The sequence below is a fragment of the Oncorhynchus kisutch genome, linkage group LG23 (assembly GCF_002021735.2).
Source record: "Oncorhynchus kisutch isolate 150728-3 linkage group LG23, Okis_V2, whole genome shotgun sequence".
Lineage (NCBI taxonomy): Eukaryota > Metazoa > Chordata > Actinopteri > Salmoniformes > Salmonidae > Oncorhynchus > Oncorhynchus kisutch.
The window spans coordinates 29,143,579-29,207,494 of record NC_034196.2 but is presented as its reverse complement, the minus strand read 5'-3'; the positions used below and the strand labels follow the sequence as shown (position 1 = coordinate 29,207,494).

At 44.4% G+C, this 63,916-nt stretch overlaps 2 protein-coding genes across 6 annotated transcripts in view; both read left to right on the top strand.

Annotated features, from left to right (window-relative positions):
- The first annotated feature begins 4,050 nt into the window (after window positions 1–4,050).
- Window positions 4,051–28,268, top strand: ccar2 (cell cycle and apoptosis regulator 2). 3 transcript variants are annotated; one of them, XM_020458471.2, is made up of 19 exons: window positions 4,051–4,142; window positions 11,511–11,584; window positions 11,673–11,758; window positions 11,977–12,097; window positions 12,311–12,458; window positions 12,842–12,941; window positions 13,024–13,161; window positions 13,268–13,481; window positions 18,194–18,304; window positions 19,970–20,139; window positions 20,331–20,454; window positions 20,937–21,065; window positions 21,185–21,286; window positions 21,372–21,525; window positions 21,626–21,684; window positions 25,013–25,244; window positions 25,368–25,583; window positions 25,755–25,909; window positions 26,017–28,268. In XM_020458471.2, exons 2-19 carry the CDS (start codon window positions 11,573–11,575, stop codon window positions 26,059–26,061), a joined length of 2,316 nt encoding a protein of 771 aa, XP_020314060.1. In that variant the 5' UTR covers window positions 4,051–4,142; window positions 11,511–11,572; the 3' UTR covers window positions 26,062–28,268. The 3 variants fall into 3 exon arrangements, with proteins under 3 accessions (XP_020314060.1, XP_031658840.1, XP_020314059.1); XM_020458470.2 differs by lacking the exon at window positions 4,051–4,142 and adding an exon at window positions 4,978–5,187; XM_031802980.1 differs by having other exon boundaries at window positions 4,065–4,128; window positions 11,673–12,097.
- Window positions 28,269–39,011: 10,743 nt separating this feature from the next.
- LOC109868845 (scavenger receptor class B member 1) overlaps window positions 39,012–63,916 on the top strand; it is a 45,820-nt gene continuing 20,915 nt past the window's right edge. For 2 of the 3 annotated variants that reach the window (XM_020458569.2, XM_020458570.2), the window contains exons 1-8: window positions 39,012–39,425; window positions 41,193–41,353; window positions 49,811–49,952; window positions 50,076–50,279; window positions 53,109–53,204; window positions 53,468–53,583; window positions 55,111–55,277; window positions 55,926–56,044. In XM_020458569.2, the coding sequence (XP_020314158.1) occupies window positions 39,312–39,425; window positions 41,193–41,353; window positions 49,811–49,952; window positions 50,076–50,279; window positions 53,109–53,204; window positions 53,468–53,583; window positions 55,111–55,277; window positions 55,926–56,044 (1,119 nt within the window). In that variant the 5' untranslated portion in view covers window positions 39,012–39,311. The remainder of the gene's footprint in view (window positions 39,426–41,192; window positions 41,354–49,810; window positions 49,953–50,075; window positions 50,280–53,108; window positions 53,205–53,467; window positions 53,584–55,110; window positions 55,278–55,925; window positions 56,045–63,916) is intronic. The other variant, XM_020458568.2, reaches the window with a different exon arrangement.

The following is a 63,916-nucleotide window of genomic DNA, read 5'->3' as shown; positions in this document are numbered from 1 at the left end:
TCTGATTAAAAATTAAATTTTCACAGAACCGCTTGTTGCAATTTCAATGAGGCTCTCTTGTTCAGATATCGGTAAGTGGACTAGAGGCAGGGCATGAAAGGGATAATGAATCCAGTTGTTTGTGTCGTCTGTTTCGGGAAGGTACCTGCATAATTGCGCACCCAACTCACTAAGGTGCTTCACTATATCACATTTGACATTGTCCTTAAGCTTGAGTTCATTTGCAAACAAAAAATCATACAATGATAGAAAGACCTGTGTGTTGTCCTTGTTAATGCAGACAGAGAAGAGCTCCAACTTCTTAATCATAGCCTCAATTTTGTCCCGCACATTAAATATAATTGGAGAGTCCCTGTAAACCTAGATTCAGATCATTCAGACGAGGAAAAAACATCACCCAGATAGGCCAGTCGTGTGAGAATCTTATCATCATGCAAAGTCAACTTTAAGCTTGTCTCCAAATTTAAAAAAAATGTGTCAATACTTTGCCCCTTGATAACCAGCGTACTTCTTTATATTGTAAAAGTGTTACATGGTGGCTGCCCATATCATTGCATAGTGCAGAGAATACACGAGTTCAAGGGCCTTGCTTTAACAAAGTTAACAATTTTCACTGTAGTGTCCAAAACATCTTTCAAGCTGTCAGGCAGCAAGAGCCTCTTGGTGGATGCTGCAGTGTACCCAAGTGGCATCGGGAGCAACTGTTTTCACGCGCGTTACCACTCCACTATGTATCCCTGTCATGGCTTTTGCATCATCAGTACAGATACCAACATGAGGAGCAGCTACGTTTGGCTACATACGGACCGTTAGTGGAATTCCCATGAGAGAGTAACGGTTAATGTGATTGGATGTTAATTATTCGACTAGACTACCTGTAATTGGCATTGTGTTGTTAATTCGCTGAACACTAGATGGTTGAATTTTATTTTGGGCAGTGAAACGAAGCTACTCAGGCGAGAAAAAAACCTCACCCAAATGTATAGCCCCATTGGAAAATATAAATGGACTGTTTGAAAATGTGAAGAAAAAAAATGTACAAAAAAATGTGAATCACATTTTTATCTGGCGTACCCCCGACGGTTTTGTGCGTACCCCAGTTTGGGAATACCTGGTCTACATCAATTAGATCCACACTTAGAGACGCTAGGTCAGTTAAACACACATCAGACAGAAACACCTGTGCCTGTGCGTACATCCTGTGAGTGCGTCCTCCACCTCGGCCAGCAGGGGGAGCTCTGTGTGAGATGAAGGTGAAGGTGTGACTGGGTCGTCTGCTTGCACCATTCTACAGATGGAGAGCGAGGCTGAATTGCTGAGCTTTATCCACCCTCTTATAGAGCTCTGCTCAAATGTAGTGCACTACAGGAGGAATAGGGTGCGACTTGAGACGTAACCTTTGTGTGTTATTTCAGAGTTGCAGCTTGTTTCCATCTCTACGTGAACAATAAAGTTGTATTATGTTGTGGTGACACTTACTGTCCGAAGCAGTGGATGTAGGGCTCAACGGTGATGGGGAAGTCAAAGTTGATGAAGTTGGAGACATTCTGGAAGTCGATTCTTCTGGAGACTCCTTTCTCCTTAGCTCTGTGGGGGTCAGGGGTGAGGTCAGAGGTGAGGGGTCAATGTACCGTCACCTGGGGTGTATTAACTATGAAGCAAATGTAACAAAAACGGGGAGGGACCATACAGAATTTGTCGTTTCATTGCTAAATGTTTTCTGTTTGAAGCGTTTTGCAACTGTTTGCTATGGTATGCACTAATGACTACATCCCTGCATTAGTGTAGAGTAGAGGACTTCCCTGGCACAATAGGCAGTCAGCTGGCGAATCATGGCCTGTACCTGCTGCCCCATCTCCTTGGTAGGAAACAGGATAAACACTTTCACATGCAAGGTTCAAGATTTTACTCCAGCTGGCCGTTCTGTCAGTTCGATTTTACTCCAGCTGGATGTTCTGTCAGTTAGATTTTACTCCAGCTGGCTGTTCTGTCAGTTAGATTTTACTCCAGCTGGATGTTCTGTCAGTTAGATTTTACTCCAGCTGGCTGTTCTGTCAGTTAGATTTTACTCCAGCTGGCCGTTCTGTCAGATTTTACTCCAGCTGGATGTTCTGTCAGTTAGATTTTACTCCAGCTGGCCGTTCTGTCAGTTAGATTTTACTCCAGCTGGATGTTCTGTCAGTTAGATTTTACTCCAGCTGGCTGTTCTGTCAGTTAGATTTTACTCCAGCTGGATGTTCTGTCAGTTAGATTTTACTCCAGCTGGATGTTCTGTCAGTTAGATTTTACTCCAGCTGGCCGTTCTGTCAGTTAGATTTTACTCCAGCTGGCTGTTCCCCTCGCTACATCACCAACTACTATGATACTACTACCTAGTCATAGCCCAATTGAAGGTCTATGCTACTACTACCAGAGATGGTCTAATGCTATATGACCCTTGCTACTACTGCTTCTCACCTGTTTGGATGTCAGGATGCGCTGGATGACAGGTACAGCGTAGGCATCGTTTTTCCTGACCCGGTCTTGGCACAGACCAGAAGGTCCTTGGCTTCCAGAGCCAGAGGGATAGCTTTCTCCTGGATCAGAGTGGGCTGAGCCCAGCCGAAGTCTGCCAGTGCCTGGGTGGGGGGATTAAGTGTCTTAGCAAGCTAGTTAACTAATTAGGAAATTAAATAAGCACAAAAGCCTGAGCATCTCGTTTGTTTATTTCTGAAGGACTGTGCTTTCTCCATGACAACTTCTTGAATTTCCTGTAGCAGGGGTGATTGTTTAACCCTTCTGTTGCGTTTGTTTCGGGTAAATTCATTCTGTGTTCCCGAATGAATTTGAAATCCATAATAATCCATATTTTATTACCTAATGTTGTGTTAGGTCTTTTTATCAACTTAAGTTCTTGTGAACATTACAAGTTTTGAACTTTTATTTGCTATTTATGGCCTGTAGGCCTCATTGACCTGAGTTCATACAACTTGTTTTTGAGTTAAAAAAAGCATAATGTATGGGTTATTTTTACTATAACAAATACTCAGATGAAACATATTGTGCTATTTATCACAGACTACTTTGTGTCAAAGTTTAACAAGGACTCTCCTCCTCTCTAGTGTCATGATCAAAGATATGATCAACAGCCTCACATACAGTATATCGTTTGGTAATTGTGCTGCCACAGAATGAATTGTGAGCAAGGCCTCAAAAAGCTTTATATACCAGAGCTGCAAGAACATTTCTATATATTATTGAAACAATGTTGGAATTGTTTGTGAAAATGCCAACAAGTGTGGTTCCTGTGGGGGAAAGATTCCTGTGGGGGTTGCCATGGAAGCCAAGAAGGGGAGTGAGATGTGTGTGGTGCAAACACACATGCATGTGGGGGTCTGGAAGATGAAGTGTGTCCATCTGATGAATGGGCCTGAACTAAATTTTATACACTAATTGTAGTCTCACCCATTCATTTCTAATGACCAGTCATTTTTGACCGGGAACACCACAGTTCCACAGAACACCCCAAATGTAATGAAAATCATCAAAATGTATTTTGTGTGTTCAGATGCCCTGTGTGGACAAAGTCATGGAACTTTATCACAATCTGATTAAATGAACATTTTTCAGAGAAAACTTGTAAATCGACCCAATTCGACCGGAACACAGCAGGACGGTTAAATAACATCTAGCTAGCTACACACTATGCATAATTTGGTTAATACCATTTACTCTTGAATATGTAAATTAGTTAAAATTCAGGACGATTGACAGGCAAAGTAAACACATTCACAAGCTAATGTTGGCTAGCTAGGTTAGAGATCCTAGCTGCTTTCAGTGTCTACTGATGCATGGTTCTGTAACCGTTTGATATCACAATGAGGTCATGCGATTTAACACTTCATTTATCCTCATATTTTCACCGGAGAAAAGATAATCTAAACCCTTTCATGGAACTGCAGCCTGTCGGTAGCCATCTCTTGTCTCTAGTGCTTGACTAGTTCCACTAGTTATCACAGCCACAAAGTCAGAATTGGTGCCTGGTGCTCCCACGCGTGTACTTCGCTTGAATTATACGTCATTCATCACGTGAACACAGTGACGCGAAGAAAATGTTCATAGAGGACAGTGTTCGAGAGGATCAAAACCGTAATGTATCATGGGTAATTTATTACTGACTGACCTACAAATAATAATGGGTAGTTAGTAATGGTGCGGTAGTGTAGCCTAGAGCGTTGGACTAGAAACCGGAAGGTTGCAAGTTCAAACACCCAAGCTGACAAGGTACAAATCTGTCGTTCTGCCCCTGAACAGGCAGTTAACCCACTGTTCCTAGGCCGTCATTGAAAATAAGAATTTGTTCTTAACTGACTTGCCTAGTTAAATAAAGGTTTTTAAAAAATGATGCAAGGTTATTTGTAGATCCGTCAGTAGGCAGTGCACTGTCAAATAAACCCAATAATAGCACAGGTGGAACAATGGGTTAGCTATAACAAATATTTGATGATTAGAGGCCTCTAGGGCCCAAAATGCCGTTTTAGCATGGCCAGCGCCATTGAGGGCTTCCACCATTTTAATGTAGTCAACCACAGATTATCCATTTTATTGGCGAGATACTCAACTGGCCGCTCTAATGTTGAAAATAAATATATTCAAAGATGGAAGGCAGTCGGGAGGAGGCAAGATCAGGTGGGACCATTCTAGCCAATGAGAGGGCAGATATAAAGTATTTTTCCAATGATTTATGTATTATTCTCAAAGTTGGCGGGATTTCACGTGTCCTACTTATATCAGAACACTCGTAACAACCTAAGCATTACGAAACGTATATTCGATCAAATAAGCCACACGTAGCAAATAAGCCATTACATTATTTGTTGACCAATTTCGGCACTCTCTCATTGACCTCCATACAAAAATGCATCACTTGGTGAGCGAAAGAAACGAATCAACGCCACCTGCTGGAGAATATAGATTTTTGTCCTAGTTGTCCCTTGCTTCGCCTCTTCCTCTTTGGCTCCGCACATTAGTGTTCTATTCATTAGCCGTAGGTGCCTCCCCGTTTCGTTACGTTTTCTTCCGTTTATGAAACTTTTAGCAACATAATCTGCGTAATTATTACACCCCATGTAGCGACTGCTCCACTTCAAAACATAAAAAGCACTAACGTTTTGCCAGAGAAGGATTGCAAGGAGAGTTTGTGTCAGAGTGAGTACTGTTGCTAGCTAGCTACCTAATTTGCTATTTTTTCGAAATCATAATTACAAACGTATAGCTAGCTAGATCGCTGTGTTCAAAGTGACCGTTTGGTGGTAGTTACAAATAATCTCAATTATAGCTACCAGTATTGTAGCTAGCTAACATTTTTTGTAGTAGCCAGGATCATCAACGTTAGATGAATGTGTTCGTTCATCTAGTCAGTTAGCTAGCTAGCCCAGGTTCTTATGCTCCAATCAATGATGCACAGATCTTACAGCGTTAAGTATTGGCCATGAGTTTTAGCTAGCTAACTAGCTAGGTTATTCACCATGGCGTCAACCATCGGGGTTCAATAGAATTATTATTTTTTATATTTCTATTGACCTGAACATTGGGTCCAGTTGATTTATAAGAGGAGTCTTTTTTTGTTTGTTTAGTATGTACTTTACACCATAAAAGGTCTGACGACCCTCTACCCTTCCTGGGCTAAAGACCCTCTTGCAGTTTTCCTGCCAACCAAGCAATATATCTAGCCATTTATGGGCTTTTGCTTAATCTCAGCAACATGACATATTCGTGAGCATGGATAGGTAGGCAGATACTACATGCATGCTGTAGATTTGCTGTCTCAATGTAGTGATTGAGGGGTAACAGCTCAAGTGAAGTTTGAACCAGTGACCCAGTGGTTATAGGGAAAGTGAACTTCACAGCGAAAGGGGGAGAATCAGAAGTGGGCTAATTGAGTGGTTGTCATGTGCAAAAATAACAAAGATTTACGTATGGATCACTCCAATATATTGGTATCACTCCACGGTGGAGGGATACATCCGAGGTGAGGATTTACAGATTGACTCCCGTGTACACCTGTGTCACGGCTGGGGTCCGCCCCTATATATAGACCCCATGGCTGCGACACACGTTCTCTACATCATTTTTGAGGCGCCTCTAGCACCGTAGAGGATTGGAGTGATCCATATAGCTCACATAACCGTGGTCATAACCGTGGTTACATATGTGACCTTATATGTTTCACTATGTTGGATCACTCCAATATATTGGTATACCCGTACCAGATTAGTCGGTGCTAGAGGGAACTGGCCAGCCAGTGGCAAAGTCCCAGCGTGGGACCGAGACGCAGGGGTCGTCATTGTGGAAGAGGTGTCCCGGCACAGTCTCTGGAAGGGGAGACTATGCCCAGGACCGCTGAACCAACCGCAGAGGGAGGTGCCACATTTACCTAGTAACTAGTAAAGGCATAAGAGGAAGCCCAGATATCACTGAGGGGCACTCATCTCAGGAGTGCCCAGGACGCAGCCACACCTCGTGTTTAATATGCCACCACAGATCCCAGCACTGGCCTTCCAGCCAGGTGATAATCTACCGTAATCGTGTCCACAATCCAATGAGAGAGCCTCTGCTTTGATAGCCCAGCCCCCAGGACTCTCTCACCATAGCAGACAAAGAGCTGGTCTGTTGATCTCACTGACCGTGTCTGCTCCACATAGGCAGCCAGTATCCGCATAGGGCACACCATGCCGGAGGGAGGCCCAGACTCCCCTGCCACTGCCGGGGGGTTGTAAGCAGAACTTTCGGGAGGAACGAAGGGTTGGGACGGAGAGATATACTCCTCCCACCGGGCTCCATCCGGTAGCACTCAGAACTTACCGAAAAAGCATGGTGCTCACCCACCCTCTTCATGGAAGTAATCGCTACTAAGAAAACCACCTTCATAGAGAGGTGTTTCATTGAGGCAGACTCCAACGGTTCGAAAGGCGGCTTTGTCAAACTGCCAAGACCACATCCAGATCTTAGCTTGCCATTGAGCGGGTCCTAGTGGGATGCAGGCGACAAACCCCCTTCATAAACCTGGAGAACAAGGCATTGCGCCCCACCGACCACCCCACATGGCAAGCAGATATAGCGGCCAAATACCCTCTCAATGTAGAGGCTGCCATGCCCTCATCCAAGCGAGACTGTAGGAATTGGAGAACATACTGCACCCCGCATGACTCGGGCACAACCTCAATACCAGTGCACCAAGAGCAGAACAACCGCCAGCGCAACTGGTATGCCGCGGTTGTAGCCGGTGCCCTTGTGCTCTGCATGGGGTTCTTTACGTCCTCCTGTAGTCCTAACATGGACCATTGGTGCCGTTCAATGGCCAAGCCCACAGACTGAGGCGGTGCGGTCTCAGACGCCACAGAGTTCCCCCGGCAGGTCGGGTCTCAGGGGCAGTTGCCAAGGTGTCCCAGACAACAGGGACAGGAGAAGGCTGAACCAGGGTTGTCTGGGCCAGTATGGGGCCACCAGCAGCAGACGATGCTCCACCATCCTGGCCCTGTCAGGCACCGCCTGGATCAGGGGAAAAAGAGGGGGTAATGCGAAAAGCTCCAGCCCTGGCCAATCGTGAGCCAGAGCATCCAGTCCTAGAGGCCCTGGTGGATCCGACATGGAGTACCACAGGGGGCTGTGTGCATTGCTCATGGAGGCAAACTGATCCATCTGCACGCTACCAAACTTGACCCACAGGTGCTGCACGACCTGGGGATGTAGGCTCCAGTACCTAGGTGGCGGGCCCTCCCTCGAGAGCTAATCTACAGCCACATTCAGGATGCCAGGCACGTGTGCTGCACGTAGAGACACTAGACTTCCCTGAGCCCAGAGAAGGAGCTCCCATGCCATAAGATGGAGGCGGTGGGACCTCAGGCCACCCTGTGGTGTTGTCTGTTCTCACCAGGACATGTCTTCCCTTCAGATTGTGGAAGGAAAAAGAGCAGAGCCAGCAGTACAGCTCAGAACTCTAGTCGCTCCAAGAGGGTAGCCAACAGCTGCTGGCCGACCTGCCCCCCCCCCCCCCCCCCCAGCCGTCTGTGCTGACCAGCTCCCGGCGGCACATCCTCAGCATCTCCACCCCACCTGAGAGAAAGTAGTGACAGCTCCACTTCAACAATCCCCTGAGGCACTGTGAGGTCACCCGCAGTTGGCGTTGGCGCTTCGGGTGCAGCTAGTGGGAGTTGAAACATCCCTGAAGAGGCCGGAGATGGAGCAGGCCCAGGGGAATCAGCAACGTGGCCGCTGTCAGCAAGCCCAACAGGTGTTAGCAGGTCAGGGCGGATACCACCCACCCACCCCTGCCGAAAGTGGTCTAGGCAAGATTAGATCGCCTGAACCCTTCTGGTGGACAGGCGTGCTCTCATGAGGACTGGGTCCAGTTCAGCCACCCTTTGAGTGGGCATCAGATGACTCTTCTTGCCGTGTACAGTAATGCCCAGCCCGACGATGTGTGTCAGGAGCATCGCTCTCTGACAGGACCTGGGTCCTGGTCGGGTACAAATCAGCCAATCGTCCAGGTAATTGAGGATCAACAATCCTGGTGCCAGGACAGCATTCATGCACTTTGTGAAAGTGCAGGGTGCCAAGGTGATGCTGATGGGAAGAACCCTGAATTCGTAAGCCGTCCCTTCGAAAGCAAATCGGAGGTACTGCAAATGAGCTGGGTGAACAGGAACATGGAAGTACACATCCCTCAGGTCCAGCGTCACATACCACTAGTCCCTGGACATGCCTGCAACAAGTGGGCTGGGGACAGCATGTGGAACCTCAGTACCTTCAAGTACCCATTGAGGTTGCAGAGGTCCATAATCGGTCGAAACCCTCTATCTTTTTGGGACCAGTAGAACCCACCTTTCTGATGTCTCGATCCTGCGGATGGCACCCTTGTCCAGGAGTGAGGAGATCTCCAGCCGCAGGGTTTTCTTCGGGGGTTGGCCACCGGAATTGGAGTCAGTACTTTGTCCTCTTCTCACACTTTGCCCTTTGATACCGGGAGAAGCGATCGGGGAAGGGTGTGTTATGGCTCCTGCCGGGGCCTGCCTCTCCTCTGGTGCCCTGAGCGCCTGGGTCCCCCAGGCACGTCCCTATGGCGGTGACGGTTGACACCATCACACCTGTCACAAAGAGAAGCCATAAACTCAGCCAAGCCAACAAGGCCACGGAGGGGCATCCAGGGGTCCAACGCCCTGGAAGAGCTTATTTCGTGTCCTGCTTGGAGGAATAGGAACCCGGTGAGGGATAAATTACCCAGTACCTCTGGAAAAAAAAAAAACTGGGAAGACCCATGTGGGGAAAAACAGGATGTTGCTTCATCGCACGCTGTGCCCCTCCCTGCTGTCGTCCCTTAGCAAGAGGCGATGGGGCAGGAGAGGGACCCCACTGTCGTTCGGGTGCAGGTGGGTGGCGATGGTCTGCCTTGGACCCGGGGCCTGAGGAGGTAGCATGAACTGGTTGACTGGCAAATGTGCTCTGGAGAGCACCTAGCAGACGGGACTGGGCTAGCCAGAGATGGTGCCGGGAGGTAACCACCTGCGCCATGGCCCGTCTGTTGGCTCGGGCCACATCCCTTTGGAGCAGGGAGAGCAGGCGAGACATCTCCATCACTTCCCGGAGGAGCTCCTCTGTGCCCTCCTGCAGTCGGGGCAACAGAGTCTGCAGGTAGGCCTGCAGCAGCATGGTCGTATTGGTAAGGTGGCCAAGAGAGCAGAGGGACCCATATGTGGCTTTCAAGTCTACATCAAAGACTTTTTGGGGATTCTGGCTTCAGTTGCGGTTTCCACCCTATAATCCCTTGGTCCAGGAGGACCATGGCAGGACCATGTTGTCCATAGTCGGGTTCTTCCGGAGGCTGAGTGACTCCACGTCCACAACATATCTCCATGGTCTAGTCTTTGCTGTGAGTCAGAAGCGCCCCCAGGCAGAGGCCCAGCCTTCATGCAAGGCCTCGCGGAACTCAGCAGAGATGGGGACAGATGGAGAGTCCTCACTGTCCACCAGTTTGATGTCCATCTCAGTGGCTACCTGAGTGAGTAGGCTCCTCATAGCCTCTCAAGCTGCTGGGGGTCGATGAAGCCCCGTTGCCAGCTTCTGATGGCCTGGTCGCCCCGCTCACGGTGGTGAACAGCGCCAGCATCGTCCCCCAGGAACAGCCTATCACTGGCCAACAGGGAACAGCTGTCTTCGCCATTGACGCTATCAACCTCCTGATGCAAGGCATGCACCTTCCGTTCAAGGTGGTCCCAGCGGTCTGACTCATACCCCCGTCCAGGACTGGCAGCAGAAGGGCCCAGTAGAGAGGCCTGAGGTGGCTTCGGCCACGCTTCCTGGGAGGGGTACTGGGCCCAGTAGAGGGATTAACAGCTCGCTGCGCACCACTCCTGAGGGAGGGAGCTCATCCCCAGCCTGAACCCGAGGTTGACCGACCCACTCGCGCCAGGAGCAGGCGTTCTGAGAACACCACACAAAACAGGGATCCAGTAGGGCGTTACACCGCCCTCTCCGTGTGGCTCAAACGCAGGCAGTGCATACACGAGGTATGCAGATCCCCAGGGGGGAAGCCACCATCACATCTGTCACAAAGGGAAGCCATAAGCTCAGCCAAGCCAACAAGGCCACGGCGCAGGGATCCGACACCCTGGGAGAGCTTATGTCGTGACCCACTTTGAGGAATAGGAACCCGGCGAGGGATAACTTACCCAGTAACTCTTCAAAAACCGGGGAAGACCCATGTGGGAAAAACAGGCAGACAAAAAAAACAGCAACCAGATAATGGATTTGATTTGTATGTTTTTATTTGGTATTTTTACTGCATTTATTACCTTTTAATATCCAAGCTGTAAAAACAGCACTATATCAAGGAGTAGCTTCGTTAAGGAACTTCAAAGTTAATGTCTCAATGTAGTGGAAGCCCACTAAAATACTCTTACACTCTGCAGGCGAAAGAACAAGAAAAAACCTTGCAGGATAATTAGCAGAGAACCAATTCACAACACACACATTGAACAAGCTAGTGGGCAAGTTGTGTAAGGTAAATTACAGTTTGTGGCAACGAGCCACCATACTAATGGATGCACACGGAGTCGTCGTGTAACGCTAACGAAACACAAGTACGACAAACCACGGGCGGAAGATACAGATCAACCGTGCGCATTGAGTGGAGCACTCAAGAGGAGAGGCGGCCATGTGGCCAGCTGCTCCAGGCTGCAAACAGCCAGTGAGTATACTTCCACGCAAGATATTACACTTACCAGTGACTTACTAAGCAAACTAGAGAAAGTTTGTACTTCAAACCATATGGACGTCTGCTGAGAAAATGAAAGAGAACGTGTGTCTATATATAAGGGCGGACCCCAGCCGTGAGGTGGGGTGTACACGGAAGTAAATCTGTAAATCCTCACCTCGGATGTATCCCTCCACCACAGAGTGATACCAATATATTGGAGTGATCCAATATAGTGAAACATAACTAGAATAATTATATTTCTATGGTTGTGTGTCAGGTCTGCTCCAGAAAGAAGTAGGTCCAGACCGATCCAGCTAAGGAGTGATACTGAGCAGATACATGGATAGCCAAGTAAGACAAACGTGTGTGTGCGTGTGTGTGTGTGTGTGTGTGTGTGTGTGTGTAATGCGTCTATAATGATGTGTTTGTTCGCTCTCAGATGAAGCAACGTGTCTTCACTGGGGTTGTGACCCAGCTCCAGGAGCATTATGGGATGGTGGACCAGGAAGTGCGTTTTCAGAAGAGGTACAAAGGACTAATACCAAGTTCCAGTAGTTATGCCCCAGTCTCAAATGGACCCCTAACCCACTACTATTATGCACATATGTCGATTTGAGAAGCTTGGATAGGTGTAAGCAATATAGCTAAAATATCTGTTTTGATTTACTAAATTATTCAATTCTATGAGGTCATTCAACTGGTGGTAAACACTGTGTGTACTGTGTTAACTCTGTGTGTGTCAGTGTGGTGAAGGGGAGAGTTCCGGCACTGGGGGAGAGGGTGCTGGTAAAGGCTGTCCTGGATCTGTCTCAATCACACAGCTGGAGTGCCCAGAGAGTACAGACCCTCGCAGAACACACACAGGTAGAGTACAGAGCCTGACCAAAGACACACAGGTAGAGTTTCTGTAGGTAAATGTAGATTACTGTAGAAGGACCAGACAGTGATATTGTAGAATTTCATATTTCACCTGAGTGGTTGATTTGTTGTTTTGTTAACCAATAGTGTGTCAGACAAGAGGGTTGAATAGGGATAAGGAAAAGGTATACTCTATCCTCTTCTTCCATCTCTTCTCAGACGGCAAAGTTTCCTCGTCCTCTCCTGCCCTCCATGATGCCTGCACACGCACAGAAACCGGGCATTCTGGGTAGCAAGCCGCAGCCTCTCCTCAAATCTCCCAAGATCCCTCCTCTCATCCCCAGCATCCTTCACACTGTGGCCAAGCGTGAGTGAACCTGTCCCAAATCACACCCTTCTCTCCATATAGTGCATTACTTTTGATCTACCTAGGTCCATTTTGATCCATCTAGGTCCATTTTGATCCACCTAGGTCCATTTTGATCCACCTAGGTCCATTTTGATCCACCTAGGTCCATTTTGATCCACCTAGGTCCATTTTGATCCACCTAGGTCCATTTTGATCCACCTAGGTCCATTTTGATCCACCTAGGTCCATTTTGATCCACCTAGGTCCATTTTGATCCACCTAGGTCCATTTTGATCCACCTAGGTCCTAGGGTCACAGAAAGGCCATATACAGCCACAGAAGACGTGAACTATGTAGGGAATAGTGTTTGTTAATTTTCTTATTTCCTCTCTCACTTTCAGCGGGGCTGCTGCAGACTCCATCATGGGGGGGTCAGTTTGAGGGCTGGGGCAGAGGCATCAGGAAGAGACCTGCTGAGGCAGGGAGACGAGGAGACCGCCGGTGAGTGTGTCTGTGTGTGTTCTGTCTCTTTGTTCACCCCAGGGAAAATCAATTGTGTGCAATATTATTTTGTGTGTGTCAGGGAGGACAGCGGAGTGAGGGGTTGTGACCAGAAGAGGAGGAGGTGGAAGGAGGAGGAGGATAAGGGAGCACACCCCAAAAAGACCTCCCCTACCCCAGTTCAGAGTCCCGCCCTCTTCTCTTGCTTCCCCAGGGATTGGTGAGTCCACTTGTCATTTATTTATTTATGCAATCAGTCAATCAAAGAATTTAACTTTGGTAATCGATTAATCTCCAACCCATTGTCTCCCTGCCGTCTCCCCCAGTGTGTCCTGTGACAGTCTAGAGCTACAGCGTCGCTACCCCCATCTCCCTCTCCCCCCATCCGTCTGCCACCTGTCAATCAGTTGGATTGACAGCTTTCCTCCATCCCAGCCCCTCCCCTTCCCGCTCCCACAGCCCTGCCTTTACCACATAGGCCCTGTCGAGCCTGACCAACACATACACACTGAGAGAGAGGGCGCAGAGTGCACTGTAAAGGTAAAGCACACCAAACAAACACTCTGACTCTCACCTTCCCATTCACCACCTGTGTGTCTTGTTTGCCCACTGGATTTTATTATATACACTACCCATCAAATGTTATAGAACACCTACTCATTCAAGGGTTTTTCTTTATTTGTACTATTTTCTACATTGTAGAATAATAGTGAAGACATCAAAACTATGAAATAACACATATGGAATCATGTAGTAACCAAAAGGGGGGGTATACAGAAGATATCCCTATTTGGTAAAATACCAAGTCTTTTAAGATGGCAAGAACAGCTCAAATAAGCAAAGAGAAATGTCATTACTTTAAGACATGAAGGTCAGTCAATAAAGAAATTGTAAAGAACTTTGAAAGTTTCTTAAGGTGCAGTCGCAAAAACCATCAAGCGTTATGATGAAACTGGCTCTAATGGGGACCACCACAGGAAAGGAAGACCCAGAGTTACATCTGCTGCAGAGAATAAGTTCATTAAAGTTAACAGAAATTGCAGCCCAAATAAATGCTTCACAGAGTTCAAGTAACAGACACATCTCAACACCAACTGTTTAGAGGAGACTGTGTGAATCAGGCCTTCATGGTCGAATTGTTGCAAAGAAACCACTACTAAAGGACACTAATAAGAAGAAGAGACTTGCTCCGGCCAAGAAACACGAGCAATGGACATTAGACCGGTGGAAATTTGTCCTTTGGTCTGTGGTCCAAATTGGAGATTTTTGGTTCCAACCGCCGTGTCTTTGTGAGACGCGGTATCTCCGCATGTGTATTTCCCTCCATAAAGCATGGAGGAGGAGGTGTTATGGTGTGGGGGTACTTTGCTGCTGACACTGTGATTTATTTATAATTCAAGGCACACTTAACCTCTCTAGGGTACGTGGGACGTAGCGTCCCACCTCAACAGCCAGTGAAACTGCAGGGCGCCAAATTCAAAACAAAAGAAATCCCATATTTAAAATTCCTCAAACAAATATGTATTTGACCATTTTAAAGAAACACTTGTTGTAAATCCAGCCACAGTGTCCGATTTCAAAAAGGCTTTATGACGAAAGTAAACCAAATTATTATGTTAGGTGAGTGCTTATTCACAGAATAACAGCTATTTTTCCAGCCAAAGAGAGGAATCACAAAAAGCAGAAATATAGATCAAATTAATCACTAACCTTTGATGATCTTCATCAGATGACACTCATAGGACTTTATGTTACACAATACATGTATGTTTTGTTAGGCAAAGTTCATATTTATATCCAAAAATCTGAGTTTACATTGGTGCGTTACTACGTTCAGAAGTTCTAAAACATCCGGTGATTTTGCAGAGAGCCACATCAATTTACAGAAATACTCATGATAAACATTGCTAAAAGATACAACTGTTATGCATGGAATTTTAGATGCACTTCTCAATGCAACCGCTGTGTCAGATTTCAAAAAAGTTTACGGAAAAAGCAAACCATGCAACAATCTGAGGTCGGCGCTCAGATCCCAATCAAGACGAAAATGTATCCGCCATATTGTGCATTCACTTACCTTTGATCTTCATCAGAATGCACTCCCAGGAATCCCTGTTCCACAATAAATGTTTGTTTTGTTCGATAATGTCCATTTGGTTACATTTATGTCCAAATTCATCCTTGTTCTTCTAGCGTTCAGTACACTTTCCAAACTCACGACGCGAGGGTCAGTCCAGCGGAAAGTACGGACGAAAAGTTAAAGTTACAATGCCTTGCGAAAGTATTCGGCCCCCTTGAACTTTGCGACCTTTTGCCACATTTCAGGCTTCAAACATAAAGATATAAAACTGTATTTTTTTGTGAAGAATCAACAACAAGTGGGACACAATCATGAAGTGGAACGACATTTATTGGATATTTCAAACATTTTTAACAAATCAAAAACTGAAAAATTGGGCGTGCAAAATTATTCAGCCCCCTTAAGTTAATACTTTGTAGCGCCACCTTTTGCTGCGATTACAGCTGTAAGTCGCTTGGGGTATGTCTCTATCAGTTTTGCACATCGAGAGACTGACATTTTTTCCCATTCCTCCTTGCAAAACAGCTCGAGCTCAGTGAGGTTGGATGGAGAGCATTTGTGAACAACATTTTTCAGTTCTTCTCGATTGGATTCAGGTCTGGACTTTGACTTGGCCATTCTAACACCTGGATATGTTTATTTTTGAACCATTCCATTGTAGATTTTGCTTTATGTTTTGGATAATTGTCTTGTTGGAAGACCTCTCCGTCCCAGTCTCAGGTCTTTTGCAGACTCCATCAGGTTTTCTTCCAGAATGGTCCTGTATTTGGCTCCATCCATCTTCCCATCAATTTTAACCATCTTCCCTGTCCCTGCTGAAGAAAAGCAGGCCCAAACCATGATGCTGCCACCACCATGTTTGACAGTGGGGATGTGTGTTCAGGGTGATGAGCTGTGTTGCTTTTACGCCAAACATAACGTTTTGCATTGTTGCCAAAAAGTTCAATTTTGGTTTCATCTGACCAGAGCACCTTCTTCCACATGTTTGGTGTGTCTCCCAGGTGGCTTGTGGCAAACTTTAAACGACACTTTTTATGGATATCTTTAAGAAATGGCTTTCTTCTTGCCACTCTTCCATAAAGGCCAGATTTGTGCAATATACGACTGATTGTTGTCCTATGGACAGAGTCTCCCACCTCAGCTGTAGATCTCTGCAGTTCATCCAGAGTGATCATGGGCCTCTTGGCTGCATCTCTGATCAGTCTTCTCCTTGTATGAGCTGAAAGTTTAGAGGGACGGCCAGGTCTTGGTAGATTTGCAGTGGTCTGATACTCCTTCCATTTCAATATTATCGCTTGCACAGTGCCCCTTGGGATGTTTAAAGCTTGGGAAATCTTTTTGTATCCAAATCCGGCTTTAAACTTCTTCACAACAGTATCTCGGACCTGCCTGGTGTGTTCCTTGTTCTTCATGATGCTCTCTGCGCTTTTAACGGACCTCTGAGACTATCACAGTGCAGGTGCATTTATACGGAGACTTGATTACACACAGGTGGATTGTATTTATCATCATTAGTCATTTAGGTCAACATTGGATCATTCAGAGATCCTCACTGAACTTCTGGAGAGAGTTTGCTGCACTGAAAGTAAAGGGGCTGAATAATTTTGCACGCCCAATTTTTCAGTTTTTGATTTGTTAAAAAAGTTTGAAATATCCAATAAATGTCGTTCTACTTCATGATTGTGTCCCACTTGTTGTTGATTCTTCACAAAAAAATACAGTTTTATATCTTTATGTTTGAAGCCTGAAATGTGGCAAAAGTTCAAGGGGGCCGAATACTTTCGCAAGGCACTGTATATTACAGTCCCTAAAAACATGACAAAGTATTGCCCTTGACCACTGCGCCACCCGGGAGGCCTCTTTAGGATGTTTTTAACATAATTCTTCAATAATGTTCCAACTGGAGAATTCCTTTGTCTTCAGAAGTGTGATGGAACAGAGCTCGCTCTCACATGAATGCGCATGGTCAGCGCAAGTTCAGGCCATGGTAGACCTTACTCAATCCCCTCTCATTCGGCCCCCCTCACAGTAGAAGCATCAGACAAGGTTCTAAAGACTGTTGACATCTAGTGGAAGCCTTAGGAAGTGCAACATTACCAATATCCCACTGTATCTTCAATAGGAGCTGAGTTGAAAATCGACCAACCTCAGATTTCTCACTTCCTGATTGGAAGTTCTGAGTCCTGTTATACTCTCAGACATCATTCAAACAGTTTTAGAAACTTCAGAGTGTTTTCTATCCAAATCTACTAATAATATGCATATTCTAGCTTTTATGGCTTTGTAGCAGGCCGTTTACTCTGGGCATGCTTTTCATACGGACATAAATACTGCCCCCTACCCCAAAGAAGTTAACTAGCATGGCTACTACAGTATTCTGCAGTGATACGCCATCCCACCTGGTTTTGGGCTTAGTCCCATTATCATTGTTTTTCAACAGGACAATGACCCAACACCTCCAGGTTGTGTAAGGGCTATTTTACCAAGAAGGAGAGTGATGGAGTGCTGCATCAGATGACCTGGCCTCCACAATCCCCCGACCTCAACCAAATTGAGATGGTTTGGGATATGAGTTGGACAGCAGAGTCAATGAAGGAAAAGCAGCCAACAAGTGCTCAGCATATATGGGAACTCCTTCAAGACTGTTGGAAAAGCATTCCAAGTGAAGCTGGTTGAGAGAATACCAAGAGTGTGCAAAGCTGTCATCAAGGCAAAGGGTGGCTATTTGAAGGATCTCAAATATAAAATATATGTTGTATTGTTTAACAATATTTTTGGTTACTACATGATTCCATATGTGTTAATTCATAGTTTTGATGTCTTCACTATTATTCTACAATGTAGAAAATGGTAAAAATAAAGAAAACCCGTGAGTGAGTAGGTGTTCTATAACATTTGACGGGTAGTGTATATATATTTTTTAAATGAAACCTTTTATTTAACTAGGCAAGTCAGTTAAGAACAAATTCTTATTTACAATGATGGCCTACAGTGGCCAAACCGTAACCCAGATGACACTGGGCCAATTGTGCGCCGCCCTATGGGTCTCCCAATCATGGCTGGTTGTGATTCGAACCAGGGTGTCTGTAGTGACGCCTCTAGCACTGAGATGCAATGCTTAAGAGCGCTGCGCCACTCGGGAACCCCTAAATGGTGTGTGTGTGTCACACAGGTGCTGCTGTTGTCCATGGCCAGTTCAGAGGAGCTGTACAGACAGTGCTGTGGGCTGCAGGACCGGAAAGAACAGCAGGAGGGTGCTATGCACCCTGCCTCTCTCATCAAGGTGAGGACGGTTACTTTGTGACTGGGTACAGCCCACTATACACCTCAACTTTGGTCAAATCATAATTACATACTAAATACAGTTGAAGTCGGAAGTTTACATACACTTAGGTTGTAGTCATTAAAACTCATTTTTCAACCACTCCACACATTTCTTGTTAACAATAGTTATAGTTTTGGCAAGTCAGTTAGGACATCTACTTTGTGCATGAAGTCATTTTTCCAACAATTGTTTACAGACAGATTAATTCACTGTATCACAATTCCAGTGGGTCAGAAGTGTACATACACTAGGTTGACTGTGCCTTTAAACAGCTTGGAAAATTCCAGAAAATGTCATGGCTTTAGAAGCTTCTGATAGGCTAATTGACATGATTTGAGTCAATTGGAGGTGTACCTGTGGATGTAGTTCAAGGCCTACCTTCAAACTCAGTGCCTCTTTGCTTGACATCATGGCAAAATCAAAAGAAATCAGCCAAGACCTCAGAAAAAAAATGGTAGACCTCCACAATTCTGGTTCATCCTTAGGAGCAATTTCCAAATGCCTGAAGGTACCACGTTCATCTGTACAAACAATAGTACGCAAGTATAAACACCATGGGACCACGCAGCCGTCATACCGCTCAGGAAGGAGACGTGTTCTGTCTCCTAGAGATGAACGTACTTTGGTGCGAAAAGTGCAAATCAATCCCAGAACAACAGCAAAGGACCTTGTGAAAATGCTGGAGGAAACCGGTACAAAAGTATCTATATCCACAGTAAAACGAGTCCTCTATCAACATAACCTGAAACGCCGCTCAGCAAGGAAGAAGCAACTGCTCCAAAACCGCCATTAAAAAAAGCCAGACTACGGTTTGCAACTGCACATGGGGACAAAGATCGTACTTTTTGGAGAAATGTCCTCTGGTCTGATGAAACAAAAATAGAACTGTTTGGCCATAATGATCATCGTTATGTTTGGAGGGAAAAGGGGGAGACTTGCAAGCCGAAGAACACCATCCCAACCGTGAAGCACGGGGGTGGCAGCATCATGTTGTGGGGTGCTTTGCTGCAGGAGGGACTTGTGCACTTCACAAAATAGGTGACTTCATGAGGAAGGAAAATTATGTGGATATATTGAAGCAACATCTCAAGACATCAGTCAGGAAGTTTGGTCGCAAATGGGTCTTCCAAATGGACAATGACCCCAAGCATACATGCAAAGTTGTGGCAAAATGGCTTAAGAACAACAAAGTCTAGGTATTGGAGTAGCCATCACAAAGCCCTGACCTCAATCCCATAGAAAATTTGTGGGCAGAACTGAAAAAGCGTGTGCGAGCATGGAGGCCTACAAACCTAACTGTTACACCAGCTCTGTCAGGAGGAATGGGCCAAAATTCACCCAACTTATTGTGGGAAGCTTGTGGAAGGCTACCTGAAACATTTGACCCAAGTTAAACAATTTAAAGGCAATGCTACCAAATACTAATTGAGTGCATGTAAACTTCTGAACCACTGGGAATGTGATGAAAGAAATAAAAGCTGAAATAAATAATTCTCTCTACTATTATTCTGACATTTGACATTCTTAAAATAAAGTGGTGATCCTAAATGACCTAAGCCATGGAATTTTTACTTGGAAACTTCTGACTTCAACTGTACATGATCTCTCTCCCCTCTCTGTCAGTTCCTTTTGGGGGAGGTAGGGGGTGAGTTTCGGGCCCTTGGGGGTCCGTGGTGTCTTGAGACAGATGGCGGCGGTCCCAGTCCGCTGAAGGACCCTCGGGCACTGCTGAGGACAGCCCTGCGCTGTGTGAGGGAACAGAGTGGACTGGACCTCAGCGGCTGCTCCCAGTGGTCAGTATACACACTTGCATGTTCATGATCACACAAGCACATCTTTATGCTCACACACTCTTTTGACTCTCACACAGCCAGGTAGTAAACCAGCCAATCAAATGCTTATTTTTTTTTTGTTGCCCCTTTTCAACACTGTGTGCTGTGTGGCACTCCATTTACAATGGGATGAACAACTCTCTCTCTCTCAGGTATAAGATGGCTGAGCTGAGCTATGTTTGTGAGGGGAAGCTGGAGACAGTGGTGTTTTTGTTACCTGATGTCTGGCGGATCGTACCTACAGAGGACGACTGGAGCACACTCAGGACTCAGGAGGTGAGTGTGTGTGAGGTGATAGTTCGATACATATCCTGTAGTAGTCACATCTTTATCTGGCCACCCATCCACATCACCCTGGCTAAACGCCACGTGCAGATCAAATCTACGAATAGACTGGATTTGATCTCCTTCCCGACGACTTCTCGAATGCGAACAGATTCAGACCGTTCTGATTGGTCCCAGAAACTGATGGGTTGGGACAGAGCTTGAACACACGTGGGTAAAGCAGTGTTTCGGAAATAGTAATTGGCTTTGATACTCTGATTGGTTAGAGACGATCCAGTCTCCAATGACTTGTTTTGTACAGAGGCTCTCACTTTGACGTCACTGCAAACGACTTCTAGGATGGCAGTCTCAGACTGAATGTATGTAGCGATCGATAGAGCAGCGGAATTACATTCAATATGAGTCATCAGGCAAGTCACAACTCACAGCCATTCTAAAGCTGCCTTGTGCGTGTTTGTCTCTTTGTCTATCAGGAGGAAGGGGCCCCTCTCCCTGCCGCTCCATGCCTGGTTGCAAGGCCTCGTCCTGGGCTAGCCCTCTGTCCCGTCCCCCTCTCCTCTCTCCTGGAGCCCCACACCTCCACAACCAAGGAGGCCTTTGAGGTAAAGTACTCCCATAGACCACACTGAGTTACACTGAGATATACTGTACTACTCCGCTTTGGAGTAGGTTAGTTGTCATGATACAACATAAATGATTATACGGACCTCTCTCTCTCTAGGTGGGCTTGCTGGCAGAGTTGTTTTGTGAGATGCTTCAGAGGGACTTTGGTCTACTGCTCTACCGCTGTCTCTGCTCTCTAACGCCTACACACACACCCACGGTACACACACACAAATTAACATGTTACCTGTTTTCTTCACTACACCTGATTTAGTCCTGCTTACATTCTCCAATCTCTTTTTCAGGAGGATGACCAGATAAAGAACGACAAAAAGCAGAGAATACGGGATGAGAGGAGTAAAAGATTTCAGGAAAGAGGAGAGAGTGGAGGGACAGCAGCGGAGGAGACTGATGATGATGGAGAAGAGATAGATGAGAAAGAGGGAGAGGGAGAAAGAGGTATGAAGATCTGAAAAGACTGGGTTGGGGGAAGTTAAATGCCAGAAGCTGAGTGTGTACTAAAATTGCTTTCTTTTCTCCTTATTTTTTTTCCCCCCAGAGATGTTGGGAGAGGAGGGAATTACTAGTGAGAATTCAGACTGCCTCTTAAAGCACAATGTAAGGCCCACATACACTGTACATTCTAGGGCCCCCCTATACTTCATAGAGTCACCGTGGGGAGTAGGGGTGCTGCAGCACCCTCTAAATAATTTTGCCAAAAATGTTACTCCTGTCTGAACAGACATAAATAAAATCATTCAAAATACTACACCAGAGAACATCATTTAGCCACAGAAGATCAATAGCTTCTAAAAAATAGCTGTGGATTAAGTTTGATCACAAGCACATACCCTGAGTATACCAAACATTAGGAACACCTTCCTAATATTGAGTTGCACCCCCCCCTCAGAAAATTATTGTTGACTCCAATGCTTCCCAGTTGTGGCAAGTTGGCTGGGTGTCCTTTGGGTGGTGGAGCATTCTTGATACACACAGGTGCACCTGGCACCATAACCTGTTCAAAGCCACATCTTGCCCATTGAACCTCTGAATGGCACACATACACAATCCATGTCTTTAACCTGTCTCCCCTTCATCTTCACTGATTGAAGTGGATTTAATAAGGCATCAATAAGGGATCATAGCTTTCACCTGGATTGATCTGGTCAGTATCATGGAAGAGCAGGTATTTTAAATGTTTTGTGCATTCTGTGTAAAGTCGGTAAGGCTGCCATGTGGGGAGCACATGAGCCAAATATAGAATTGCTTGTTCCTTTATGGCCATAGACAAATCAACCATAGAAGGGTTTGGAACCTCTAACCCTGGCAATTTGACTGTTAAACTCATGGGGACATTAGTAATGGCTGCCAGACCTGACTTGAATGGGAACTACCATCTGGATGGTATTTGACTGTTAAACTCATGGGTACATTAGTAATCTCTGCCTGTACTGACGTGAATGGGAACTGCCATCTGGATGGTATTTGACTGTTAAACTCATGGGTACATTAGTAATCTCTTCCTGTACTGACGTGAATGGGAACTGCCATCTGGATGGTATTTGACTGTTAAACTCATGGGTACATTAGTAATCTCTGCCTGTACTGACGTGAATGGGAACTGCCATCTGGATGGTATTTGACTGTTAAACTCATGGGTACATTAGTAATCTCTGCCTGTACTGACGTGAATGGGAACTGCCATCTGGATGGTATTTGACTGTTAAACTCATGGGTACATTAGTAGTCTCTGCCTGTACTGACGTGAATGGGAACTGCCATCTATAGATGGTATTTGACTGTTAAACTCATGGGTACATTAGTAGTCTCTGCCTGTACTGACGTGAATGGGAACTGCCATCTATGGATTGTAGTAGTAAACTTGGTTGCGGCGGTCAGTTTGTCTTTCGCATATTTAAAAAGACAATCACGGGACAAACGTACAGTTTGGAATGCAAATGCCTAATCTGTCTGTAGAACCTAAAACAATATTTCTCAACTCCCAATTATGAGCAAACAGCACTGTTTAGTAGCTTATCCCCGGTGAGTAGCATAGGCTTCATCTTTAGTGGCACTGGAAAGGTTATTTTAATAGCCCTTTAGCCTATAATAAATATATATACAATGCCTTCAGAAAGTATTCAGACTCCTTCAGACCCCCCCCCCCCCCAACACACATTACGCCATAATGACAAGGCAAAAACAGGTTTTTGGAAATGTAAAAAAAAAAATAATACATTTGCATACATCACATTTACATAAGTATTCAGACTCTTTACTCAGTGCTTTGGCAGCAATTACAGCCTTGAGTCTTGGGTATGACACTACATGCTTGGCACACCTGTATTTGGGGAGTTTCTCCCGTTCTTCTCTGCAGATTCTCTCAATTCCTGTCAGGTTGGATGGGGAGTGTTGCTGCACAGCAATTTTCAGGTCTCTCCAGCTGTTCGATGGGGTTCAAGTCCGGGCTCTTCCTGGCCACTCAACGACATTCAGAGACTTGTCCCAATGCCACTCCTGCCTTGTCTTGGCTGTGTGCTTAGGTTCATTGTCCTGTTGAAAGTGAACCTTAGGTCCGGAGCGCTCTGGACCAGGTTTTCATCAAGGATCTCTCTGTACTTTGCTCCGTTCATCTTTCCCTTGATCCTAGTCCCTACTGCTGAAAAACATTCCCACAGCATGATGCTGCCAAGACCATGCTTCACCGTAGGGATGGTGCCAGGTTTCCTCCAGACGTGACACTTGTCATTCAGGCCAAAGAGTTCAATCTTGGTTTCATCAGACCAGAGAATCTTGTTTCTCATAGTCTGAGTGTCTTTGAGTGCCTTTTGGCAAACTCCAAGTGGACTGTCATGTGCCTTTTACTGAGGAGTGGCTTCCGTCTGGCCACTGTACCATAAAGGCCTGAATGGTAGACTGCTGCAGAGATGGTTGTCCTTCTGGAAGACTCCCATCTCAACAGAGGAACTCTGTTGAGAGCTTTGTCAGTTTGGGCGGCCAGCTCTAGGAAGAGTTGGTGGTTTCAAGCTTCTTCCATTTAAGAATGATGGAGACCACTGTGTTCTTGGGGACCTTCAATGCTGCAGAAATATTTTGGTACCCTTCCCCAGATCTGTGCCTCGACACAATCCTGTCTCGGAGCTCTATGGACAATTCCTTCAACCTCATGGCTTGGTTTTTGCTGTGACATGCACTGTCAACTGTTGGACCTTTCTATAGAAAGGTGTGCGCCTTTCCAAATCATGTCCAATCAATTGAATTTACCACAGGTGGACTCCAAACAGGTTGTAGAAACATCTCAAGGATGATCAGTGGAAACAGGATGGACCTGAGCTCAATTTCGAGTCTGATAGCAAAGGGTCTGAATAATTATGTAAATAAGGTATCTGTTTTTATTTTTTATAGATTTGCTCAAATTGATTACCTGTTTTCGCTTTGTTATTATGGGGTATTGTGTGTAGATTACTGAGGACATTGTTGTATTGAATCCATTTTAGAATAAGGCTGTAACTTAACAAAATGTGGAAAAAGTCAAGGGGTCTGAAAACTTTCCAAAGGCACTGTATCCTAATATTGTACAATCTGTGTCTCTTCATTGGCCAGGGCTATTGTTTGCATTCAAGACCGGGTTTTTTGATTTTTTTGATTTCAGTTTGTCAGTGTCTTCTGTCATGTAAATGACGTAGAATTGCAGGAAATGCGTTTATAAAAGGCCTCCCAAAATCTGGACCCTACTAAAAAAATCTGTGTGGAAATTCCAAAAATGCCTCAACTGTATGCCACTACGCAGATGCGATTATAGATGCATGCAATGCTTTATTAAAAAGGGGTATCTCTTCCCCCCTAACATCTTCCTGTGGCTATGCTTCATGGTTTCTCCTCTCTCTCCCCTTACTAACTACCTCTCTCGCTCTCCCTCTTGCTCTCTCTTTCTCCCTCTCTCTAGGTGCTGTCTCGTAGGGTGTTGTTGGCCTGTGTGTTCTTTGACAAACGGCTCACTGGCGGCCTCAGACAAGCAGACCTTCACAACATCTTACTGTCACTAGGGCTGTGGCTCACACCCACCCAAGTCCAGGTGTTGTTGAATAAGGTGTGTGTGGAGGGGCAATGTCCATACAGGATGCTAGCCTCTCGCTGGGAGGAGACGGAACACACAGAACCTGATATCAGCATGGAAGGTTAGACACACACACACGTTCAGTATTTTTCTAATTGTTATCAGTGTGTCCCCAATGAGTGAGAGGGCAGGGGTGAGTACCGACACATGCACACACTCACATGAAGTCTCTCTTTGTCTTCAGGTAACCGTGGGTTGTTTCGTGGAGCTACAAAGAAGGAGAAGGCTTGTGGCCGGAAGTCTGGGGGATCCAGGGGGCCAGCTGCAGCTGTGGGGGCCGAGGTGGTCTCCTACAAGGGCAGTGTGGTAAACATCCCCAGCCTGCTACAGGCCCTGGAAGCAGCAGACAGAACACGGAATGCCCTGGAGCTACGCATCGCCACCCTACAGGACGCACTGGGTACTACACACGTCTCCTTTTTTTCTCTCTCACATACTTACACACATTTTGTTAGGCTCTTATTATATATCTTGTTAATTCCATAGACTTCTATTGGCTAACCATTTCTTTTATGCCTCTTCCCCCTCTCTGCTCCTCTTTCTTCACTGTCCCTCTCTTATTCTTTCTCAGTGGATGCTGCGGCTGTCACTCAGGGCCAGGAGGAGGGTCTTAGCAGCAGGCTGGAGAAGGTGGAACTTCGAAGCTCATCCTATGAGAAGAAGCTGAAGGAGGATGCTAGTCACATGTTTGCCCTCATCCACAAAATGCAGGAAATGGTCGACAAGGTGAGACGTTAACCTATAACGGTTAGATAAACAGTAAAATGTTGATCATGTGTGAATGCACTGATTGGTCTGCCTCAATATCCTCAATATGGATTTGTTTCCCTCAGACGACAAGCCTGACTCAATCAAAAACAGCAAATGAAGAACACTGATTGGTCGGAGCAGAACAGAGAAGTGAAGATAAACTTGAACGATTACATTATTACATACACACGCGCACCAGCCGGCTTGACGGGGATGAGTGAGTGACCACACACATATACAGTCATGATGGAAAGTATTGGCACACTTGATAAAGATGAGCAAAAAAGACTGTATAAAAAAATGATACAATTACTGAGCTATAATGTATGCTCCCAAATTTTTTTAAATGATATGATTTTATACTAATACAACTGCTCAAAGAAAGAGATTTTGTTTTTCTCAATAGATGGGGTCGAAATTATTGGCACCCCTCTTTTCAATAATCCGGCACCTTTGTGAGGATAACGGCACAGCCTTTTTCTCTAATGTTTTATGAGATTGGAGAACACATTGGGAAGGATGTTAGACCATTCCTCCATACAGAATCTTTCCAGATTATTGATATTCTTCGTCTGCGCTCATGGGACTGCCCTCTTCAATTCAAACCACAGGTTCAATCGGGTTCTAATTCTGAGACAGAGCTGGCTATTGCAAAATTTAGATTTTTGTGGTCAGTTAACCATTTCTTTGTAGATTTTGATGTGTGCTTGAGGTTATTGTCTTGCTGGAAGATCCACTTGCAGCTAAGTTTCAGCCTCCTGGCAGAGGCAACCAGGTTTTTGGCTAAAATGTCCTGGTACTGGGTAAAGTCCATCATGCCGTTGACCTTAACAAGGGCCCCAGGACCAGTGGAAACCAAATAGCCCCATAACACATTTTACTGTAGGTACGGGGTTATTTTCTGCATATGCAGATGCCAGACCCACCACTGGCATTTACATTTGGATATCATATTTCTCCAATGCCAAATCAGTGTCTTATTTGCAATGAGAGAGCATCGCGGACCATAGCACTGTTATAGATCACTTTATATAATCACATCAGTTTTTATTTATCTTCAAAAATAGATAGGAAGAAATACAAAGCCCTCTTGAAATGAATTATTCCTACTCTAATGTGCCTACTTTCAGCACCATGAGCTGTCCATTTCTGATTGATTGTGCCGCGGCTGCTGCTTCAAGTTTCAGCACCACAATGTAAATGACTGAAATCTGGCTTATTGTGAGGTCAATAACTGATAAATACATCATTGGAAAGAAAAATATTGTTTTTAATCAAATCTATTATAGTAGTAACAAGCTATCAAAGTTGACCTCCATCTTTGCGCTCTCCTCAAAATGAACAGAATATAGGCTATAGGCTAGTCTGTGCGCAAGAGTGCATTTTCTGGACTAGGTCTAATAAATAAATAAAAATCTGAATAAGCCATTGACTTCTCCTGAACTGCTACGGTAGTCCTGCACAGCCATTGGTTAGGCAGCACAATAACGTTTTGGATGAGCAGAGCAGAGCAGGCCGGGGTTGGAATATCCATTGCAGTGTGTAATACAACCCAGTTTTATTTGCACCATCCCAGCAGCCATCTTAGAAATATAACTTTGCTCTATGTTTCTCCGAGCAGGCACTTTGTATTCTATAGGCTATGGATCATTTGATTGAACCACACTAAATAGCCTGCAAGCACACTTGATATTCCGCGCCCAGCAGAGAATCAGAGTTGAGGGGCAGCATCAGGCACACGTCAATCTATAGCCTGTTAAGCAACTCATTCTAAAACGCTTTCATCAATTACATGACTCTCCCCTGGACTAGAAAAAAAAAAAGAAAAAAAAATATATATACATACACTACCGTTCAAAAGTTTGGGGTCACTTTGAAATTTCCTTGTTTTTGAAAGAAAAGCAAACATTTTTTCCATTAAAATAACATCAAATTGATCAGAAATACAGTGTAGACATTGTTAGTGTTGTAAATTACATTAATGACATTGTAAATTACATTCTAAGTGACCCCAAAATTTTGACCGGTAGTGTATATACAAAACCCTCCTCCAGGTAACCATTCTGTCAATGTTTATCCAACCTCTACTGTAAAATATGGTGGTGGATCTTTGATAAGCTCAACATGTCATGGATCTGATTCTGTATTGGGGAGTCGTCTAAGATCCCTCCCAATGTGTTCTCCAATCTAATAAAACATTTTGGAAAATATGTCTTTTATTTCATGATGTCAATGTTACTGCAAACATTCTTCATTCAACAACTCTACTTCCATCTATCGTTGTGACTTGGCAGGAATAAACACGTTTGAATAAAAAAAAATCTGTGTAAAAAAAGTTGCGTTATTTGGCATTTGTTTGTGTGATTTGACAAGAAAAAGATAAGTTAGAATTCTGGCCTTACAGACTGGACTCACTTTTCACACAGCAATGCAGCTAGGGGGAGCTAGAGCGTAGGCTACAAATGATATGCCCGAGAAGCCGGTGTTTGGAGCATATGTTGGCACGGGTGTTAGCCAATAACACCGGCTTCGAGTGCATTTTCACTTTTATACAACGGGTTACCAATATATTCAAATAATGATTGACATAGTTTAATTTATTTATTCATAATATTTCATCCTTCCACAAGATGTAGTCCCGACACATCTAGGGTTTGCTACCCAAGCCAGCAGGTTTGGTTGCCGGAGACGTGACTGTCCTTTAGTCTTTTTGTTCTGTATCTATGGACGTGACCCAGTAGTCCGTTCTAAATGTTACATTGCCATACTCGCTGAACGTTCTTTTCACTTGCTTGCTAGCTAGCCAAGTACGGCTAACTTGCAGTCACGTCAAACAGTGCAGACAGAATAACAACAGTAACGTTAGCTGCATTTGTTTAAGCTGTTTTCTTGTGACATTTATTTGGACACCTCCATAACAATGAGCTAATGAGGCACGATTTCGCCTCGCATAGAAAATGTGCTGTCTCGGTAAAACAGTTGTTCAGAAGAGCTAGCCATCAACACAGCTAACACATTAACTTCAAGCAGAAGCTGGAAAGACCGCAAACAAGCTGCACTTCGTTTCGTTTTACCTTTTTTCAATTGACATTTCTTTGGGGGGGTTTGGGGTGCTACGTTTTATATTTCGCTTGATCTGGCCCGTTTTTGTTTTGGGGCTGCCCCTGTCTTGTGAGTCGTGACCATAGACTTACATAATAAGGTCGTGGCTGCTCTCAGGCTGTTTTTTTTAGAACAGGAAATCAGGGCCACTTGAAGGAAGTGAACGCATGGAGACGCATTGGAGGGGAACAGTTTAGATTATCCTGTACTTCTGCATAGTTTTTAGCCTTAGATCTGAAAGTCAAATGTGGTCCCAGAAAATTGCATAGTATGTCACATATGTGCAGATATGTGCACCACGTCATTGCTTTCACTTTGCTGTTTGTGCATCTTAGCTGTCAAATGGTGACGGGCTGAAGGTCATTAGCTGGAACTCTAATTGCTAGGGCGCACAGCTTCCAGAAAAACTCTTTCAAATTTGGGATTTAGTGGCAAATTGAGGTGAGACAGTAATTCTGTTAATAAATTATGCATATATGAACTATACATTGGCACATCCAGCCCAAAGCGGGAGGTTTCTAAAATATTTAGTAGTCGCCAAAGTTCCAGAGCATGTCTTTAAGGAAATGAAAGAAGATGAAGTAGGGAGCAGAGGGATGAAAAATAAAGAGCCAGAGGCTGTGTTCAGAGTCTTTTACCCTCCATACAACTTAGCAGTCATAGCGAGTATGAGTGGTTGCTTACTGTAGTATGCGCGGGGTAGAATACTCAGTTTAAAATAGTTTAAAGACCAGGATGTTAAAGTTCCCCAAAAATCTGTAGTAGTCATACACTGCTCAAAAAAATAAAGGGAACACTGAAATAACACATCCTAGGTCTGAATGAATGAAATATTCTTATTAAATAGTTTTTTCTTTACATAGTTGAATGTGCTGACAACAAAATCACACACACATTGTCAATGGAAATCAAATTTATCAACCCATGGAGGTCTGGATTTGGAGTCACACTCAAAATTAAAGTGGAAAACCACACTACAGGCTGATCCAACTTTGATGTAATGTCCTTAAAACAAGTCAAAATGAGGCTCAGCAGTGTGTGTGGCCTCCACGTGCCTGTATGACCTCCCTACAACGCCTGGGCATGCTCCTGATGAGGTGGCGGATGGTCTCCTGAGGGATCTCCTCCCAGACCTGGACTAAAGCATCCGCCAACTCCTGGACAGTCTGTGGTGCAATGTGGCATTGGTGGATGGAGCGAGACATGATGTCCCAGATGTGCTCAATTGGATTCAGGTCTGGGGAACGGGCGGGCCAGTCCATAGCATCAATGCCTTCCTCTTGCAGGAACTGCTGACACACTCCAGCCACATAAGGTCTAGCATTGTCTTGCATTAGGTGGAACCCAGGGCCAACCGCACCAGCATATGGTCTCTGAGGATCTCATCTCGGTACCTAATGGCAGTCAGGCTACCTCTGGCGAGCACATGGAGGGCTGTGCGGCCCCCCAAAGAAATGCCACCCCACACCATGACTGACCCACCACCAAACCGGTCATTCTGGTCTCCAGTCTCTGTCACGTCTGTCACATGTGCTCAGTGTGAACCTGCTTTCATCTGTGAAGAGCACAGGGCGCCAGTGGCGAATTTGCCAATCTTGGTGTTCTCTGGCAAATGCCAAACGTCCTGCACGGTGTTGGGCTGTAAGCACAACCCCCACCTGTGGATGTCGGGCCCTCATACCACCCTCATGGAGTCTGTTTATGACCGTTTGAGCAGACACATGCACATTTGTGGCCTGCTGGAGGTCATTTTGCAGGGCTCTGGCAGTGCTCCTCCTGCTCCTCCTTGCACAAAGGTGGAGGTAGCGGTCCTGCTGCTGGGTTGTTGCCCTCCTACGGCCTCCTCCACGTCTCCTGATGTACTGGCCTGTCTCCTGGTAGCGCCTCCATGCTCTGGACACTACGCCACAGCAAACCTTCTTGCCACAGCTCGCATTGATGTACCATCCTGGATGAGCCGCACTACCTGAGCCACTTGTGTGGGTTGTAGACTCCGTCTCATGCTACCACTAGAGTGAAAGCACCGCCAGCATTCAAAAGTGACCAAAACATCAGCCAGGAAGCATAGGAAGTGGTCTGTGGTCACCACCTGCAGAACCACTCCTTTATTGGGGGTGTCTTGCTTATTGCCTATAATTTCCACCTGTTGTCTATTCCATTTGCACAACAGCATGTGAAATGTATTGTCAATCAGTGTTGCTTCCTAAGTGGACAGTTTGATTTCACAGAAGTGTGATTGACTTGGAGTTACATTGTGTTTAAGTGTTCCCTTTATTTTTTTGAGCAGTGTATAATAAACACCATCAAAGAATAAATAAAATATTTCACAATTGCATTTGATTTGCACAGCAGCATGTCCCAGTGGAAGGAGTTGACAGTTGATATTTTGCCAGTCCTACTCCGGTGGCATGTGTTTGATTAAATTCCACACTAACATTCCTACTGCCCTTATGCGTTTCCCCACACACCACCTGGAATTATTTGACAAATCTTTTGCAACACATCAACTGTGTGTGATCCATAATGTATGGAACAATGCCCTCAAAGTCAAGCTTCCACAACAACAACAAAAAGGATGTAAAAAAGGAAGTACTCTGGAGAACCACGTCTGATCATGTGACTGGCACTGTGCGTGTGTGTGTGTGTGTGTGTGTGTGTGTGTGTGTGTGTGTGTGTGTGTGTGTGTGTGTGTGTGTGTGTGTGTGTGTGTGTGTGTGTGTGTGTGTGTGTCAAAACCGGTATTATGCTTATCAGCGTTTGGTCAGGAAGGAAGGCATGTGACAGAGGGAGCCATGCCAGCTCTTGATCACCCCGCCAGACAGCATAAGCCTGTTGTTGATGCTTAAAAGCAGGACAGGGGCAGGCCGGATCACAGATTTCACAGGCCAGTCAGATGAGGGCTTGTGGTGGGCTACTAAGCCTTGTGCCATTTAATTAAGAGGAACTCTCTTCATCACCCTAGATGTCCCATGTCCATGGATAAAGATGGGGTGAGGCTATGAATATCAACAGTGAAGTGTGGTTTGATTCATTAGTGATGGTTAGCTAAGGGGAGTAGGCCTACAATGGCCTAGTATGTTGCTGTTAGCAACATCAGGCTGACTGAATAAATGTCTGATGAGGTAACTACAGTGTCAATTTGTCAGAGCTTTAATGTGATCACATGAGAACCGTATTCATCACAGTCTTGATAAGCCTATACATTTCCCTGTTTGGCCTTGGGTTTGTTGGACTTCTAAAACTGACATTCAAATGTGTGGGTCTCTACATGCGGGTGTTTTATATGCCGAAAAGGTATGACATGAAACAGGAGTCAAGACAGGAATGTACTGAGTGTGGGAACCACCTGATCAACCATCTTCCCACCAAGGGTACACAGGGGTTCACATGTCCCTTCAGAGTCTCTGGCCATTGCAAAAACAAAACCATTCCTCAATACCCTAGGAAAGTGGTTCCCAAACTGTGGGGTCCCCCCCAAATTTGTTGGATGTATTTGGTGTTTGTTTTGGTTGTGTTTCAGATGATTTTGTGCCCAATAGAAATTAATGGTAAATAATGTAGTGTCATTTTGGAGTCACTTTTATTGTAAACAATAATATTAACCGTTTCTGAATACTTTACTTTAATGTGGAGGTACCATGATTATGGATAATATTGATTGAATAGTGAATAATGATGAGTGAGAAAGTTAGACACACATATCATACCCCCACAACCAAAACAAACAGTCATAAGCTTGATGTAGTCATTGCATGCTAGGAATATGGGACCAAATACTTAACTCTTTTACTACTTTAATACACATTTACGTGAATTTGTCTCAATACTTTTGCTCCCCTAAAATGGGGGAACTATGTACAAAAAAGTGCTCTAATTTCTAAACTGTTCACCGAAGATGCTCTAATTTCTAAACTGTTCACCGAAGATCGATGAAAATAGTTACATTTTCACGTACACTATGTTGATGCTGAAGATGAATATGAACTTGAAAATGTTAGAAATTTCACTTGAAGTTAATACAGTCTTAAGTTGCATGGACGCCCTGGAGCGAATGCCCAGTTAGTCATACCTGCAACATGCAGAAGCAGTCCATGTAGCTGAGTTAGAGAAAACGGTAGTCTCTTCCCACAATGTCTCCAATGTGGATGACCATATATACATCCCAAATGGCACTCTATTCTCTATTTAGTGCACTACTTTTGACACAGGGCTCAGAAGTAGTGCACTAAGTAGGGAATAGGGTGCCATTTGGGACGTAGACTGGCTATGGCAGGTTGAGACTTATGGAAGTGGTGGATGAAGAAGACTGGGGGATGAGATAAAGGAGGAAGAGAATACCTCTCTACTCTAGTCAAGCTTGATGTTAGTTATCTTATCTACCTCTGCCATAAATCCGTTACACTGTGGTGTTTGTATCTATTAACAAAACAATGCCTGTCAGGTGTTTATACTATTAACACCTGCTAACAGGTAAACTGGTTTTGAAGGATGTGGACATTAGGATGGACAATTTCCTTTTTGTTATCTTAAGGTGTTAATATGTTGACAGAATTTAAAAAATTATATATAAAAGGTGTTAAATATGGGAAGGTCAAACGAGTTCCTTGTTAGATTCATTAGGAAGTGGTAATGGCCTCCTCCCAGGTTAGGAGGCTGTAACCTTTTTAAATGACGGAAATCTCGAACATTCAGAGGAAACTGAAAGCATCTTTAACTGTGAGGAAAGTTTGGTAGAGGTAGAAGGAGTTTTTAACAGTTCCCCAAATCCCAAAACCATTTGAACATCTTATTTGACCCTATTGGAAAAAATGTTTCTGCATAAATTGGAGTCTACTGCAATGAGGGTTTAATTAAATGGAGCAGATATAACACAGAAATGTTTCAAAAAATCCAAATGACTGATGATTTGTATGACAAAAGACATCCTACCCTCTGAGACAGAGGGATGGTGCAAGTGATCTGTCTTGTGTCAGGAGGGATGTAGACACTGACGCCTGGTGACATGCATGAAGTCCACACGTGGTCAAGCCTGGTCCACTCTCTCTGTCATCAGATAGACACATGAGTTCAGATACGTTGAAATTCAGACTGACAGGAGGTCATCATGAGATTAATTAAGAGGCCCAAAATCAGTTCAGGTCAGAGGTCAAGATCTTTAAAAACCAGTCAGTTCAAGTCAGGAGCTTTAGAAACCCAAATTATGGAAATTATTATATAAAAAATCTCACCCATGCAGGTATTTTAAAAACAATGGCATTCAGATGATATTATGCTCACCCACTAACAGGTGAGTTCTTTTCAAACCACGTTGACATTGGGAAAGGACACGCCCTCCTGTTCAGCATCTGTTGAAGGTGTTTGAGTGCCTTTGTGATTAGAAGGGTTTACCTTTTTTATTGGTCATTTCTAGTATAGGCCACTACGCCTACCTTCCACCTTGGGTGAGAATAAATGAACAAAAAAAAGGTTTATAGACCAGTATGAACATTCTTTTGTCATGCTCTACAGATAGAGAATATGAGTTTAGGTTGGTTAAAACTGTTGAAATGTCAGATGTTGCTGTGAATCATATTACCTGGAGGTGGGTATAAAACTGGGTTTCAAGCTTAGAGCCTACATGCTGTTGCACACACTCAATCACATTCTGGCTGTGTTTATACAGGCAGCCCAATTCTGAGCTTTTTCCATTTATTGGTTTTTTGAACAATCAGATCAGCTCTTTCTACAATATTTGGGCAAAATATCAGAATTGGGATGCCTGTGTAGATGCAGTCTCTGTAATGTATCACCTGACTTGGAATACAGATATGCATCTGTTGGTCACAGATACCTTTAAAAAAAGGTAGGAGCGTGGATCAGAAAACCAGTCAGTATCTGGTATGCCCACCATTTGCCTCACATTGTCCGACTCCTCTTCAATGGTTGTGGTTGTGTGGATATTGGCAGGAACTGGAAATGACTGTCGTATATGTTGATCCAGGGCCTCCCAAACATGCACAATGGGTGTCATGTCTGATGAGTGTGCAGGCCATGGAAGAATCAAATCAAATCACATTTTATTTGTCACATACACATGGTTAGCAGATGTTAATGCGAGTGTAGCGAAATGCTTGTGCTTCTAGTTCCGACAATGCAGTAATAACCAACAAGTAATCTAGCTAACAATTCCAAAACTACTACCTTATAGACACAAGTGTAAGGGGATAAAGAATATGTACATAAAGATATATGAATGAGTGATGGTACAGAGCGGCATAGGCAAGATACAGTAGATGGTATTGAGTGCAGTATATACATATGAGATGAGTATGTAAACAAAGTGGCATAGTTAAAGTGGCTAGTGATACATGTATTACATAAAGATGCAGTAGATGATATAGAGTACAGTATATACATATACATATGAGATGAATAATGTAGGGTATGTAAACATTATATTAGGTAGCATTGTTTAAATTGGCTAGTGATATATTTCACATCATTTCCCATCAATTCCCATTATTAAAGTGGCTGGAGTTGAGTCAGTGTGTTGGCAGCAGCCACTCAATGTTAGTGGTGGCTGTTTAACAGTCTGATGGCCTTGAGATAGAAGCTCTTTTTCAGTCTCTCGGTCCCAGCTTTGATGCACCTGTACTGACCTCGCCTTCTGGATGATAGCGGGGTGAACAGGCAGTGGCTCGGGTGGTTGTTGTCCTTGATGATCTTTATGGCCTTCCTGTGACATCGGGTGGTGTAGGTGTCCTGGAGGGCAGGTAGTTTGCCCCCGGTGATGCGTTGTGCAGACCTCACTAACCTCTGGTGAGCCTTATGGTTGTGGGCGGAGCAGTTGCCGTGCCAGGCGGTGATACAGCCCGACAGGATGCTCTCGATTGTGCATCTGTAGAAGTTTGTGAGTGCTTTTGGTGACAAGCCAAATTTCTTCAGCCTCCTGAGGTTGAAGAGGCGCTGCTGCGCCTTCTTCACGATGCTGTCTGTGTGGGTGGACCAATTCAGTTTGTCTGTGATGTGTACGCCGAGGAACTTAAAACTTACTACCCTCTCCACTACTGTTCCATCGATGTGGATAGGGGGGTGTTCCCTCTGCTGTTTCCTGAAGTCCACAATCATCTCCTTAGTTTTGTTGACGTTGAGTGTGAGGTCATTTTCCTGACACCACACTCCGAGGGCCCTCACCTCCTCCCTGTAGGCCGTCTCGTCGTTGTTGGTAATCAAGCCTACCACTGTTGTGTCGTCCGCAAACTTGATGATTGAGTTGTAGGCGTGCGTGGCCACGCAGTCGTGGGTGAACAGGGAGTACAGGAGAGGGCTCAGAACGCACCCTTGTGGGGCCCCAGTGTTGAGGATCAGCGGGGTGGAAATGTTGTTGCCTACCCTCACAACCTGGGGGCGGCCCGTCAAGAAGTCCAGTACCCAGTTGCACAGGGCGGGGTCGAGACCCAGGGTCTCGAGCTTGATGACGAGCTTGGAGGGCACTATGGTGTTAAATGCCGAGCTGTAGTCGATGAACAGCATTCTCACATAGGTATTCCTCTTGTCCAGATGGGTTAGGGCAGTGTGCAGTGTGGTTGAGATTGCATCGTCTGTGGACCTATTTGGGCGGTAAGCAAATTGGAGTGGGTCTAGGGTGTCAGGTAGGGTGGAGGTGATATGGTCCTTGACTAGTCTCTCAAAGCACTTCATGATGACGGAAGTGAGTGCTACGGGGCGGTAGTCGTTTAGCTCAGTTACCTTAGCTTTCTTGGGAACAGGAACAATGGTGGCCCTCTTGAAGCATGTGGGAACAACAGACTGGGATAGGGATTGATTGAATATGTCCGTAAACACACCAGCCAGCTGGTCTGCGCATGCTCTGAGGGCGCGGCTGGGGATACCGTCTGGGCCTGCAGCCTTGCGAGGGTTGACACGTTTAAATGTTTTCCTCACGTTGGCTGCAGTGAAGGAGAGTCCGCATGTTTTAGTTGCGGGCAGTGTCAGTGGCACTGTATTGTCCTCAAAGCGGGCAAAAAAGTTATTTAGTCTGCCTGGGAGCAAGACATCCTGGTCCGTGACTGGGCTGGTTTTCTTTTTGTAATCCGTGATTGACTGTAGACCCTGCCACATACCTCTTGTGTCTGAGCCGTTGAATTGAGATTCTACTTTGTCTATATACTGACGCTTCGCTTGTTTGATTACCTTGCGGAGGGAATAGTTACACTGTTTGTATTTGGTCATGTTTCCGGTCACCTTGCCCTGATTAAAGGCAGTGGTTCGGGCTTTCAGTTTCACGCGAATGCTGCCATCAATCCACGGTTTCTGGTTTGGGAACGTTTTAATCGTTGCTATGGGAACGACATCTTCAACGCATGTTCTAATGAACTCGCTCACCGAATCAGCGTATTCGTCAATGTTGTTGTCTGACGCAATACGAAACATATCCCAGTCCACGTGATGGAAGCAGTCTTGGAGTGTGGAATCAGATTGGTCGGACCAGCGTTGAACAGACCTCAGTGCAGGAGCTTCTTGTTTTAGTTTCTGTCTGTAGGCAGGGATCAACAAAATGGAGTCGTGGTCAGCTTTTCCGAAAGGAGGGCGGGGCAGTGTCTTATATGCGTCACGGAAGTTAGAATAGCAGTGATCCAAGGTTTTTCCAGCCCTGGTTGCGCAATCGAAATGGTACATTATCAGCTTCCAGGAATTGTGTACAGATCCTTGCGACATGGGGCCGTGCATTATCATGCTGAAACACAAGGTGATGGCTGTGGATGAATGTCACGGCAATGGGCCTCAGGATCTCGTCACAGTATCTCTGTGCATTCAAATTGCCATTGCTAGAATGCAATTGTGTTCATTGGCCATAGCTTATGCCTGCCCATACCATAACCCATACCATGCTAAATTCTCTAAAATGAGATTGGAGGCAGTTTATAGTAGAGAAATGAACATTAAATTATCTGGCAACAGCTGGACATTACTGCAGTCAGCATACCAATTGCACGCTCCCTTCAAAACTTCAGACATCTGTGGCATTGTGTTGTGTGACAAAACTGCACATTTTAGAGGGGCCTTTTATTGTCCCCAGCACAAGGTGCACCTGTGTAATGATCATGTTTATGCAGCTTCTTGTCAGTTGGATGGATTATCTTGGCAAAGGAGAAATGCTCACTAACAGGGGTGTAAACAAATGTACAGTATGCAGACAATTTGAGAAATAAGCTTTTGTGCATATGTATTTCTCACCAATTCCACCCCTGCCCCTTCAACCCTCACTAGCTTTCCCAGCGGGGACACAGAGAGAGTCCTAAACTTCAAAATAATTCCTTTTTATAATTTAAAATGTGGTGTGTAGGTCAAATAAGTTGCCTTGAGGGTCCATTTGAATCAATTTAGGGAAAGTAGTCAGTTGTACAACTGAAATGTGTGTTCTGCATTTTGCCTTAATCGACATCCACGGCACAGGGGAACAGTGGGTTAAATGCCTTGCTCAGGGGAAGAACGATAGATTTTTACTTTGTCAGGTCAGGGATTCAAACCAGTAACCACTGGCCCAACACCCTAACAACTAGGCTACCTGCTGCCCCGATAACCTTCACAGATTTACACCCTTCCACTGGTCTCTTTTGGTCCAGACCATTTCACAACAATTTACACGTGGTGTTGTCCTTGTTCGTCTGTCTGTCCTCTGCCTGTCTTTGTCTGTCTGTCTCATAATTCACAACTGCAACAGAAAATGTGACAGATTAATATGTTGGGCTTTATCTTCATTTTCTGACCTGGTGCCTCATTTGCTAAATTTGCTTAGTTCTTATACAATTAGGTCTTAAAATGTGATTTTGCGTTAAATGTTGTGATTTATAAATTAAATGCGTTTCTCTGCTACGGTAATTAAACTACCCCCGCCCCCCCCCCCACCCACACACACACACACACACACACACACACACCATCCCCAGCGTGTCGGGAGGCGTGGCTTGAACGATATAAACACAGCGGTTCCACTCTGAGAGCCCTCACTTAACTTTAAGACCGGCATATCTAAATTTCTTTGGACTTTCAAATCATATTCTGGCGAGTGGCAAGGACCTTCAACACTTGCCATTCAGTTAAGGTGTAGGTGTATATTGGTTGACACTCCATATTCTTGAATCTTGTCTAGAGCTGCAATAAACCAGACAGCGTTCCAAACAAAAGCCACTGAACGACTTGGCTATAGCCGACAGCCTACATGCATTGTTTTTATGTAGCTATAGCTTGATTTAGTACATTTTTATTGGTGCCCAGTTAAACTGTGTCTATAGCTATGAATAAATCTAAGCTAGCAATCGGACTTTTAGTCGTTGGCACTCTGACGGTAGTTTTTGGAACAGTTCTAGTATTCGTTGGACCAATCATTATCGACAACCAAATAGTCAAGGTAAGTGGAGATTCAATTAAAATATTGTTTTTACCTATAGGTTTTTAATCATTTAAAAACCTCTAACGCAACGCCATTAATATTTATCCTGGTCAGTCACGACTAACGTATAGCGAAGTGCCTATAATGAACTTGACGTACATATTGGTGATTGATTTAATGAATTAGTTATTAAAATTAGGTTGATCCAGCCGGAGACATTACATACATGTAACAAAACAAAAGAAGTCGAGCAAGACTGACCGATACATCACAAACTCAATGCAATTAAAAACAGTAGCCATTTACAGCAATTTACAAAGATATCAATTAACAATTTTACTACAAGTTGAGTTTAATTGTTCATTTGGTTTTGAGGGAGATTTAAAAAAATATATTCACATTTTATTATTGAGCTGGAACAAAATGTAGCATTCCTTGATTTGATATTTTAATGATTAAAATGAAATATGTGCACGTTCGTATCAAATAGGTTATATCTTCTCTTAGTTTTAACAAGCAGAAACGTAAAGCTAAATAGTATGCACAATATTGTAAGAAGGTATATAATCACGAAGGAACTAGCCAAACATCTCATTCCAAAATCATGGGCACTATATGGGGTTGGTGCCTCCCTTTGCTGCTATAACAGCCTCCACTCTTCTGGGAAGACTTTCAACTAAATGTTGGAGCATTGCTGTGGGGACTTGCTTCCATTCAGCCACGAGCATTACTGAGGTCAGCCACTGATGTTTGGAGAGGTTTAGCTCGCAGTTGGCGTTCCAATGTGGTTGAGGTCAGGGCTCTGCAGGCCAGTCAAGTTCTTCCACACCAATCTCGACAAACCATTTCTGTATGGCTTTGTACACTGGGGCATTTTCATGCTGAAACAGGAAAAGGCCTTCCCCAAACTTAACAGAATTGTCTAGAATGTCATTGTATGCTGTAGCGTTAAGTGTTCCCTTCACTGGACCTAAGGGGCTTAGCCTGAACCATGCCTTTGCATGAAGCAGGTAGCATTCTCCTGGCATCCGCCTAACCCAAATTCGTCCGTCGTACTGCCAGATGGTGAAGCGTGATTAGTCACTCGAGAGAGCGCGTTTCCACTGCTCCAGAGTCCAATGGCGTAGAGCTTTACATCACTCTAGCCGATGCTTGCCATTGCTCATGGTGCTCTTCGGCTTGTGTGCGGCTGCTTGGCCATGGAAACCCATTTCATTAAGCTCCTGATGAACAGTTCATGTGCTGACGTTGCTTCAAGAGGCCGTTTGTAACTCTGTAGTGAGTGTTGCAACCGAGGACAGACGATTTTTACGCGCAACAGCACTCAGCAGTCCCGTTCTGTGAGCTTGTTTGGCCTACTTCACGGCTGAGCTGTTGTTGCTCATAGACATTTCCACTTGACAATAACACTTACATTTGAGCTGGGCAGCTCTAGCGGAGCAGAAATTTGAAGAACTGACTTGTTGGTAAGGTGGCTTCCTATGACAGTCCCACCATTGAAGGTCATTGAGCTCTTCAGTAAAGCCATTCTATTGCCAATGTTTGTCTATGCAGATTGCATGGCAGTGTGCTCTATTTTGTACACCTGTCAGCAACTGGTGTGGCTGAAATATCCGAATCCACTAATTTAATTAGTTTGATTCCCACATGGGTCACACACTTAATATGGGCTTCTGTCAGTGAGCCCCTCCCACAGAGCATAGAATGAGCTGTCGTACTGAACGCTATGTATATTTATGTGTACATATGTTTTGTATGGTAGTTAAATCATTGTCTTCTCCTCAGAACTTAGTGATAGACCCTAAGAATGAGATGTCCTACACCATGTGGAAGGATGTCCCTGTCCCCTTCTTCATGACTGTCTATTTCTTCAATGTCCTGAACCCTACTGAAGTCCTGGCTGGAGAGAAACCCATGGTGGAGCAGAGAGGACCCTATGTATACAGGTAGGCCTTCACACCTGACATCTTACCCCAGCTCTCTATAACCCTTAACACTGTCCTATGGTGGAACAGAGGGCCCTTCACCCCTGACCTCTAATCTCTTACCCTTAGGCAGTACCTGTTTCCCATGGTGGATTAGAATGTGAAGAAATAAGTTGATCAACATCTTAATCTGAACGATCTGTTGCATGAGCCTCATTGCTTTTAAACTTTTTGGGGGATGTAGCCTGGTTATATGAATTTTGGAGCAATCATTCCACAACTGTCCCAGAGTGTGTTGGGATAGGCTATTTCTTTCTCGCACAGAACAACAAGCTGACCAATAAAATAGGGGATCTTTTGTGATATGGGGGATAGTAGATCGACGTAGGCTATTGATTTTTCTTTTTATTACTACTCCTGTTGGCTGAGGAAAAGTAAATGTTGACAGTTATTCTAACAGGCTGTGTGTGGGTTTCAAGTTCGGGGAAGTTAATTCTCATCACCTTTATAATAAAGCATTCCATGCATCCTTGCATTTGCATACTTCTGTAAGATGGCCTACTATCCCTAATTTTTTATTTTTTCCCACCTTTATTTAACCAGGTAGGCAAGTTGAGAACAATTTCTTATTTACAACTGCGACCTGACCAAGATAAAGCACAGCATTTCAACACATACAACAACAGAGTTACACATGGAATAAACAAACATACAGTAGAAAAAAATAAGATAATCTATATACAGTGAGTGCAAATGAGGTGAGAAGGGAGGTAAAGGCAATAAATAGGTAATGGTGGCGAAGTAATTACAATATAGCAATTAAACACTTGTATGGTAGATGTGCAAGTAGAGATACTGGGGTGCAAAGGAGCAAGATGCATAAATAAATACAGAATGGAGATGAGGTAGTTGGATGGGCTGTTGACAGATGGGCTATGTGCAGTGATCTGTGAGCTCCTCTGACAGCTGGTGCTTAAAGCTAGTGAAGGTGATATGAGTGAGGCTATTTTATAAATGACATCACCGAAGTCGAGGATCGGTAGGATGGTCAGTTTTACGAGGGTATGTTTGGCAGCATGAGTGAAGGATGCTTTGTTGTGAAATAGGAAGCCGATTCTAGATTTAATTTTGGATTGGAAATGTTTAATGTGAGTCTGGAAGGAGACTTTACAGTCTAACCAGACACCTAGGTATTTGTAGTTGTCCACATGTTCTAAGTCAGAACTGCCCAGAGTAATGATGCTGGACGGGCGGGCAGGTGCGGGCAGTGATCGGTTGAAGAGCATGCATTTAGTTTTACTTGTATTTAAGAACAGTTGGAGGCCACAGGAAGAAAGTTGTGTAGCATTGAAGCTCGTCTGGAGGTTAGTTAAGTATCCAAAGAAGGGCCAGAAGTATACAGAATGGTGTCGCCTGCTTAGAGGTGGATCAGAGAATCACCAGCAGCAAGAGCGACATCATTGATGAATACAGAGAAGAGTCGGCCTGAGAATTTAACCCTGTGGCACTCCCTTAGACTGCCAGAGGTCCGCACAACAGGCCCTCAGAGTTCAGTGTGAAATCGATCAGAGAAGTAGTTGGTGAACCAGGCGAGGCAATCATTTGAGAAACCAAGGCTGTTGAGTCTGCCAATAAGAATGTGGTGAGTGACAGAGTCGAAAGCCTTGGCGCTGAATACGGCTGCACAGTAATGTCTCTTATCGATGGCGGTTATGATATCGTTTAGAACCTTGAGTGTGGCTGAGGTGCACCCATGACCAGCTCTGAAACCAGATTGCATAGCGGAGAAGGTACGGTTGGATTCGAAATGGTCGGTAATCTGTTAATTTGGCTTTCAAAGATCTTGGAAAGGCAGGGTAGGATAGATATAGGTCTGTAACAGTTTGGGTCTAGAGTGTCCCCCTTTTGAAGAGGGGCATGACCGCGGCAGCTTTCCAATCTTTGGGAATCTAAGACGATACGAAAGAGATTGAACAGGCTACTGATGGGGGTTGCAACAATTTCGTCAGATAATTTTAGAAAGAAAGGGTCCAGATTGTCTACCCCGGCTGATTTTTGCAGCTCTTTCAGAACATCAGCTATCTGGATTTCGGTGAAGGAGAAATTGGGAGGCTTGGGCGAGTTGCTCTGGGGAGTGCAGGGCTGTTGACCGGGGTAAGGGTAGCCAGGTGGAAAGCATGATCAGATGTAGAGAATTGCTTATTGAAATTCTCAATTATAGTGGATTTATTGGTTGTGACAGTGTTTCCTAGCCTCAGAGCAGTGGGCAGCTGGGAGGAGGTGCTTTTTTTTCTCCATCGCGTTTAGTGTCCCAGAACTTTTTTGAGCTACAGGATGCAAATTTCTGCTTGAAAAAAATAACCTTGGCTTTCCTAACTGCCTGTGTATATTGGTTCCTAACTTCCCTGAAAAGTTGCATATCACGGGGGCTATTCGATGCTAAGAACGCCACAGGATGTTTTTGTGCTGGTCAAGGGCAGTCAGGTCTGGAGAGAACCAAGGGCTATATCTGTTCCTGGTTCTTTTTTGAATGGGGCATACTTATTTAAGATGGTGAGGAAGGCACTTTTTAAAGAATGACCAGGCATCCTCCACTGACGGGATGAGGTCAATATCCTTCCAGGATACCCGGGCCAGGTCGATTAGAAAGGCCTGCTAATGTGATTGGATATTTAGGCTAACAATAACTCAATTACTGTTCACGCAAAATACTGTTCAATGCAGTGAGGAGTGGCTTAGAGTAGGTAGGCTATAGGGGTTATCACAGGAAAATATAATTCTACTTAATTATGACTGGAGACATTAGCACAGTCTTTAACAGGCAGGGGAAACCACACCGGCACAAGGCGATCAAAAATGATAAAGAACAGCTCTGGCAGCTTTACTGTACGTTCTGCACACAGTAATTTTCTGATCCAACAAAAGCATCTGCAATATACATGTGACCCATGACAAAACAACTTACTGTATTTCTGTCAGGATGCAGTGTCCTGTCGCTGGAATCTGAGCCTTGCTCTCTATATGTGACTACTGCATGGTTAAAACACTTTGCTGACTGCTCTGTGCAACGTATCCATGTCCAAGATACGGGGCGGGGCGCACCTAGGAGGGTTGTTTTTCTTGGCTGAAGTATCAGTCAAATGCTTCTTCTGTTTTTACTTACTGGTGACATGCCCTCTGCTTGACAATATCTTCCTGTTACCGGTCACGGCATTTAACATGTATGTTCTTCTCACTGCGAGAAGGACACAAGTATAGAGGAAGGGATGAGCGGAGGGTTAGAGTGGGCGATGGCCTTGTCCCCTTTTTTTAGGAGGGGGAACATTGGTGCTCCTGACACTGGGAGGGTCTTGATTGGTTTTACTTGCCTCTTGCCGCCTCGCCTGCTTTTTTAAAATGTCAAAAGTAATCGAGGCAAGGAAATGTGGAAACAAATGCGTTTTGTATGAAATTAGACTCCTCAATCACGTGTTGAGGCAAAGTATTCAATGTAGTGAAAACAGTTCAGAAATTAACACTAACTTTAAAAAGATTACTTTTACATAATTCTGACTTGCTATGAGACTCAAGTTGAGCTCAGGCGATATCCTATTTCCAATGATCATCCTTGGTCTTTCTACAACTTGATTGGAGTCCACCTGGGGTAAATTAAATTGATTGGACATGATTTGTAAAGGCACATTCCTGTCTTTGAGGTCCCACAGTTGACCATGCATGTCAGAACAAAAACCAAGCCATGAGGTTGAAGGAATTGTCCGTAGAGCTCCGAGAAAGGATTGTCGGCACAGATCTGGGGAAGGGTACCCCAAAAAATTCTGCAGCCCTAAAGGTCCCCAAGAACACAGTGGCCTCCATTCTTAAATGGAAGAAATTTGGAACCACCAAGACTCTTCCTAGAGCTGGCCGCTCGGCCAAACTGAGCAATGGGGAGAAGGGCCTTGGTCAGGGAGGTGACTCTGACAGAGCTCCAGAATTTCTCTATGGAGATGGGAGAACCTTTTCAGAAGGACAATCATCTCTGCACCACTCCACCAATCAGGCCTTGAACTCTTTGGCCTGAATGCCAAGCGTCATGTCTGGAGGAAACAACATGGTACCATCCCTGCGGTGAAGCATGGTGGTGGTGGCAGCATCATGCTGTGGGGATGTTTTTCAGCGGCTGGGACTGGTAGACTAGTCAGGATAAAGGGAAAGATGAATGGAGCAGAGGTCCTTGATGAAAACCTGCTCAGGATCTCAGACTGGGGTGAAGATTCACCTTCTAACAGGACAACAACATTAAGCACACAGCCAAAACCATGCAGGAGTGGCTTCGGTACAAGTCTCTGAATGCCCTTGTGTGGCCCAGCCAGAGCCCGGACCCCAATCGAATGGCTCTGGAGAGACCTGAAGATAGCTGTGCAGAGACACTCCCCATCCAACATGACAGAGCTTAAGAGAATCTGCAGAGAAGAATGGGAGAAACTCCCCAAATACAGGTGTGCCATGCTTGTAGCGTCATACTGAAGAAGACTCTATCTGTGATCGCTGACAAAGGTTCTTCAACAAAGTACTGAGTAAAGGATCTGAATACGTTTGTAGATATTTCTTGTTTTTGTATACATTTGCAAAAATGTCAACCTGTTTTTGCTTTGTCATGTGTTATTGTGTGCAGATTGAGGTGGAAAAAATATTTTAGAATAAGGCTGTAACAAAATGTGGAAAGTCGAGGGTTCTGAATACTTTCCAAATGCGCGGTACATGGGTGGAATCCCAAAATAACTAAAGTTATAAACAAAATTAGCTAGTTGTGCAATACATTTTATAAGTAAAAGGATAAGGAGCATATTGTTTTTAAATGTGTGCGTGCTTTTCTCCAAGAAAGCACCACACCCCTTTTTTGAATCGGCTGTTATCTGCCGGGAGGATAGTCTTGTGCTTCCTCTGCTGAAGAGCCATTTTATGCATCTGGAATTTATTTTATTAGTATCCCCATTAGCTGTTGCAAAAGCTGCAGCTACTCTTCCTGGGGTCCACACAAAATATGAAACGTATGAATAATACAGAACATTAATAGTCAAGAACAGCTCATGAACAGAACTACATCCATTTTCTTTAAAGGCACATGTATCCTACATATCAATACATGCACACAAACTAGGTCAAATAGAGGAGAGGCGCTGTGCTGTGAGGTGTTGCTGTATAGTTTTTTTTTTTTTAACCAGGTTTGTTTATTTGAGCAATATGAGATGCAACGGAGTTCCATGCAGTAATGGCTCTATATAATACCTTACGCTTTCTTGAATTTGTTCTGGATTTGGGGACTGTGGAAAATACCCTTGGCGGCATGTGTGGTGGGGTAAGTGTGTCAGAGCTGTGTGTAAGTTGACTATGCAAACAATTTGGGATTTTCAACACGTTTATGTTTCTTTCAAAAAGTGATGCTGTCATTCTCCTCAACTCATAGCCAAGAGAGATTGGCATGCGTAGTATTTATATCAGCCCTCTGATTACAATGAAGAGCAAGAACATTTCTTCCCCTGTCACTCAATTGAAGGTTCATGGCTGTAGTTTAGTGTCAGCTGTGGAACTCCGAGCCCTGTGGGGCCAAATGCATGGCATTCTTCTCATCCTTTCACCCTAGGAGCGAGGGATGAGGAGGAGGGCACTCTTTTCCTAGTGTAATGGGATGATGGTGTAGACTCAATCCCTATTTGATGGTCTCCCTCTTCCCACTCTCCTGCCTCTCCTCCCTCTTGCTTTCTCTCACTGTCTCTTGCAGTTTTTTGTTGTCATGAATCTTGCTCTGGAGGCAGCTCTGCAGAATGGTCACTAGCTGGCACAGCCACAAAGTCATATAATCGTATTTTAACCTGAACTACACTGCTAACCCTAATGCCTAACCTTTACATTTTTACAATATGGCCTATTTTGACTTTGCAGCTGGCCCATCTAGTGGCAATTGCTCAGTTCTTCCTCAAGGACAAGACTCATCCCAATAAAAGCCAATTTTAAATTTTTGTATTTTCTTTTTAAAGATAATTTTAAAAAATATGGTCAATCCGGTCTCTATTGGCCATACAGCATTTACTGCGATGTGGCCTCTGCAGAAGTCAAGGGCATTCATACCTCTTGTGCTTCGCAGAGCTGTTGTCAAGGTAGTGAGTTTGTTTGTACAGGATGTACCGCCCTCACCTACCGTCAACCAATCATGTCAATACGGAGCTATACAGAGCCTTCCGCATTGTTACAAAACTTCAGAGGAGCAAAGCGATGTGGTATAGAGCTTGATTTGGCCCCCGCAAGCCTTCCGAAGGCGCCACAATTGCGTCACCCTCCATACGGAGCCTCCATCCACATCTCCTGATCAAGCATACATGGTCTTTAATAAATGTCAACCAGCCTTTCTCTGTCTCTTAGCTTCAGTCACCCCTGTCTATCGTATACTCTGAACCCCTTTCCGTATTGATCTGGCCTCTTTCACCCAAACACAGAGACTGTAGATGGTTACGTTTTCAAACGGAAGTCTTCTTTCTCTCTACCTTTCCTCCCCTTCTCTTTATACTCCAACTTCTCTCAAGTCCTCTCCTGTTTTTGTCTCTGTAAGCTAATTGGTGCCAATCTCAGTGGAATCCCCTCGGTAGTTAATAAGCCAAACAGTAATGAACCAGTGCTGATGGGAGGAAGGGCTGCTTTTTAGACCTACAGTGATATGAAAGTATTTGCCCCCTTTCTGATTTTCTTTACTTTAGCCACATTTTGGATACTGAATGATCAGATCTTCAACCAAACCCTAATATTAGATTAAAGGAACCAGAGTTAAGAAATAACACAATTACAAATTTCATAAACAAAGTTATGCAACACCAATGGCCCTGTGTATAAAAAGTAATCTCTCCCTTACACTCAACTAACTGGTTGTGCCACCTTAAGTTGCAATGAATCCAACAACTCTTCCTGTAGTCGTTGATCAGTCTCATGTTGCTGTGGAGGAATTTTGGCCCACTCTTCCATGTAGAACTGCTCGAACTCAGCTACATTTGTGGGTTTTCAAACATGAACTGCTCGTTTCAAGTCCTGCCACAACAGCTTCATTGGGATTAGGTCTGGACTTCAAATGTGTTGCTTTTCAGCAATGTTTGCATAATGGGACCCATGTCGTCCAAAAAGTTAGACTTTTGACTGTCCATAGAACATTCTGTCCGTAGTACATTCTTCCAAGAGTCTTGATGATCTTCCAGGTGCTTTCTGGCGAACTTAAGTCAACTTTTTTGAATGAAATGTGTCCCATTTATCTTTGGTGAAAACAAAACGCTGCATTCCACAGTAAGAACCTCATACCAACAGTCAAGCATGGTCGTTGTAGTGTGACGGTTTGGGGATGTTTTGCTGCCTCAGGACCTGGACGAATTACCTTAATAAAAGCAACCATGAATTCTGCTCTGTATCAGGATGTCATGCAGCAAGACAATGATCCAAAACACCCAATCAAGTCTTCATCAAAATGGTTAAAAATCAACAGATTTGAAGTTTTGTAATGTCCAGACCTAATCCCAATTGCGATGTGTCAGGTCTTGAAATGAGCAGTTCATTCTTGAAAATCCACAAATGTAATTGGGCAATTACTTTTTCACACAGGGGAGTTGGGTGTTGCATAACTGTTAGTTAAATAAGTTAAGTTTACAAACAACAAAGTATACTTTATCTAATGTTTTGGTTGAAGATCAGATAACATTCGGAAAGCAAAAATAGAGAATCAGAAAGGGGGCAAATACTTGGTTAATTCAATCCTGTCTGCTGGAAGAACAGTATGTAACGACTGGCCGTGGGAGTCCTCCAGCCTCGGTCCCTGGAACCTTAACTATCTGAGGGAGCGGTCGTTAGCTTAAACCTATGTAATCACTTCTAAAGTGCTAGACTAAAGACAACGTACACTCTGGGTCCAACAGTCAAACTGTGGCTCTTAGCCTGTACATAGAACACTATGTATATGTATATGTATATGTATATGTATATGTATATGTATGTGTGTGTCAATTGGCAACTCACAATGAGGAGTCGGGGGAAGTGTGTGTATGGGGGGGGGGGGGGGGCAGGCATTCTGTGTTAGATGGCTAGTGCTTAGCCTGTGTGTGTTCTGGAGGTTGACTTCGGGGCATATGGTGTCCAGTTTTTGGGGTTCAACATTCTGTGGCTCTGAGCCTGTACATGTGGACCATTGTGTAACAATTAGGTCAGTTGGGGAAAAATGGGCTCTGTGGGGGAGTGCATAGTCATGGGGAAGTATTGACAGGCTTTCCCCTGCAAGCTCACTCTCCTCTCATTTCCCAATGCGTCCCTCTTATCCCTATCAGCTATTCATTCAGAGCTTCAGTCAACTGTAATGTACTATTTAACAATCTATAAAGTAATCATAAACGCCTTATACTAGCTGTAAAGTTTCTGTCCATTTACATCTACGGTCAGTTTGAGGTTTACCTGGGTTGTGTGTGTTTTCAGGAAGCATATTCAGAAGCGGAACATCACGTTCCATCCAAACCACACAGTGTCGTATCTTGAATACAGGAGCTACTTCTTTGAGCCCAGCATGTCAGTGGGCAATGAGTCGGATGTGGTCACCATCCCCAACATGCTGGTGTTGGTAAGACGGCACTGCAGAGTACACACACACACACACACACACACACACACACACTAATGTATAAGAACTGGACTTCTATGTCTTTGCTCTCATCTCTCCCTCACCACCACCTCTGTCTCCCAGGGTGCAGCAGTGATGATGGAGAACTTGCCGTTCGCAGTGCGTCTGATGATCAGCACCACCTTCAAGACCTTTAAGGAGGGACCTTTCCTTACCAAGTCTGTAGGAAAGCTGATGTGGGGCTACGACAGCAAGCTGGTGGACTTCCTCAATAAATGGCTCCCTGGGATGCTGCCCTCCACTGGCAAGTTTGGCCTTTTTGCTGAGGTGAGCGAGAGGGTGGAGGAGAGCAAGCCATTTTAGACGGGAGGGAGGTGCGTGGGTGGGTTTTCCTATTATGTAATTCACTGACGGACCTTAAAGAGCTATTGAAAACCTGTTAAACATTTCCAGTTGATCAACAAGCCAACGTTAGCCAGGTAGGTAAGTTAGGCTAACCAGTTATCATGGCCAGAGTATGTGCCCAGGGGCCTCAACCCCCAGAGTGCCCCAATTTTTATTGTTATGATATGGGTGCTGATTTAGGGTTGCCACATGGGTGGACACTACATTACCAATTCCACACTCCATTCTAGAGGTCGACCGATTATGATTTACGCCAATACCAATTTATTGGAGGGCCAAAAAAGCCGATACCGATTAATCGGCCGATTTTTAAAATAATAATAATAAAATCTATATATATTTATTTTTATTACATTTGTATTTTTATTACATTTGTATTTTTATTTGTAAAATTGACAATTACAACTACTGAATGAACACTTATTTTAACTTAATATAATACATCAATTTAGCCTCAAATAAATAATGAAACCTGTTCAATTTGGTTTAAATAATGCAAAAAAAAAGTGTTGAAGAAAGTAAAACTGCAATATGTGCCATGTAAGAAAGCTAACGTTTAAGTTCCTTGCTCAGAACATGAGAACATATGAAAGCTGGTGGTTCCTTTTAACATGAGTCTTCAATATTTCCAGGCAAGAAGTTTTAGGTTGTAGTTAGTTATTATAGGAATTATAGGACTTTCTCTCTCTACCATTTGTATTTCATATACCTTTGACTATTGGATGTTCTTATAGGCACTTTAGTATTGCCAGTGTAACAGTACAACTTCCGTACCTCTCCTCGCTCCTACCTGGGCTCGAACCAGGAACGCATCGACAACAGCCACCCTCGAAGCAGCGTTACCCATGCAGAGCAAAGGGAACAACCACGCCAAGTCTCAGAGCGAGTGACATTTGAAACGCTATTAGCGCGCACCCCGCTAACTAGCTAGCCATTTCACATCGGTTACACCAGCCTAATCTCAGGAGTTGATAGGCTTGAAGTCAAACCGCAGAGCTACTGGCAAAATGCACAAAAGTGCTGTTTGAATGAATGCTTACGAGCTGCTGCTGCCTACCATCGCTCAGTCAGACTGCTCTATCAAATCATAGACTTAATTATAACATAACACATAGAAATGCGAGCCTTAGGTCATTTATATGGTCGAATCCGGAAACTATCATCTCGAAAACAAGACGTTTTATTTTTTCAGTGAAATACGGAACGCTTCTGTATTTTATCTAACGGGTGGCATCCATCAGTCTAAATATTATTGTTATGTCATAATTATGTAAAATTCTGGAAAATTAGTTCGCAATGAGCCAGGCGGCCCAAACTGTTGCATATACCCTGACTCTGCGTGCAATGAATGCAAGAGAAGGGACACAATTTCACCTGGTTAATATTGTCTGCGAACCTGGATTTCTTTTAGCTAAATATGCAGGTTTAAAAATATATACTTCTGTATATTGATTTTAAGAAAGGCATTGGTGTTTATGGTTAGGTACACGTTGGAGCAACGACAGTCCTTTTTTGCGAATGCGCACTGCATCGATTATATGCAACACAGGACACACTAGAGAAACTAGTAATATCATCAACCATGTGTAGTTATAGCTATTGATTATGATTAAGTTTAATGCTAGCTAGCAACTTACCTTGGCTTCTTACTGCATTTGCGTAACAGGCGGTCTCCTCGTGAGGCAGGTGGTTAGAGCGTTGGACTAGTTTAACCGTAAGGTTGCAAAATTGAATCCCCGAGCTGACAAGGTAAAAATCTGTCGTTCTGCCCCTGAACAAGGCAGTTAACCCACCGTTCCAAGGCCGTCATTGAAAATAAGAATGTGTTCTTAACTTACTTGCCTAGTTAAATATTCAATAAAGGTGTAGAAAAAATAATCTACAAAATTGGCGTTCCAATTATGAAAACTTGAAATCAGCCCTAATTAATCGTCCATTCCGATTTAATCGGTCGAACCTCTACTCCATTCCCAGGGGGCAGCAGTAACCGGGGCAGGTGGTCTGCCAGGAAGTCTGGTGAAGCCTTGATAAGCACACAGGTGCGGGGTAATCAAGGTGATCGGCAATCAGTGAGAGGGATGGCCAGAAGCCTCTTGGCCTGCCAGTGGTCATTTTGTGACAATGTTACCTCTTTTTTAGTTTAGGCAAGCGTTTTTTTTGTTTTCTTTTGTATACATTTATTTTCGGCATCAACTGAACAAACAATAATTGCTTGGGCTGACTGACCCAGGAGGTGAGACTGAGCTGGCCCTGGACCCAGGTAAGGTTGCTGTGTCCTGGGGCACCCATTCACTGTTCTCATATTCTGACTTCTCCCCTAATTGCACCATTAAGTCTGATTACAGACCACTTAGCTATACCTAGGACAACTAGACATAACGAGTGTAGCGAAACCAGTAGGCTGGCTAATAAGAACACACAAGACATGATAATTACATTAAATATGGTTTAACTGCAAACTTCTCTCTCCGCCATATGGCAAAATGTGTAGAATTGCAGGAAATTGGCTTTTAAAAATGCTACATTTTCTCTCAACCAACATGAGGGCTGTGAACAGTTTAGGATGGATTGTGAGGTGGGGCTTTGTTACTACAGCGATTAATGACAATATCCATCTGGACCTTTGCCACCTAGGACTTTTCTGTGACAGAACCTCAAATGGTATTTGCGTACTCTATCTACAACTTGTTTAGGTTGGTTGTCTGGTTTTAGTGAAGGGTGAAATATCAATCTGTCTGTTTCTTCCATCAGTTCAACAACTCAAACACTGGTTTGTTCACAATCCACACCGGCAAAGATGACATCCGGCTGATTCACAAAGTGGACTCATGGAATGGCCTGACCAAGGTGAGTTCACACAGCCATGTGCCTTCTCCTTTACAGATTGGGCTGAGGGGCTGTTAGAAAAAGCATGGAGGAAAACTGATTTGGGCCTCTTGTAGAAGGACTCCATGGAAATCAATGGCAACTGTTATGGAGTGGACTATCCCTGCTAAATAATTAAATAAATCCAAAGTAATAAAGTTTGACTGCAGTGAAATCCTGAATAATTTCCTGCTCTAGGAAGAGCGCTCAATGGATGATAACACTCAGTCTATCGCTTTCTCTAGTTGACCAATTGGAAGACTCCTCAGTGTAACATGATCAATGGTACAGCAGGACAAATGTGGCCTCCCTTCATAACTAAAGAATCTACACTGCCCTTCTACAGTCCGGACGCATGCAGGTACACACAGACACAGACACAGACACAGACACAGACACAGACACAGACACAGACACAGACACAGACACAGACACACACATATATAACATATATATCTGAGATCTCTCAGCAAAAAAAGAAACGACCCTGTCTTTCAAAGAATTCGTAAAAATCCAAATAACTTCACAGATCTTCATTGTAAAGGGTTTAAACACTTTCCCATGCTTGTTCAATGAACCATAAACAATTAATGCACATGCACCTGTGGAACGGTCGTTAAGACACTAACAGCTTACAGACACTAGGCAATTAAGGTCACAGTTAGACTTCTTTAGTGTCCTAAGTTTTCATTTCTACTGACTCTGAAAAACACCAAAAGAAAGATGCCCAGGGTCCCTGCTCATCTGCGTGAACGTGCCTTAGGCATGCTGCAAGGAGAGATAAGGACTGCAGATGTGGCCAGGGCAATAAATTGCAATGTCTGTATTGTGAGACACCTATGACAGCGCTACAGGGAGACATGATGGACAGCTGTGTAACACCTGTAACAACACCTGCACAGGATCGGTACATCTGGCAACAACAACTGCCCGGGTTACACCAGGAATGCACAATCCCTCCATCAGTGCTCAGACTGTCCGCAATAGGCTGAGAGAGGCTGGACTGAGGGCTTGTAGGCCTGTTGTAAGGCAGGTCCACACCAGACATCACCGGCAATGTCGCCTATGAGCACAAACCCACCGTCACTGGACCAGACAGGACTGGCAAAAAGTGCTCTTCACTGTCGCGGTTTTGTCTCACCAGGGGTGATGATCAGATTCGCATTTATCGTCAAAGGAATGAGCGTTCCACTGATGCCTGTACTCTGGAGCGGGATCGGTTTTGGAGGTGGAGGGTCAATCATTCTCTGCGGCGGTGTCACAGCATCATCGGACTGAGCTTATTGTCATTGCAGGCAAACTCAACGCTGTGCGTTACAGGGAAGACATCCCTCCTCACTCATGTGGTACCCTTCCTGCAGGTTCATCCTGACATGACCCTCCAGCATGACAATGCCACCACACACAGAACGAGCAGTATGGCTGAAGACAGGAATGTCAGTGTTCTGCCATGACCAGCGAAGAGCCCGGAACTCAATACCATTGAGCACGTCTGGGACCTGTTGGATCGGAGGGTGAGGGCTAGGGCCATTCCTCCCAGGAATTTTCTGGAACTTGCAGGTGCCTTGGTGGAAGAGTGGGGTAACATCTCACAGCAAGAACTGACAAATTTGGTGCAGTCCATGAGGAGATTCAATGCAGTACTTAATGCATCTTGTGGCCACCATACTGCCTGTTACTTTTGATTTTGACCCCCCCTTTGTTCAGGGACACATTATTCCATTTCTGTTAGTCACATGTCTGTGGAACTTGTTCAGTTTGTATATTGAATCTTATGTTCATACAAATATTTACATGTTAAGTTTGCTGAAAATAAGCACGGTTGACAGTGAGGATATATCTTTTTTTGCTGAGTTTATATATAGTGTGTCTCTCTCTCTCTCTAAAGATCTTTGGAGATGGTGTACCAGCGTGAGGGGATAATGGAGGGGATTCCTCTGTATCGTTACGTGGCACCTAAGACTCTGTTCGCTAATGGCTCAGACTACGCTCCCAACGAGGGATTCTGTCCCTGCAGACAGTCTGGCCTCCTCAACGTCAGCAGCTGCAGATCCAGTCAGTGCACACACGAGCGCACGCACACCCGGACGCATGCTCATGATTTGTTAGGGCTGCAGGTAGCCTAGCGGTTAGCGTGTTGGTCCATTAACCAAAAGGTCGCTGGTTCGAATACCCGAGCTGCCAAGGTCAAATCTGTCTTTGAGAAAAGCACTAACCCGAATTTCCTTCAGGTGTGCTGTACTACTATGGCTGTAAAAACCCATTTCCCTGCACCTATTTCATTTTTTCAAACACACAAGATACAGGCACACCTCCTGGGTGATGGTTATTGTAATCCTTTTAATCATGACCCAGATACCTTGTCTGATAAACAGACTAGTGGAGGAGGAATGGCAAACGCACACAGAGGAGCCATGCTGCTGTGTGGACAGATGGAGAAGCACTTTGTAATGAAACATAATGCTGTCTTATGCCTCTATGGTCCTAATCTAGCACCCCATAGAACATGCATCAATATATCATATACACTTGGGGCTGAATTGTAGCTTGAGAAATGCCCACATACTGTATAACCATTTTTTGAAAAAATCATGCATTGATGTCGAGGGGAGATTTGAACAAAAGTTCAAATTCAGGAATGAACCGCTTGTCTCACAAGTACTTCTTACATAGGATATTAATTGTATTAATATTGTTTTCTAGACTCCCCAGTGTTTATCTCCCACCCACACTTCTACAATGCTGACCCTGTCCTGCTGGACTATGTACAGGGACTTCAGCCTACTGAGGACCAACATGGACTCTTCATAGACATCCACCCTGTGAGTAATATTTGTATGTTTTATTTGTGTGAGTACCAGTCAAAAGTTAGGACACACTCATTCCAGGGTTTTTCTTTATTTTATTATTTTCTACGTTGTTGACTAATAGTGAAGACAACTATGAAATAATACGTGGAAGCATGTAGGAACCCAAAAAAGTGTTAAACAAATCAATATATATTTGAGGATCTTCAAAGTAGCCACTCTTTGCCTGAAAGCTTTGCACGCTATTGGCATTCTCACAACCAGCGTCATGAGGTAGTCACCTGGAATGCATTTAAATGAACAGGTGTGCCTTGTATTGTTGATTTCTTTCCTTCTTGATATGTTTGAGCCAGGCAGGTGTTGTGACAAGTTATGGGTGGTATACAGAAGGATCAGCTCAAATAAGCAAAGAGAAATTACAGTCCATTACTTTAAGACATGAAGGTCAGTCAATCCGGAAAAGCTTCTTCAAGTGCAGTCGCAAAAACTATCCAGCGCTATGATGAAACTGTCTCTCATGAGGACCGCCACAGGAAAGGAAGACCCAGAGTTACCTCTGCTGCAGAGGATAAGTTAATTAGTTACCAGCCTCAGAAATTGCAACCCAAATAAATGCTTCAGAGTTCAAGTAACAGACACGTCTCAACATCAACTGTTCAGATGAGACTGTGAATCAGACCTTCATGGTCGAATTGCTGCAAAGGAAATGCTACTAAAGGACACCAATAAGAAGACTTGCTTGAGCAAAGAAACACGAGCAATGGACATTAGACCGTTGGAATTCTCTCTTTTGTTCTGAGATTAAAGAGTTTTTGGTTCCAACCCCAATCTTTGAGATGCAGTGTAGGTGAACGGATCGGCTCTGCATGTGTAGTACCCACCTTGAAGCATGGAGGATTAGGTGTGGGGGTGCTTAGCTGGTGACACATTTAGAATTCAAGGCACACTTATCCAGCATGGCTACCACAGCATTCTGCAGAGATATCCCATCTGGTTTGCGCTTAGTGGGAATATAATTTGTTATTCAATAGGACAATGACCCAACACACCTCCAGGTTGTGTAAGGGCTATTTGACCAAGGAGCTTAGATGGAGTGCTGCATCAGATGCCCTGGGTGCCAACAAGTGCTCAATATATGTGGGAACTCCTTCAAGACTGTTGGAAAAGCATTCCAGGAGAAGCTGGTTGAGAGAGTGCAAAACTGTCAAGGCAAACTTTGAAGAATCTCAAATATAAAATATTTAGATTTGTTTAACACTTTGTTTACCAAATGATTCTATATGTGTTCATAGTTTTGATGTCTTCACTACTACAATGTAGAAAATAGTCAAATTAAAAAGCCCTTGAAAGAGTTGGTGTGTGAGAAAATCTGGAAATGATTCAGACCGCTTGACATTTTTTTGTTACCCCTTGACACACGTTTTGTTACAGCCTCTTTCAAAAATTGATAAAATGTTCCCCTCAATCTACACACACTACCCCATAATAACAAAGAAATGTAAAAAAAACAACCTGTAATTAGCACATTTACATAAGTATTCAGACCCTTCACTCAGTACTTTGATGAAGTACCTTTGGGAGCGACTACAGCCATGAGTCTTCTTGGGTATGACGCTGCATGCTTGGCACAACTGTATTTTGGGGGTTTCTCCCATTTCTCTGCAGATCCTTTCTAGCTCTGTCAGGTTGGATGGGGAGCAACGCTGCACAGCTATTTTCAGGTGTCTTCAGTGATGCTCTGGCTGGGCCACTATTCAGAGACTTGTCCCCGTAGCCACTCCTGCGTTGGCTGTGTGCTTCGGGTTGTCCTGTTTGAAGGTGAACATTGAACCCCCGTCTGGTGCCCTGGAGCAGGTGTTCATCAAGGATCTCTGTACTTTGTTCATTCATCTTTCCCTTGATCCTGACTAGTCTCCCAGTCCTTGCCGCTGAAAAACATCCCCACAGCATGATGCTGCCACCACCATGTCTCACCATGTTTCCTCCAGACGTGACGCTTGCATTGTTTTTCATGGTCTGAGAGTCCTTTAGGTCCATTTTCTCAAACTCCAAGCGGGCTATCATGTGCCTTTTTTACTGAGTGGCTTCCGTCTGGCCACTCTACCATGAAGGCCTGATTGGTGGAGTGCTGCAGAGATGGTTGTCCTTCTGGAAGGTTCTCTCATCTCCACAGAGGAGCTCTGTTTCTGACCAAGGCCCTTCTCCCCCGAATGCTCAGTTTGACCGGTCGGCCACCTCTAGGAAGAGTCTTGGTGTTTCCAAACTTCTTCCATTTAAGTTGTATTTTTTAAAATTGATTTAATTAGGCAGGTCAGTTCAGAACAAATTCTTGGTTACAATGATGGCCTACCTCGGCCAAACCCTAACCCGGACGACCCTGGGCAAATTGTGTGGCTGTTTGTGATACAGCCTGGAATCTAACCATGGTCTGTACTGACGCCTCTAACACTGAGATGCAGTACCTTATTCCGCTGCACCTCTTGGGAGCCCATGATGGGGGCCACTGTGTTCTTGGGGACCTTCAATGCTGCTTAATTTTTTTGGTACCCTTCCCGAGATCTGTGCCTCCACAATCCTGTCTTGGAGCTCTACGGACAGTTCCTTTGACCTCATGGCTTGGTTTTTGCTCTGACCCGGGTCTTCTCCCGGGTGGCGCAGTGGTCTAGGGCACTGCATTGCGCATCGCGCACCAGCGACTCCTGTGGCGGGCTGGGCGCAGTGCACGCTAACCAAGGTCGCTAGGTGCACGGTGTTTCCTCCGACACATTGGTATGGCTGTCTTCCGGGTTGGTTGTTAAGAAGCAGTGCGGCTTGGTTGGGTTGTGTATCGGAGGACGCATGACCTTCAACATTCGTCTCTCCCGAGCACGTACTGGAGTTGTAGCGATGAGACAAGATAATAATTACTAACAATTGGATACCATGAAAAAGGGGGCAAAAAATAACATTTTATTTTTATATCAACTGTGGGACCTGATATATATAGACAGGTGTGTGTGTGTGTGTGTGTGTACCTTTACAAATCATGTCCAATCAATTCAATTTACCGCAGGTGAACTCCAATCAAGTTGTAGAAACATCTCAAGGATGATCAGTGGAAACAGGATTAACCTGAGCTCAATTTGAGTCTCATAGCAAAGGGTCTGAATACTTATGTAAATAAGGTATTTTTTTCTTTCTATAAACTTGTTTTCGCTTTGTCATTGTGTGGGGTAATGTGTGTAGATTGTGATTTTTTTTTTTTCTTTAATCCATTTTAGAACAGTGCTGTAACCTAACAAAGTGGAAAAAAGTCAAGGGGTCTGAATACTTTTTGACTGCACTGTACATCTCTATAATGCACAAATGTTTCAGGCTGCCTGGAAGCGCCCTGCCTGTCAGGCATAAGTAGCCTTGTCAATCAACATTTTATTTGGCCTTTTTGACACTAAATGGCAACTGTAGCAAAGAACTAGCTGTTTTGAAACCTGTGTGGGTGTGTGTGACAATTTGAGCACATCCGTTAACTCCAGTCATTAATACGGTAAAGGTCTGATGCTGCGAAAAACGTTGTTTTCATCTTATTATTAGAAGTAGTGTCATGGTCAAAAACATACCGATCATAAACTATGGTATGTACAGAACATAAATATACCCAGAATCTCGGTTTGCCCAATGTCATTATCTATATTTATCTGGTAGAAACTGGTATTGCCGACAACTTTTTATCTGTTTATCACCCAGAGAGGCAGTAAAAGTGATTCCACTTTGTCCTTAACACAATCCATTTAGATAACACATCTAATCTGACAGCTGTAGGGCCGTATGGAAGCATGCATACATACTATCCTAGTGGCGATCACCTAACCCATAAAAACAGAGCGCTTAGCCTTAAGTTTCTTACAATTATCTGTCCGCTGGACTGGGGGAAATTGGTCTTAGACATTAATTTTCAGAGAAATTCACATGAAGACTCAGGACTGAGTCAGGAAGACGTTTGTAGCCGCTCTCACTGTTTGCTGCAAACCATAGAGATGATCTTGTTCAGCTGTAATCACAGAAAGCTTGTTTTAAAAGACACTTGTGGGAGATGCTAACGCAGGGGTAGACTAGATTCAGCCGCTGGCTGTTTTTATTGGAGAGAGAGGATAATTAGGAGGCCGGAACATAATTATTTGTACACTGTAAATTGACCACAACTAAGCCCCTAAAGAGATTGTATTAGTTCATACCTTGATTTATATTGAGATGCCCCCATGTAGGTCTTTTATTTGTGGGAGTAATTGGAAAATATTTTCTAAATTAAACCCATTTTTTGTCGAATTCCTTTTACCAAGCCTGTTGCTGACCCCTGAGCTAACGGATGTGAGAGCGGATATCTTTAAAAAAAGATGAAATTGTCCAGCTCCTGTGCAAAGTTGTCTGTACTGTATGTGAACTCTGAACTGTAGACTTTTCATAGTACAGTCAGAGGAGGAGTTGGTATGAAGCTAATAACACCTTGCCTTAAAACCTTAACAACATGAGTTAGACTGTAAGGGTGAAAACCGTTAGTGACCAGGGTAGCTGGGGTCCTAGATTATACAGAAGGCTTTGCTGTGGCAGTGGTGTGTAAATGTCATATCTAGATGGCAGCTCTGTCCTCCTTTGCAGTCTTCACTAGGCTTTGTATTGTGGTCACACACAGGTTTTGGGGTGATTTAACGTGAGTGTCTGACTGTACCCAACTCCCTCCGATATTAGCAGCCAAAAGTCTGGTCCGTGTAATCTGGGCACCCAGAACCAAAACATGCATGCTGATGGTAGTCTTTCGAGTCTTCATCTCCTTGCTTCATTCTCAGCCATATTAGAGAAGGTCCAAGTCCCCTCCTTCAGACCACCTTCTCCAATGTGTTTTGAGGAGGTAAGGAGGGAGGATGTGTGGAATTGCAGAAAGATGAAGTGACAAAGAGCCTATGCCATTGACCCATAGCGTTAAGCTAATTATAATTGCAGTATTGATTATTATTTTGATATGGGTATGAATGTTATGATACTGGTGTTATGATGCCTGTATGGTACCACTAAACCAGATTACTCATGAAAACGGATTAAGTAAGCTAAGATGTGAAGGTATTGGTGTGACTGGTGCGTTTGGCTGTCCTGTACTTTTGTCAATACCATATAACAATATTGGTACAATTTTATAATGTGGCTACAGGTGATGCGATGTACAGAAGGCCATGTGTGCCTGAGCTGCTAGTATTTTTACCCTTTATTTGACCCAATAGATGTGGGGTAATGGTACATAGTGGGATAAGATTAGCTTATCATTGCGGTCTAAGTAAGAACCACACTTGTTTTAGGTAACGCTCTCACCCACACCCATTCTAAAGGTATGCTAGACACACAGATTGCTATAAGCCTTTCCCAGAAATTGGTTAATTGACCAGTCTTGGTGTAGCAGTAAGGGGGAACAACCAGAGCAGGGCTTGTACCAGTGATGTTTTGGATCTAGGGCTGTTGAGATGAACTTACCACCATACCATGAGTCATTACTGCAGTAAAATTCTAGATGACTTGAGTCATCATGATCTCCTTTCAAATCAAATCAAATGTATTTATATAGCCCTTCGTACATCAGCTGATATCTCAAAGTGCTGTACAGAAACCCAGCCTCAAACAACAAACAGCAAGCAATGCAGGTGTAGAAGCACGGTGGCTAGGAAAAACTCCCTAGAAAGGCCAAAACAGCCTGGTTCCTCTCTAGGTTTCTTCCTATGTGGGGTGGCCAGTCCTCTTCTGGCTGTGCCGGGTGGAGATTAAAACAGAACATGGCCAAGATGTTCAAATGTTCATAAATGATCAGCATGTTTGAATAATAAGAAGGCAGAACAGTTGAAACTGGAGCAGCAGCACAGTCAGATGGACTGGGGACAGCAAGGAGTCATCATGTCAGGTAATCCTGGGGCATGGTCCTAGTGCTCAGGTCCTCCGAGAGAGAGAAGGAGAGAATTAGAGAACGCACACTTAGATTCACATAGGACACCGAATAGGACAGGAGAAGTACTCCAGATATAACAAACTGACCCTAGCCCCCTGACACATAAACTACTGCAGCATAAATACTGGAGGCTGAGACAGGAGGGGTCAGGAGACACTGTGGACCCATCCGAGGACACCCCCGGACAGGGCCAAACAGGAAGGATATAACCCCACCCACTTTGCCAAAGCACAGCCCCCACACCACTAGAGGGATATCTTCAACCACCAACTTACCATCCTGAGACAGGGCCGAGTATAGCCCACAAAGATCTCCGCCATGGCACAACCCAAGGGGCGGCGCCAACCCAGACAGGAAGATCACATCAGTGACTCAACCCACTCAGGTGACGCACCCCTTCCAGGGACGGCATGAGAGGGCCCCAGTAAGCCAGTGACTCAGCCCCTGTAATAGGGTTAGAGGCAGAGAATCCCAGTGGAAAGAGGGGAACCGGCCAGGCAGAGACAGCAAGGGCGGTTCGTTTCTCCAGAGCCTTTCCGTTCACCTTCCCACTCATGGGCCAGACTACACTCAATCATATGACCCACTGAAGAGATGAGTCTTCAGTAAAGACTTAAAGGTTGAGACCGAGTTTGCGTCTCTGACATGGGTAGGCAGACCGTTCCATAAAAATGGAGCTCTATAGGAGAAAGCCCTGCCTCCAGCTGTTTGCTTAGAAATTCTAGGGACAATTAGGAGGCCTGTGTCTTGTGACCGTAGCGTACGTGTAGGTGTGTATGGCAGGACCAAATCAGAGAGATAGGTAGGAGCAAGCCCATGTAATGCTTTGTAGGTTAGCAGTAAAACCTTGAAATCAGCCCTTGCTTTGACAGGAAGCCAGTGTAGAGAGGCTAGCACTGGAGTAATATGATCAAATTTTTTGGTTCTAGTCAGGATTCTAGCAGCCGTATTTAGCACTAACTGAAGTTTATTTAGTGCTTTATCCGGGTAGCCGGAAAGTAGAGCATAGCAGTAGTCTAACCTAGAAGTGACAAAAGCATGGATAAATTTTTCTGCATAATTTTTGGACAGAAAGTTTCTGATTTTTGCAATGTTACGTAGATGGAAAAAATCTGTCCTTGAAATGGTCTTGATATGTTCTTCAAAAGAGAGATCAGGGTCCAGAGTAATGCCGAGGTCCTTCAGTTTTATTTGAGACGACTGTACAACCATTAAGATTAATTGTCAGATTCAACAGAAGATCTCTTTGTTTCTTGGGACCTAGAACAAGCATCTCTGTTTTGTCCCAGTTTAAAAGTAGAAAGTTTGCAGCCATCCACTTCCTTATGTCTGAAACACATGCTTCTAGCAAGGGCAATTTTGGGGCTTCACCATGTTTCATTGAAATGTACAGCTGTGTGTCATCCGCATAGCAGTGAAGGTTAACATTATGTTTTCGAATAACATCCCCAAGAGGTAAAATATATAGTGAAAACAATAGTGGTCCTAAAACGGAACCTTGAGGAACACCGAAATTTACAGTTGATTTGTCAGAGGACAAACCATTCACAGAGACAAACTGATATCTTTCCGACAGATAAGATCTAAACCAGGCCAGAACTTGTCCGTGTAGACCAATTTGGGTTTCCAATCTCTCCAAAAGAATGTGGTGATCGATGGTATCAAAAGCAGCACTAAGGTCTAGGAGCACGAGGACCGATGTAGAGCCTCGGTCCGATGCCATTAAAATGTCATTTAAAATTTCCTCCGCACTCTGGACATGCCTTAGTAGTAGCCTACACAACCTGCTAACAATCATCAGGTTGCCTATGGCCTGGTACTCCGGGCTCTATTTAAACAATCTGGCACGAGGGGGTGTGATATATGGCCAATATACCATGGCTAAGGGCTGTTCTTATGCACAACGCAGCGCAGAGAGCCTGAAT

Coding starts and splice junctions, on each gene's coding strand:
- ccar2 (XM_020458471.2), top strand. Junction 18,305..19,969: donor ACCCTGCCTCTCTCATCAAG/GTGAGGACGGTT, acceptor CCTCTCTGTCAG/TTCCTTTTGGGGGAGGTAGG. Junction 21,066..21,184: donor CAACCAAGGAGGCCTTTGAG/GTAAAGTACTCC, acceptor CTCTCTCTCTAG/GTGGGCTTGCTGGCAGAGTT.